Consider the following 72,089-nt stretch of genomic DNA (forward strand, 5'->3'; position numbering starts at 1 on the left):
TCGAGGTTGGGCCTTTGATCATGGCCTCGATCATGACATCGAGCCCGTGCTTTCAATCATGGCATTAATCATGGCATCGATCCTGAGCCTCGTCTCTGGCTTCGACCCTGGGCTCGATCTTGGGCTCGATCACACATCAGAATATCCAGTAGAAGAGAAAAATTGCAACAGCTTGGTAAGTCCAATTTTTGATCCGTTAATCATCTGAAACTCACCCGAGGCCTTCGGGACCTCAACCAAATATATCAACAAGTACTAAAACATCATACAAACTTATTTGAAACCTCAAATTACACAAAATGATGCTAAAATCACGAATCATGCTCCAATTCAAGCTTAATGAAACTTAGAAGTTTCAACTTCTACATTCAATGTCGAAACCTATTAAATCAAGTCCGATTGACCTCAAATTTTGCACACAAGTCATAAATAACATAATGGAGTTATAAAAATTTTCGGAACTAGATTCCGACCCCGATATCAAAATGTCAATTCCCTGGTCAAACTTTCAAACTTAAATTCCTCTTTTAACCATTTCAAGTCTAATTTCATTACGGACTTCCAAATTAAATTTCGATCACGCTCCTAAGTCCAAAATCACCATATATAGCTGTTGGAATCATCAAAATTATATTATGGGGCTGTTTGCACATAATTCGACATCCGGTCACTATTTGACTTAAGCTTTTAAAATCTTTAATTTTTTTTTATCAAAATTCCATATCTCGGGCTAGGGACCACGAAATTTAATTCGGGCATACGCCCAAGTCCCAAATCATGATACAGACCTACCAAAACTGTCTAAATACTGATCCGAGTCTGTTTGCTCAAAATGTTGACCAAAGTCAACTCAGTTGAGTTTTAAAGCTCTAATTCACATTTTAATCCATTTTTCGCATAAAACTTTCCGAAAAATTTTACGGACTGCGCACACAAGTCGAGTAATGATAATAGTGCTTTTAGAGGTCTTAGAACACAGAATTAATTATTAACTTTAAAGATGACATTTCGGATCATCACATTCTCCACCTCTAAAACAAATGTTCGTCCTTGAACGAAGTTAGAAAAAGTACCTGAGCTGGTGAATAAGTGTGGGTAACAGCTGCGCATATCATGCTTGGTCTCCCAAGTCGCCTCCTCGACCGGATGACCCCTCCACTGAACCTTCATGGAAGCAATGTTTTTTGACCTCAGATTTCGAACCTGCCTATCTTAATTAGCCACCAGTTCCTCAACACAAGATAGATCCTTGTCTAACTGAACCGAGCTAAAGTCTAACACATGAGTCGGATCGCCATGATATTTCTGAAGCATGAAAAAATGGAATACCGGATGAATCGCAGAGAGACTAGGTGGTAGTACAAGTTTGTAAGCCACCTTTCCAACTCTCTCAAGAATTTCAAAAGGCCCAATATACTTAGGGCTCAACTTGCCCTTCTTCCTGAACCTTATCACCCCCTTCATAGGCGAAACCCAGAGCAGGACCCGCTCACCAACCATGAATGCAATATCACGAACCTTCTGATGTCTAGATTGGGCGGTACGAATTCGATCCTGAATCAATTTAACCTTTTCCAAGGCATCTTGAACCAAGTGTGTACCCAATAGTCTAGTTTCACCCGATTCGAACTAACCCACTGGAGACCGGCACCGCTTACCATATAAGGCTTCATACGGAGCCATCTGAATGCTCGGCTGATAACTGTTATGGTAAGCAAACTCCGTAAGTGGTAAGAGCTGATCCCAAGCACCCCCAAAATCTATCACACACGCACGAAGCATATCCTTCAGTATCCGAATAGTGCGTTCAGACTGCTCGTCCGTCTAAGGGTGAAATGATGTACTCATTTCCACACGAGTACCCAACTCTCGCTGTACAACCCTCCAAAACCGTGAGGTAAACTGTGTACCCCGGTCAGAGATGATAGATACCGATACACCGTGAAGTCTGACAATCTCGCGAATATATACCTGAGCCAGCTGCTCTGAAGAGTAAGTAGTAATCACAGGAATGAAATGAGTTAACTTGGTTAATCTATCCACAATCACCCAAACTGCATCGAACTTCCTCTGAGTCTGTGGGAGCCTAACAATAAAATCCATAGTGATCTGCTCCCATTTCCATTCTGAAATCTCTAACTTCTGAAGTAACCCACCTGGCCGCTGATGCTCATACTTCACCTGCTGACAATTTAGGCACCGAGCTACATATTCCACTATGTCTTTCTTCATCCTCCTCCACCAGTAATGTTGCCTCAAGTCCTGATATATCTTCGCAGCACCCAGATGAATGGAGTACCGCAAACTGTGAGCCTCTTGGAGAATCAATTCACGCAAACCATCTACATTAGGCACACGTAGCCTATCCTACATCTGTAATACACTATCATCTCCAATTGCGACTTCCTTGGCATCACCGTGCTGAGCTGTGTTCTTAAGAAAAAACAGATGGGGATCATCATACCGACGCTCCCTGATACGATCATAAAGAGAAGACTGATTACCCACACAAGCCAAAACTCGGCTCGGCTCATAAACATCCAATCTAACAAACTGATTGGCCAAGGCCTGAACATCCAAGGCTAAAGGCCTCTCTGCTTCCGGTAAATGTGCTAAGCTGCCCAAACTCTCCGCCTTACGACTCAAGGCATCGGCCACTACATTGGCCTTCCTAGGATGATAGAGAGTGGTGATATTATAATCCTTAAGCAACTCCAACCATCTCCGCTGCCGCAAAAGTTCAGATTCTTCCGTTTAAACAGATGATTTAGACTCCGGTGATCGGTGTAAACCTCACAATGGACACCGTACAAATAATGCCGCCAAATCTTCAAGGCATGAACAATAGCTGCTAACTCAAGGTTGTGGATCGGATAATTCTTTTCATGTACCTTTAACTGTCTGGACGCGTAGGCAATCACCCTACCGTCTTGCATCAACACTGTGCGGAGACCAATACGCGACACATCATAATACATAGTATAAGACCCTGAACCTGTAGGTAATACCAACATTGGGACTGTAGTCAAAGCTATCTTGAGCTTTTAGAAGCTCTCCTCACATTCCTCGGTCCATCTGAATGGAGCACCTTTTTGGGTCAATCTAGTCTTAATAGTTGTTCATAATCAATTACAGAATCGTCAATTAACTTCATGTTAACAAAAATCTAGTTTCAAACCTTTCGCAATACTAATAACGAGACACGAGGCATGGAGACCTCATAATTATTTACCCGAATTAATGAGTCATGTTTAACGTCACCTGGGCGGGAACCTACCTCGTAGGTTAAAACTCAATAATTACAACACAAATTTGGAAAGTATGCACAAAGAATTTCATATAAGAATTTTCAAATAAGACTAACAGGCATGACTCCCTAGTAGTACTATAGTACAAATTAAATTTCACAAGGGAGAACTTAAACATAAGAATTTTTCCTCACAAGGATCTCGTCCTTATATAACTTCCACCGTAGCTCGTAGCCCGGTTTAAACATATCAGTTTATATTAAAATGCGAGGATCTCGTCCTCGGTTCTGAATCACAAGTAATATGAACATCGTGCCAATCGAAACTTTCCATTTGCTCCTTTTAAATAGTTTTCGTTAAACAAAACCGTAACACATAATGAACCCCACACCGGTAAGGCATATAATTCACAATTTATAATTAATTATCCGTAAATTATATCAAAACTTACCGAAATGAGTGACAGAAAGCCACATTTAGCCTCACGGCTCTTATTAGTGGCCAACATGGAATGATAGGCGTAGTTATCTCCATAGAATCTCCCAACAGGAGTAAACACATAAGTAGATTATAGATATACGAAGCTCACTCATAAATGGAGCACCATAGGAGGACTCGTTTCGATACTGAGAACCGAATCAAGTTAATGAAATTATTCCTTTATATTAAATCGAGGTCGTACCTGTAATGACACCATCTGATGTAGCGACCTCCGCCATACCGTAAAACAAATATATCAACGGCTGGGTCTCCACCTCTAGGACGCCTTCTACTCGCCTGTCCTCCACCCCTAACTAGTCGTGTGGGTGGTGTAGTAACTGCAATGAGGCACGTAGCCTGAGTGCTTTGATGAAATATGTCTCTCCCAAGTTTGGAACAATTTTCTCATGTTGAGTATGTGTCATATAACTGGAATAATCATTGTAGGAAACTCATGTCGGTGGTGTATTAAAAGAACTTACTGAAGCACCCCGAGTAATTCAATGTGCGGACTGGGCTGGCCGACTGCCCGAGCCCCCGACAAAATGATTTATACTTGCAGAGTAGAATTCACCGAATCCTCCAGAACCTCGAGACCTCTTAGTTTCCTTAGTTTTCCTTTTTTCTCACCCCGAACACGTTCTAATATCTTGGCAATTTCTACAACTAGCAGAAATAAAGTATCAACATGTAGCTCCCGAGTAGTACAAAATTTTACGATCATAATTGAGTCCTTTAATGAGTCTGTGGACTCGCTCTATGGCTGTAGGAAGCAAAGTAGGAGTATGATGGGCTAACTTATTGAACTTGATGGCATATTCTGACACTGTCATGGTGATATGACGCAACCGTTCAACCCTATGCGCCACGCATTACGGAGAGTCTGGGAAACAAACTCTTTCAAAAGCGTGTCTAAGAACTGAGCCAAGTGGGCGGTGTTGCATTGACTGGTCTTCCCTCTTCATATACTTGCCACAAACACCGATGGAGAATAATCTCTCCCAAGGCTAATTTCTTCTTTTGTTATGCCGACTCAATACTGTTGAGCTGACCCATTTCTTAACATACTTTTCGATTTTTCTTTAGGGTAACCCTTACCCCTATTTATACACAACGATCACAAAAGTAGAGCTCCATACAGACAAATCTTGGCACGAACCACATAGTCCAGAATCTCGTCAACAACTGTACTTCCTCTGAAGCACCCCAAAATCCACAACCGTGACGTCTACACTGAGTAGACCTTCTCTAAATTTAGAGTTGTTTCTCTAACTTCTTTGGTACTGAAGTATAGGATTATTAAGGAGGCGGATATACCGCAAGTCCCAACCTTATCCTCTACAAAATCTCAGGCCTTAAACATATATAAATTTTAGGGAACCTTTCAGTACCATATATATATATATTTCAGTCCAAAAGTGATATAATACATGACCCCGCAATCCATCCATTGATAGTGGACTCCCCCCACTAGGCGCGAAGGCATAGATCACAATGTCTGATGCACCCCCCACATGATTCACTGGGTGATCTCTCAATACGCCCGCATCTTCAGTCGGAACCACACATTGAGGCAATGTTTGAGCGTCTCTGGCTCCCTTGCAGTCCATCTGCGGCATCGCAAACCGTCGACGCACAACTGATACTGAGTGCGCAATGTCATACACGAGTGGATACAAAGGAATATGAGATATATATTTCAAGCTAAATCAATGCCGCACGATAAGGAATCAAAGAAGTAAATATTTTCGTAACAGTTCCATAGCCTCCCGAAGATAAGTACAAACGTCTCCGTACCGATCCGCAAGAATCTACTAAACCTGCTTGTGACTCATAACACCTATGAACCTAGAGCTCTCATACCAACTTGTCACGACCCCAAATTCCCTCCGTAAGATATCGTGATGGCACCTAGTCTCTAAGACTAGTTAAGCCTATCAATATGGAATAAAAATTGAAATCTGAAATAAATAAACTACAATTCAAATAATTTCAACTCCCAAAACCCGGTAGAAATAAGTCACAAGTTTCTAAGAATTTATTCTCTATGTCTCCATACATTAGAGTCTAAAGCAAATAAGGAAGACGACATAGTAAGATAGAAGGGGACTCCGGAGTCTGCGGATGCTGGCAGATATACCTCGAAGTCTCTTCGTACAACTAGTTTACTGATGCCTGGTCTGATAAAGTGTACTTGAATCTGCACAAAAAGATGTGCAGAAGCGTAGTATGAGTACACCACAGCGGTACCCAGTAAGTGTCAAGCCTAACATCGGTAGAGTAGTGACGAGGTCAGGTTAGGCCCTACTGGAAAATAATAATAGCATGGTAAAATATTAACAATATAATAAAATAAATAATAATGAAAATGAATCAAGTAGCATGTCACCATTTAATTACACAAAATAATGGCAATTAATATCTCGTGGAAACAAATAAAATTTCCTTTCAACTTTAAGAAAATCACAACAAATAATCAAAGGCAACTGCGGCCATAAATCAATATCAACAAGGGCACTCCTGAGATACCGCCTCGTAGTCCCAATCGTAAATAAATTCACAATATCTCATTTTCTTATCTCACCGAGGGAGCCTTCACAATTTATTTTTAAAAAAAAATATTTTTTTCGAAATAGCATCCCGCGTTTTAGCCTTTCTTATCATACTACATGACTTCTAGTAGTTCCCCCTACTAGCCACGCGTATCAAGGCACCCTTATCTCACCGCATGCGTTTCAATACCCAGACCTTATACCACCGCATGCGTATCAATATCACAATATCACAATTTACACATCAATTGCTCAAATAATTTAACTTACCAAAATAATTTAACACCAATATTTTTCCACAATAAAGAGCTCAAGGCTCATGCCAAAATAAATCATCAATAATATTTTTTCACAATAAATAGCTCACGACTCCATCACAATGAGTACAAAAATCTTACAAAAATATTCAGGAATAAATAATTCAGCAAAATAATAATTCAAAGTCTTTAATACGTTGCTTCAATATCAAATTTAAAAATATCAAATACTTTATATTAATAATATTTAATTTAAAGAAAATCAACTTCAATTAATGCACAGAATAAAAGAAACCAAGTTTCAACTAAACAGATAAAACAATCTGGAGGAAAAGGTCAAGCAAATTTAAAGTATATAAATCAAATCAATGATGGAGAATATAACAAGATTTAATAATTTAATTAATATGCAATAATGATCTACATAATTTAAAAACATAATCCTTCATTTAGTCCGTGTACACACTCGTTACCTCGTGTACACAACTCTCATCACATTACAATTAATACCAATCCTAGGGGAAATTTTCCCCCACACAAGGTTAGACAAGTCACTTACCTCGACTTGCTCCAATTTAGCCAAGTAGTATGCCTTTTTCTTGATTTTTTGACTCCGATCGACTCGTATCTAGTCATAATTAATTCGATATAGTCAACAAAAATTATAGGAATCAATTTCATAAGAAAATACTATATTTTTCAATAAAATTCGAAATTAGCTCAACATTTGCTCGTGGGCCCATATCTCGGAATCCGGCGAAAGTTACGAAATATGAACACTCGTTCAATTACGAGTCTAACCATATCAGTTTCACTCAAATCTGACTCCGAATCGATATCGAAATCTCGAAAATTCGTTTCTATGAGATTTCAAAATTTTCCCAAATTTTAATCTCAAAACACTAATTAAAATGGTGAAAACAATGATATATTTGTGTATATAGACCAAATCCGAGTTAGAATCACTTACCCCAATGTCTTTCCTTGAAAATCTATCAAAAATCGCATCTGCTCAAGCTTCAGTTTGTTAAAAATGGCGAATAGGACGAATGCCCTCTTTTATAAATCTACCGAGGCAGCCTTCGGAACTGGGCCTCGATCATGGCCCTCGAGCCTAGGCCTCGATCGTTGCTTCGATCACAGGCTCGAGCCTGGACCTCGGTCATGGACTCGATTATGGCATCGAGCATGGTCCTTCGATCATGGCCTCGATTATGGCATCGAGCCTGGTCCTTCGATCATGGCCTCGATCCTGGCATCAAGCTTGGGCCTTTGATCATGGCCTTGATCATGGCATCGAGGTTGGGCCTTTGATCATGACATCGACCCCGGGCCTTCAATCATGGCCTCGATCATGGAATCGATCCTGAGCCTCGTCTCTGGCTTTGACCCTGGCCGTCGACCCTGGGCTCGATATCTGGGCTCGATCTTGGGCTCGATCACAACCCAGAATATCCAGCAGAAGAGAAAAACTGCAGCAGCCTTTTAAGTCTAATTTTTGATCCGTTAACCATCCGAAACTCACCCGAGGCCTTCGGGACCTCAACCAAATATACCAACAAGTCCTAAAACATCATACGAACTTATTTCAAACCTCAAATCACATAAAACGACGCTAAAATCACGAATCATGCTCCAATTCAAGCTTAATGAAACTTAAAATTTTTAACTTCTACATTCGATGTCGAAACCTATCAAATCAAGTCTGATTGACCTCAAATTTTGCACACAAGTCATAAATGACATAACAGAGTTATGAAAACTTTTGAAACTGGATTCCGACCCCGATATCAAAAAGTCAATTCCCCGGTCAAACTTTTAAACTTAAATTCGTGTTTTAGCTATTTCAAGTCTAATTTCACTACGGACTTTTAAATAAAATTCCGATCATGCTCCTAAGTCCAAAATTACCATACGGAGTTGTTGGAGTCATCAAAATTCTATTATGGGGTTGTTTGCACATAATTCGACATCCGGTCACTATTTGACTTAAGCTTTTACAATCTTTAATTTTTCATCAAAATTTTATATCTCGGGCTAGGGACCTCAGAATTTGATTCCGGGCATACGCCCAAGTCCCAAATCACGATACAGACCTACCAAAACTGTCAAAATACTGATACGAGTCCGTTTGCTCAAAATGTTGATCAAAGTCAACTCAGTTGAGTTTTAAAGCTTTAATTTATATTTTAATCTATTTTTCACATAAAAAACTTTCCGAAAAATTTTACGGACTGCGCACGCAAGTCGAGTAATGATAAATAGTACTTTTCGAGGTCTTAGAATACATAATTAATTATTAACTTTAAAGATGACATTTTGGGTCATCACATTCCTGGTTTCGACTTTTATGGCCCCGACGTGTGCTTTTATGAAGGAATCTGCAAGCACAGCAAAAGAATCGATATAATTAGATGGTAAATTATGATACCATATCATTGCTCCCTTTGACAAGGTTTCACCAAATTTCTTCAATAATACGAATTCGATCTCATCATCCTCTAGATCATTCCCTTTGATGGCACATGTGTATGAGGTGGCATATTCGTTGGGGTCGGTAATTCCGTTATATTTAGGAATCTCGGGCATGCGGAACTTCTTTGGGATCGGTTTAGGAGCCGCGCTTGGGGAAAAGGCTTTTGTATGAATTTTTTGGAATCTAAGCCCTTCAATATTGTGGTGCCCCCGGGATCTGATCAACCTTGGAGTTGTATATTTTTACCTTTTTGTCGTTTGCTTCGATCCTCCTTTCTCCCGATTCTATTCGTTTGGTCAGTTCTTCGAATATCGATTAGTCCCCGACTTCTGTTCATTTGATTTCATTATACCTGGTTCCGTTGTATGGGCGATTTCTCGGGGTTGACTGGGCTCCGACCTACTCGGTATCTAGGTTTGACTCTGCAACTGATTGCTGCCTGTTGAGCTTGCAACATTTCGAAAATCATATGCAAGCTGACGCCATTTTTCTTGACGTTATGGGTATCTCGAGCTGTAGATCGAGTGACATCATGTATGCTATTTTCAGGTTCAGAATGTAGGTTCGCCTTAATGGCCACATGCGAATTAATGTCTATCGGCACTTCGATTCGAGATTCAACAGCATTGACAAGCGGCCTTTCGGTACTGGGTGTCAAGTTGTTGTTCTCATCTTGAAGACCAGCTTCGTTGTCGATAGGTAAGGCCATTTAATTGATAGTTTAGTCGTTGCTAATCCGAAATCAAAGACACTTTCGGGAACAAGTGCAAAACGACGTGTTTTTGCAGATTCGTATCAAATAACCACTGTTATCCTTAGCCCCACGGTGGACGCTAAACTGTTTACCCGAAAAATAGATTAAGTTAAATTTGTATGTAGTTCTAAGGGTATGTGGTATAACTTGACACAAATCGTAAGAATGAATAGAAATTTCAAGTATTGGCTATAGAGAATGAAAAATAAGCAAAGTTGGGAAGAAGATAATTTACAGATTAGGCAAGATGAATTAATTTATCAAGTTAAAAAAGGATAACTCTTCAATATATGGGTGTATGATATCTCAGTTACAATGTATGCAAAAACTTAGTCCTTACAGAAATAATAACTACGCCCTTTATAGTAGAGGGATCTTACTTTAGATATAATTAAAAATACATAATGGGAGACCCATGATAAATCAGCTTTTCCATAATTCCTGCCAGGATTCTCTCCTCAAGTGGGATTGCAACGGCTCTTGTCTATGAGCTCGATATTGACTCGAGCTCTATTCTGACTCGGATCCTTGTATTGATTCGGGGTCAGTGTTGGTCGGTCTCTGCCTCGTAAACTCGATAACTTCACTTTGCATCATAGTTCGACTTGGATTCGAGCTTGATAATGACATCGAGCTCGACATTGATCGGTCCCTCGGGCTCGAAGCTTGGTGACCTGACTTCGGAGCTCAACCTGATACTATGAACATGCTTCTCCGATCCAATATATTACCATTTAAACCAGTTCGTACGAAGGATTAACCGGTTTTTACCGTATACAATATGTTTAACTTATAGTTGTATTCGAGCCAAGAGATCTAATAAAAGGATTTAAAAATATAAAAATACTATACTTTGGAATTGAATATATCTGAAGTAGTATTGAACCATCTTTGTCACTAAGTAAAGAGCTTAGTACGCTAAATTACCATTAAGGGGCCAAGACGAAAGATAGTGGGGTCTAGTTAACTTTTATTACTCGCGTTTTTTTTTTTGTTTGAAGATTCATTTGTATGAAAATGATTAAAGTGCTAATTGGCTTATGAAAGGGAATCTTTATGAAAAGGAGAACCAATTATGATATAAAAGAATGAAGAAGATCTAAAGGATAAAGTAGATCCTCATCACAGCCTACTTTTACTTTCACTTCTCTTTTTCTTTCTTTATTATAAGTAGAAGTTGTTAGTGTTCTTTAATTTTAAGAAGACAAAGAATATGCACATGCTATTCTACAGCAAATGTTGTCTTCCATTTTCCGCTTTTATCCGTCCATAGCACACATCGCACTACCATATTAAATTGAGTTAACACCCTAAAACCTCATTAAACTATCAAGTTTTTTTCGGCTTCCTATTTAAATTATTTGATGTCTTCAAAACCTTCCGAACTATATTTTTTCCTTCATATTAAAATCACTTCATTGCATTTTTAGAAGTGCGTATAATACATGCTCCTAATTGTCTAAAAAATGTGTCATGTAACACTACACATGACTATTTAACTCAGCCTAAAACTTGCCTAAACTATCACCTTTTTTGAGTTATCTATTTACTGGTATCCCCGGACCCCCCTTGAACTATATTCCCCTATATATTAAAATCCCGTATTGAACTTTTAAAGGTACATATGTCTAACTATATTAACTTATTGTTTGTACAAAATTATTATATAATTTACTCATGATGCATTATCTCGAATGATTGATTAATTCTAGGAGTTTTAGTCAAAATAATATTTAATGTACTATGTTAATTTTAGGTTTAATTGTGATTGTGCTTTATGCTAAACTCCAATTGATAAGTTCTTATTTATATTCACTTTGTAGCACAGTTAAAATATAAATAAAGGCATATAGTGTTGCATTTCTTAAAAGTCATTTTATATTACACAAAAAGATTACACACAAAAAAAATGCAAATAAAAAATCAATTGCCTAGCAAAACATTCTCTAATTCCATATTACATAAAGAAGGTTAAAGAGATTCAACTTTATTCTTTACAAGGTGTTGAGTTTAATAAAAATATTTAAATTGATATTCTTTCAATAATATGTGTAAGACATGAAAGAAGATTAAAACAAGAAAGAGAATAAATAATATAAGAGGAAACAAGAGAGGGGAAAATTTTGAAGAAACCCATATGTAGAACTGAAGAAAAGAGGTTAAAAAAATAAAGAATAAGGTGAAAAACAAAGAAGAAAAGGTAACAAAAAAAGGAAGAATGGTGAACAAATGAGGAAGAAAGATGGATATAACTCAAATAAGGAGAATATTTACTAAAAAAAAAAAAAATTTGAAAGAGGGTTTGGCTAATTAGCCATTATTTTTTGTTAGGTGGACCATGTTGTTTGCTTTTTTTAGCTACCACGCGCTCCCAAGCGAGTGTCTACACACGTTATGCCAGGTCAGTGACAAGGGATTTTTAATACGAGGGCAATATAGTTCAGAGGGTTTTTGGGGACACCGAATAGTTTAAGTAGGAAACTGACAAAAAATGTGATAATTTAAGGGGTTTTAGGGTATTAACTCTATTAAAATTAAATTTATAATTTTAAAATTGTAATCAGTTTAATGTTAAAACTTGAAGAAAAAGTCCATCAAATTTAAATTCTGAATACATTTTTATTATAATCTAGCCGGAGTTTTTTTTAGAATGCAATAGCAAGCTTTATTCAGTTCAATCAGGTCGGAATTTCATTCCATTACATCAAACTCCCGTGTGGCTATATAATTTGAGACTTTTTAAAAAAAAATTTATTTTCAAATATTCGTTCGTTTATAGATTTTATTCTTTTTTTTTTTTTTTGTAGATTTGAAATCAAAATCTTCAAATCCCAAAAATATCTCTAGAGTAGTTTTTAAAGTTTTCTACACACAAAACTTCAAATTCCATTAAAGTAAAACGCACGTCCACATATAATTTCAACTTTCAAAAACTCATTTTTTTTTAAAGTTTCAACCAAATCTGTATCCAAACAGAGACAGAATTAGAATTTAAAGTTTATGGTTTTTGAACTTACCGTTGAATTCATAACTCGTTATAGTTACTGAGTTCACAATTGAATAGTTAAACATGTTAAATAAATTTTTAAATATAAATACAAAATCTAAGCAAAAACTATCCGTAACTTATACTCTCTATCCACCTTGTATCCAAACGCTAGCCAAGTATTCAAGTCGCACAAGTTATCGAAGTACTACGACATGAGATATCATTTGGTGGTTGCACAAATCATGTTAGACAATTCATTGATCAGTACAAAATTTACACTCTTTTTCCTCTGACTAAACGATTCTAGCTGGCTCAATAGAAGTGACACCACGTACCTGCTTTTGACATCCTATTAAACTAATATCCAATTTTTAAAAAGTACTATTTAAACTTTAACCAATTTTGGCAAACTTCAGACTTTTGCTACTGTTTCTTTTTCTTTTTTCAGATATTCAAGTCTTAAGTTTTAAATTGCCATAGCCTAATTTCATACTTAGATTACTTAAACCAAAACTTCATATCAAACCTTTGGGGGTCTAAAGTTAGGCTATGCCAAATCCTAAATTTAGACTAGAATCGCACTCAAATTTCAGACCTGCAATTAAAAGCTTAGAGCCCGTTTGGATTGGCCGAAAAAAAAATGACTTTTAAGCATAAGTGCTTAAAAGCACTTTTAAGTTCTTGAGCTTGTTTTACAAATAAACAGTAACGTGTTTGGATAGAAGTGCTTAAACTGAAAAAAAGCTATTAAAATGTTTGGTAAACAAGCACTGATAAGCACCCTTTTCTGTTAAAATGACCGAGATGCTCTTAAAGCTGTCAACACTAAAAATAAGCTTATTGATGCATTTTTAATTTTAAATTAACTCAAATGCAGATTAATTTGTGTATCAATTCAGTTTAATTTATAATACTTATTAGATAAGATTATTTTAATTAATATAAAGTACTTATTAGGTAAAACATCAATTAATAATTGTAATTAAAAATATACTTAAATTATATAAATAATTCATATAATATTACCACAAAGTAAATAAATTAACGTAAAGTACTTTTCAAAATCATAGAACCACGTAAAAGTTACTTTCTTGCCTTCTGCTTTCATTTTTGATTAGGTTAATGAATCAAAAATGGAATCTGAAGGAGTTAGAAAGCTTTTGAAGTTGAGAAACAAGTATTGCTAATCAATTTAGAATGTTCTTGAGGTTATGATACCAGTTAGGAAGAAATGGGAAGAAAAATAAACGGGCTAGAGGTTTTAGTAAGAGAGAGTACTTTGGTAGTTATAGAAATATGTAAGGGATAATAGGGTAAATTACCTGGTCAAACTCGGGTAGCTTTTAAGCCCAAAATAATAAGTTGGGATAGACCAACTTATTGCTTTTGGCTTGTTCTTAGTTTTTTTGGCTTAAAAGTACTTGACTTTTTGTATTTGCCAAACACCAAAATAAGCTAAAAAGTATTTTTAAGCTGGTTTGACAAGCTTTTAAGCCAATCCAAACACCCTCTTAGTATTCTGATGTTGTAAATTTCAGCTACTATTTAAATGGAGGACCAAAATATGTCTATTTGTGCACTTCCCCTTCCAATCATGAATAAGGAATATTTACACAAATAGCCGATTGTATTCACGTGTTACTTTTCCTAGCCGGTACATATATATTAAATATTGATTATATATAATTATATAAATATTTACATGAATTATATGTATATTATAGTATTATATATCCACAAACTATTTTTAGTTTAAGCGGTTGGGTAGACAACTATTTAGGCTAATTCTTCCATCGAGAATAAAGGAGACAAATTAACATAAATTGCTGCACACTCAATCACTTAAACTAAAAATAGCAAGCAGATGTATAATCTACATATAATATAGTATAATCAGCATATAATCTATGTATATCAGCTAGAAAAAAGTAAACAAAGAATCCAGCCGGCTATTTGTGTAAAGATCCCAATAAAGGACTTGGATTTGGATCCAGTCAGATACTGGACCCATACTTTCCATATCCAACCCATTCACAATAACCGTAATTGGGCCATCCAGTTAGCAGATGACCCATGATGATGACGGCCCTAATTACTTGTCGGGTTTTGAAGAAAAAACCCAATTATTCACTCTTGGCTTGAAGGAAAAGAAAAGACAACTCAAAGCTTTCACTCTCCCAACTCCATTAAAGGGAGAGAAACAGAAAGGCTTCGCATTGGACAAAGTGTGTGATTCCAAACTCCCATAAAACGACATCGTATTCGAATCCCTAACATTTGATAGACAGAATGTTCAGAAACCAGTACGATACCGACGTGACGACATGGTCACCGGCGGGGAGGCTATTTCAGGTAGAGTACGCAATGGAGGCAGTGAAGCAAGGTTCAGCGGCAATAGGTTTGAGATCGAAGACGCACGTGATTCTCGCGTGCGTTAATAAGGCGAATTCCGAATTATCCTCTCACCAGAAGAAGATCTTCAAAGTTGATGACCACATCGGAGTTGCAATCGCCGGACTTACTGCCGACGGCCGTGTACTTTCTCGGTATATGCGTAATGAGTGCATTAATTATAGTTACGCTTATGAGTCGCCGTTGCCTGTAGGCCGTCTTGTTGTTCAGCTCGCTGATAAAGCTCAGGTTTCGCTCTTTCTCAAAACCCTAAGTTGTTTTTGTATCTGATTTCCGCTTAAATGATTGCTTACGGTTTGGTATTTGCTGATGAACTGAATTCTTCTGTTGCTCTGTTGAAATTGAGGGGCTAGGGTTTTAGTCATACGCAAATGCAAGGTTTTGGCAGTGGCTGCAGAGCTATTGATATCTAATGAAACAACTTTGGATTGGAAATTTATGATTTGTTTGCATTTACTGTCACAAAGGAATAGTTGGTGCAGTGGTACTCTATATCCACTGCCTTAAACTCCTGGATCCACCTCTGATTTTAGCCTGGTTCAAAGGGGGGACAGGTGTTCTGGTTTCAGATTTTCCCTTCTGGGGAAAGCAAGTTGGATTTTTTCTCAAACTCTTGTTTGTTGTAGTATTATTACCATTTGTTGAATTGAAGTGTTTGTGTTCCTTTTGGCTAGTAGTTTCTCATTCATTACAAGTTGGATTTTTTCTCAAGCTCTTGTCGTATAGTATTAGTATCATTTGTTGAATTGAAGTGTTTGTGTTCCTTTTGGCTAGTAGTTTCTCATTCATTATCTCTAGCTGCGCCTCTCTTTTACTTACAAAGTGAACAAATAAGCGAAAGTTCTAAGAAAAAGGGTGGGAGGCGGAAGAGGAGTCTGTTAAAAAAATTTCTTTTCTTGCATTCCTCCCATTGCCAGCGATTTTGAGCCACAACTTCAATGCAATGAGACGTAACTTAATGTGGTTTAGCATGGAGGTTATTGATGTTCGTGTTCCTATTTCATATTCCCTTGGTAAACTTGTGTGCTGCTCTCTTGATATATTCAGTAATAGAGCAGTTTTCCCAACTATGCAACTATAGGGAGATTGCACCGTAAAAGATTTAGGTCCGGCACCCTGGATTCTTAAACTCCATAAGAATTACTTATCCGATATAGTTATTGAAACGGTAGACATGAACTTTAGCGAGTGGCCATTCAACAGATTGGTAATAGCTTGAACGCTTGTATTGTTCTATTGACTAAAGTAGGTTTTGTTGTAAATACTCTTGCGTAGTCCTAGAATTAATTTATGTTTGTTTTCACTTGTCAAATATCCATAAGATCAGTTCGGAACTTGGAATGGAAGAAAACTACTTGCCAATTGCTGCATATTTGGAGCTTATAGGTGCTATGCTTTTTCTTGGGCGATCTATTTGGAGCCAGTTACCATTCTATTTTACTGTTGGACAACTCCCGTAAACGCTGATGCACTTTAATTGTTTGCCCATGCATTTGTCATTCCTGGAGCTGTATCATAGTCACATTATAGCCCGGCTTGCCCAAATTTTTCCCACTTTTTCTTTACAAATGAGGTGCCATAATATGTAACTGCATCTTAATATTTTCTTAGTACCGGGACATGATTTGAAGTGCTACCTTTAGAGTAATTAAATGTGCCTTTTCTTTGGTGTAAAACTGGGTATAAGATCGTTGGATTTTCCTGTCAGATATCAATATATGTTCTTGAGGAAATTAGATACTTTGCTAAATGAGGGAACATGGTAATAAATGAGTTGCTGCAATGTGTGGCCTAGTCGTAATAGCTAGTGTTATTCAAGCTTTTATCATAAGTGATCATTCTTAATCTTCTCGTAAGGAATTACAGTGTAATTCAGACTATTTGAATTAGGTACCTACTATATGCTGCCTATTCTGTCTTTATGGAAAAGTATTATACATTTTAGAACTCACCAGCTAGAAACTTCTACTTTTCGTGTTTAGAAAATATGGAATGGGTTTTGCAGTCTAAAACTTCGCTGCAGCCTTAAGTTGTGATTTTGTGAGTTCCACGATTTTATTATTGCAGGCACTCCTTGAAATTTTTCTTATTGTTAGCCGTAGGTGATTCTGCAATCCAAGTAGGGCCTGGGGTTTTACTTCTAAACACTTTCACATACTTCCAAATTCTGAGGACTCTGAAATTTGCACTTAATTCTATGAACTCTAGAAATCTCCCATAGAGGTAAAAAGAATATAGACATGCACGACATAAAAAATGAACTAAGTAGTCTATGGCTTAATAGACAATGATACCTTCTTAGACGTGTGGAATAAGTTGTGTTCCAGCAACTGTTAAAACTAGAGGCCCGCAATAAAATTTGTGTGGCATTAATCCTTTTAAGACATTATTATAAGCCTTGATGTGTGGACAATTGTCATATTCTTTCTGCTTCAACGATTCAGGGTAAGGTTACATCAAGTTTTTACCAATCTGAGTTCTTAATATAACTTTTTAGTTAGTTTACTAGCTCATGTCAAACAGTAAGAAGATGACTCCTCTAGCTTCGTTCTCAAGAAAAAAATAAAAGACTCCTCTAGCTCTTCTCAAGAAAGCATATGGTCTTGGGTAGCTCTGAACATCTTATTTATGCACAATTTTTCGGGTGTTACGATGATAGGTTGCACCAACTGTGTGGTGCCTGATATAGGACTCCTATAATTTGTCCCGAAATGTCTTACAGAAGGAAAAAGTAGAGCTCAGCTCTTAGATGATAGCTGGTATTCTCCATGTTCGAACAGTTCTGTTCCAGTAAAGAAATAGAAAAGTCAACAAGGTTCTTTTAGTTCTTCAGTACAGATGTGTTCGGTGGCGAATCAGTGCACCTGCAAATGGCACATGTGCAAAGCCCTAAATCATGGAGGAGAGCTGAAGAAAAACTAAAATTCTTTCTAGTCCTTTGTCATGTCCTGGTGGATATTGAGCTATATGTTGTTTTTTCCCTCAATTTGTCAGGATGATCTATTGATGGAACGAATTTTTGTTATTGGTATACGAGGCTAACTGTCCAATTTGAGAGTTGATGCCTCTTTCTTGCTCAATATCATCTTAACATTCACTTGTGTGGCAGGTCTGCACTCAAAGATCCTGGAAACGGCCTTATGGTGTTGGCCTGCTTGTTGGTGGGCTGGATGAGTCTGGTGCTCACCTTTACTACAATTGCCCTAGTGGTAACTACTTCGAGTATCAAGCTTTTGCCATTGGATCTCGTTCACAAGCTGCCAAAACGTACTTGGAACGTAGGTTTGAGACTTTCATGGATTCTTCACGGGAAAGCCTGCTTAAGGATGCGCTCTTTGCACTGAGAGAAACTTTGCAAGGAGAAAAACTAACAAGCTCCAATTGCACGGTCGCAGTGGTAGGAGTAGGAGAGGCTTTCCATATGTTGGACAAGGAAACTATACAAGCATTGATCAATGAATTTGAGATAGCTGGTGAAGAAGCTCCTGTTGCAGCCCCAGATGAAGCTGGGAGTGATGAACCAGCAGCAGCACCCGAAGAGGGTGCCCCTGCTGATCAAGGAGCTGCCCCAATGGATATTTGATGATGTTATGTCTTCCTTTAGGCCTCACTTCTTTCATATTCAGAGATTTCGCCTTGTTAGAATGATGAGATTTCGTGTGGCACAATGGGTAATATTTTCTGCTTGGATGTTTTATTATGCAATCATGCTGTACTTTGGTCCAAACATTTCAAAGCTCATTCTTCTGTACTTAAACTTTAAACAGTTTAAATGACTGTCGGATTGGAGAGCTCTCTCTCTCCTCCCCCCCCCTCCCCGTGTTTTTCTTTGTTATGCACAATTCATTTTCTTCTGTCAGCAAACTGTCGACTAAACTGTAGAGGTTTTGAGGTAGGGGTGGTGTATTAGTTCGTTTGTGTCCACGCGAGCCTTGGAGGTGAGGGAATCAGGGGAACTTACGATTATGATTGAATGATTGAGGAGGTTATATATAAAAGGAAAAGAAAGTGTGTGTTTCTTAAACGTACATGTTACTTCCATGTGGTACAGAAACAAGGTGACAGACTCGTTTGTAGTTTTAAAGACAAAAAAGTATTTTACCTCCACTACTAGTCACATGCATGCTGCAATTGGTTTCTCATCAAATTTCAGATTAGAACTGTTGCCAGAGAACCTCCTATACATGTACATTCCTGCGTGTTAAAACTATCCACCTTGAGGTATTACATACTCGATTCATTTTAATGATCGACTTGTGCAGTATAATTCTAATTCGTTTTCATGATATCCGAAGCTAATGCAGTAATTACAAGTGTCGAAATAGTCTACTATAACTTCTTCCAATATAAGGTAAAGTTAGTGGGATATCCATATCTATCTATATCTATCGAAATGTCGTTCACCTTTTTTACCTTTCGTAAGTGCATTATATGTTGGATATACTTGTAAATGTAATCATTAATGTTTTTGGAAAAAATCAAAAAGTGTTGTGTGCTTAATTCCTTTTAGGTTTAGAATTCTTTAGAATTTGCATTATTTGGGTTTTGGAATTCTTGCCTTACCAGTTCTTTTTCCCTTTGGTTTTTGTTTCCTTTAGTGTTAGGATTCTTGGGATCCTTTTCCGTAGGTTTTTATTTTCTTTAGTTTTATGATTCTTTAGATTCTGTCTTTTTAATTATGGTATGTCTTTTTCTCATTGTTCCTTTTGTGTTCGTTTAGGATGCATTTTTCATTATCTCTTTTGTGTAGGTTTAGTTCCTTATATCATTATTACTATATCATATTTAAAAAACTCATTCATATGAAATCGCTAAAATAACACTCCTATTCGTAATCAAGTAAACAAAAAAAAACCTAAATAGAAAAGCACATATATGAAACAACAACAATAACCCAGTAAAATTCGACTAATGAGGTCTGGGAAGGATAGTGTGTACGCAGACCTTACCCCTACCCCAAAGGAGTAGAGAGACTGTTTCCGAAAGACCTTCGGCTCAAGAAAACAAAAAGACAAAAGGATAGTTTAGCTACAAATCTATTACTTTCTGAAAGCACATACATGAAAGAACCTTAATAATAAAAAGAATGAGTTTAGCTACAAATCTATTACTTTCTCAACCGTTTTTCTTTGTCGATATTATATTGGTTTGATCCTTGGTTTGATATCATGTGATTGAAGCTTTAGTTAAAGTTCGGTTGTGTAGTTTTGTTTTACTGCATTCTATGATTTATGCTACATGTTGGTATTACCTGAGATATCGTTCTAGCGTATGTATCATTCTTAGATTTTATTTCTGTTTTCTTGATACCTCCTATGGTGTTTTATGTGTAATTTTTGTTTTATGACTTTGGGGAATTGACTTTATGTATTCCAGTGCGATGCATGGAGATAGCCATATTGTCAATTAGTGATCGACGTATAGGGCCAAGGTCAGCTTCTTATGCTACTTGTAGATTGTTGTAGTTTACTTTTAATCAAGAAAATCATCTTTAACTAATATTGCTTTAATGTCACGAATATGCACCGATCTACTTTGATTTTATAATTTTTTATATCCATTGGCTGCCTCTAGAAAACTAGAGTCCTCCAACAATATTACTATTTAGGAACATAATTTAAATTTATTTATTTTTTAAACACTTGCTCAGTTAAAATACCATTACATAAATTGAGATGGTGGAAGTATTACTTTGGGATATGCTAATTCCTCCTTTCATGTTGTAATTTTCAGCACTTTTGCTTATTTTATCTTATTTTATAGCTCAAACATACTTTTAAATAATATCTATATAATTTGTAAAATAATTCACTCAATAACATAGGGTACACGCACAACGCGCGTATCATAAGACTAGTACTATATTAAAAACACAAATCCCCTATCGAAATATCGTTCGCCTTTTTATCCTTTATAAGTGTATTTTACGTTGGATATAATTGTAATTGTTTACTGCTATTTCTTTTTATTTTAAATTTTGGGATAACACCAAAACTATCGTGTATTACAGTTTTTATTGGCTATGATTTTGCTTTATTTTAAGTTTAGGATTCTTTAGGCGTTTGTTGTTTAGGATTAGAATTCTTTACCAACGTGTGTGGCGTTCTTTTAGGTTTAGGCCTCTTTAGGTTTGACTTCTTTGGAATATTTCATCCTATTTTTAGTTCCTTATCAGCATGAGTTCAAGGTGTAAAACAAGCTAACTCTTCAAGATATTTAATGTTCTATAGATACTGTTGTTCGTTTTCTACCCTTTTTCTTATCGATATCTATTATTTTTTTAAAGCTTACGTAGAAAAATTTCTTACATATTTACAATCTGCCGTTTTTTACCACTCGGCCACTCTTCCCTTCCCAGGCCGAGGCCCCCTCAATGGGTTCTAATTCTAAGAAGGGGGCTTAACACCTCTCATTCTTATTACTTTTTCAATATGAAAATTAAAAAAAAATAAAAAATCAAAAGGTCGTTTTATTCAAGACCCCAATTCTGACATCCCTTCTCTCCCACTTCACACCTCAGAACGCATCCTTCTTATAGAGATAAATGCTCTTTCACATCTTCTTAACCCCAAATGGCTGGGGAGAGAAAAGGTTCCTTTTTTTTTTAGGGTACTCCCGAGAACAGATCCAGTGGAGACGGGGTAGGGCATGTAGCTCAGAGGATTAGAGCATGTGACTACGAACCACGGTGTCGAGGGTTCGAATCCCTCCTCGCCCACAACCGGCCCAAAAGGGAAGTACCTTTCCCTCTGGGGGTAGGAAAATCATGATCGGGATAGCAAACCAAAAGCTATGGAACTTGGGTGTGGGTCTTATGTCGAAATGGAATGACTTTTCTTTTTCTCTTTTTATTTATTATTTATCGTGAATGGGGGAATCATTACACATAGTATGCCCCATTAACGTATTTTTTTTTTTGTTTTATGCTCCGTAACTCTTCCTCAGTCAGGCTTGGGTAGAATAGCAGAGCAAGTATTGGTAGCATAACAAAAAAGCCTTCCTCGTCATTAATATCTTTGCTCGCGGCAATTGTGACCTCTCAGGAGAATCGGTGACTGCATCTTTGATGCAGTGCTAGTACATCTGAGACTTCTTAATTGGCTAGTTATAAATAGCCCCAGAGTTATGGAACAAAGGATTATCTCGTACCTAGACAGAGGTATTGATGGTGATTTTCTAATCTCGCAGAACAGAATGTGATACGATGAGATAGAATGCAATAGAAACAAAGATAAGGAACGAGTTACCTACTCTTAACGGGCAAAGCGAGCCCCTTTATTTTGAATTCTTTAATTCAGAATCAATCAAATCTCCCCAAGTAGGATTCGAACCTACGACCAATCGGTTAACAACCGACCGCTCTACCACTGAGCTACTGAGGATTAGGAGATTCGATCTCATAGAGTTCAATTCCCGTTCCCAACCCATGAGCAATATGAGTTCGAAGCTTCCTTCGTAACTTCCAGAACTTCTTCGTAGTGGCTCCCTTACATGTCTCATTTTAGAGGGAACCTCAAAGTGGCTCTATTTCATTAGACTTCTCACCTTCTTCAAACAATATATATTTAACAAATTTATATAAGTAATTATCGGTCGATTATTCAATATTCTTGTGCAGATGAAGAAGACTCATGTGGAGCGTGTGATTGAGACTTAGTACCGATTAGGATGGGATTTTAAAGACAATTTTTTTTTCGAATTTTGTTTTTCAACTATATTGTTTCTGTTTATGTTGTAAAGATTTTAATTACATGTTTGTACATATCATATGTTCAAGTTAATACTTCTGTGCCAGAACCATATTCATTAGGAAACAAATAGAGATTTCTTTGCCAAATTAGCTATTGTACGTTTTGATTTAATTTTTCATAAATATGTACCACGGTTTTCAAGTATATGGAATTATAGAGTCTACTAGTATTAGACATAGTTACAAAACTACAAAGACATGCTTCAAAATCCAAAACTTGTAGGAAAAAATGTTTAGAGTTTGAAGTTATACTAATAGAATTTTCTAATATAAATCCCACTTGTACAAACACACTGCAGAGCTGAATGATTGATACATATTTCTAATTCCGATTTCAAGTCGTTCTCTTGGAATAAATAAATTATTCCGTCAAATAATAAATGAGTAAATAATTTGAGTTGGGGCTATGGGGACTTCTGTGGAACAAAACAAAATTGGTTATTGAGTTTGCTAAATAGAATCAATATTCATCATTTCAAAACACTTAAATTACTTTTTAAACTTTTATTTTATAACTCAATATATAATTTTTAGTAATATTTATGATTTTTAAAAATCTATTACTCATCGACATAGGGTACACGCGCAATGCACATAATCTATATTTATACTATATTAAAAGCACGAAAGCCTTTAACGAAATGTCGTTCGTCTTTTTTCCCTTTAAAAATAGCTGTAAGATTGGACAGAGTTGTAAGCTTATAATTTAATTAATTTACTACTAAAATTTTGGACTAATTTGAAATCAACTAAAATTTAGGTTATTAAATATTTTTATTATTTGAACTATGTACAAACTCCTAATATTTAGGATAATAGGTTAAATTAACTATAATATATACCGTTCCTTTTAATTTGTATACACCTTAACGTTAAATACTTCTTTAATTTCGGTACAAAATATCAATTTATACTTGAAACTGAATAACGATTTCGTTATGAGATTACATCTCTATGATGACTCCAGTGTAATATTACCTGCGGTTGAAATCTATTAATCATATTCACCAACCTTTGTTCAAAAATGAGTTCAAAACTAATAATTTTAAAGATATAACTTTAAATAAAAATTATTTGCAAACTTCTAAGTAATATTAAAGCTATTTCGATTTTATACGTGAATATAAAAATAATAAAATAAACGTAAGGTTAAAATTAGAAGAAGCCACTTATAACTATGTTTTATGTAAGCAGAAAATTAAAACAAGAAAAGAAAAAAAATAAAAAAAAATTCTTTTAGGAAAATAAGCAAGCAAAGTATCTATGTAAAATTTTCCTCAAAATTGTTTTTTCACAATATAGACAATTAAATATACTGTTTTGAATAAAATTGGAGTTACTTTTAAAAAGTTTCAATTTAAATGAGAAGTGAATATAGATATTTTTTTTATAATATAGAAAATTTAATATTTTTTGGAATTAAATCAATGTTACATTTAAAACGTTTCAATTCAAAATTAAATGTGAACCGATTATGGGCACACAAAAATTAAAACACTACATTTGTGATAATTGATAAAAAGTAAATTCTACCGGAAAAAAATAAAAATAAAAAGTAAATTCTAAATCTGATATTCACATGCATGAATCTATATTTTCACTCATATTCTATGATTGAATTCTAAATCTGTTTTTATCATGCATAAACTCTTCTATAAAAAGACAACATTTGGATGCATAATTATGTCCTTGGATAGAGAATGAAAGTCCTCTAAAAAATAAAAAGCTTAAATTAATCGAAATTTAGTCATTTTTACTTTTGCAATAAAAATTTATTCTTTTTAATTTATTGGAAACAATTCCCATAGTATTTGTCATTGATCAATAAATAGAGTAATTTGTATTTTGCTTGAGACCAAAAAATAGACACCGTTTTTCATTTTTTCAGATCTTGTTTGTATTTTTTTGCAATTAAACTTAAAACATTAGTTTACCAAAAAAAAAAAAAAATTCTTGTTGAAACTAAAAAAGATGTATGGTAATTTGTAAACTTGAAGTAATCGGATTATAAAACTGGAATAAATTTTAAGTCGAACATAGTGATTGAGATGATTGAAAACTTCTGCGAACCGAGTTTCTTCCTTGGCTTAGTTAAATAAGAACAACAATCATCATTTTCAGGAACTTATAATTTTTTCAACTTTTATTTTATTAAAACTCGAATACAATATTTGATATTATATTTATGCATTTGCTTAACAAAATTTATATTTATTGAGACTGGTATTGTTAAATTTCCATAGTGCCTTCAAAAAAATAAAAACAGGGTGTCAGTTAGCTCTATATTTGAGTTCCCTATCTTCAGTGAGAGCTGTACAACGTATTTGGACTTTCATCAAATAGGAGGATACATGTTCTAGCCGTAGAGGGTTTGATCAAGTTCATCGAGCTACAAAGTACAAACTTTGATTCTCTGCTCTATGGCATTTGAATTAAATTGGAGATCTGGATTCAATAATATGAACTTTGTTCAACATTTCTTCTTGAAAAGTCAAATAGCAGGAGTAGGCACTTAAAAAAACACAGTGCTGCTCTTTTTTCCTTTTTTCTTTTGAGTGGGAGGGGGGAAGGGAGGAGAGGATAGGGGAATGGGGAGGATTTCAGCTGGAGGGAGAAGAAAAACCTCGTGACGACAGAACAAAATCGCTTTTCTATGTCATAAGACTCACAACAGGCATTTGCTTGGCTCTGGAATGGAGATTCCTTTAGTCTGCATTTGTTTGTACATCCATTGCCAGTTTTCAGGTGTTACCTCACCCCCAAGAGATCGAATCACAGACCCACCGCAGCAAGAACCAACCCGGCAACATTCCTCCAGTGGTAGCGCTCGTACCAATCCATACAAAAACCCACTTGCAAAGAGATCTCCTGCACCTGTAGCATCTGTTACTTTTGTCTCGCCAATTGCTGGAACACGGACTAACTGTAAACCAAAATAAAACCTCATCTTTATTAACCAAACAAACACCAAGTTACTAGTACAGCGACAATATGCTGTTAAGTTTGCTAGCAAACCTACTCTAAGAATGACAAAAAATCACTAAGTTGGAGCATTTGAAAAAAAAAAGGATTTCACCATCTTCCGGTGACATGCACATACAGAAAAAAAAGGTCCTTTTCTAAGCATTTTGCTTTAAAGATGAGCTGCTAGTGAGAAGGATAAGAGATACCTCTTTCCCATGTTTTGCCATGCACCCATTTTGTGCTAAGGTTACAACAGCCCACTTGCAATGTTTAGCCAGAAATTCAAGTGCTGCCTCAGGATCTGCATTGTCTTCACCTCTGCACCAAATGTTGAAAAGACATGGAGCTTCATTTGCATGAACTGCATGAACGTTATATCTCAATATAATATCTCAGTTTCAATCCAAGGACAGGTAATCACCTTAGCAGCTCAGTTGCTTCATCCTCATTTGCAAAGCAAAGGTCTATGTTTCCTGACTCCAGTAATTCAATTAGAGGTAATTTAAACTTCCTCACCATCTGCCATATATTATGAATATCAGGGAGGCACCAAAATCAAAAATAAAAAAGATCACAAATCCTTTTACTGATAACAGAATAGGAGTTTTCAACAGAAACGAAGTAATATGAGTTCCATTCAAACATGAGTTATTTTTAAGCGTCTCCAATTGTTATCTCATGAAATTTGTTTTCTACAGACAGCTCAAATGTAGAGTACGAAATAAAATCTCCGTATCATTTGAGAAGACAGATAATCTTTCCCCTTCAAAAACTCAAAGCAAATAATGAAATGCCAAGCTTTTGATAACACCAAGTAGCCTATGTGAACAAAATTACCTCAAAGCTGGCTAGATCTAGCGAAACAAAAAGGCCTTCTTCCTTTGCGATTTTGATGGCTGCCTTAATAACTTCTATATTCAGTATGGCATATCTCAGCACCAACCACTGTTACAAAATAAAGGCAAATAAGTAAGAAATACTGACTGCTACCAATTTCCCAGAGTTGTCCTCCAGCAAGTAATAACAGGAAAAACAAGTTTGTGGCAGATACTAAACAGATTTCATAAATGGATACGAGAACTCAAATTACTGGGTACAAATACAATATCGTAATAACTAATTTATATAAAATGATGGAGACAAGAAGTTCAAGAAGCGAACAAGAGTTTAAAATGTCAAATAAGGGAATCCTCACCTTGGAACCTTTGAAGTCTTCTCTTTTCAGTTCATCTGCCTGATAAGCAAGGAAATAAAAAGATATGCTTAAGATCACTTTGCCTAATATTTTACATGTCATTAGAATCATTAGTCACCACTAAATTTGACGAGATAAAAGTGGGAGGCACCTGAACTTTCACAGAGCTAGACAGACAGGGACGCATTGTACGATTGCCAATTTCATCAACAAGACAAACACACTGTACATCAGAAATACACAGTTTTGAATACCCGGGAATTATCTATGTACAGAATCCTAATATCCAACAAATGTGTTCACCTGCGCTGTTGTTCCATTCTTTAATCTCAATCTTGAGATATCCACTTTGTAAAAGCCCATGTTGCTCATGAATAATTTACCTTCTTCATCATCACCACAAGCCCCAATGATCCCACAACTAATCCCAAAGCCAGCAGCCAACCCTCTAATTGTATTTGCAACACTGCCCCCAGCTATGGTCTTCAATGGAGATTCATCGTCAGTAGAAGGAAGGATATGGGCATTAAGCTCGTTGAGTATATGCTTCAACTCCTCAACTGCAACCTTCAGTTAACAAAGGGAAAAAAATGAAAAAAGAAGCAAAACTCTTAGAACTAGTTAATCAGACTCCTCTTTAAAACAATTAGGGACATTCCTAGCAAACATAATATTTCACGGCCTGTAGTTTCAGACACATTTTAGGTAACTATTATGCCTCACTTAGTTAGTTGTTATTAAGGGTAAGATAAGCCAACCAACTACTCCTCAACTGTCTGCTATAAGAATCTTCTGTATCAAATAAGTTCACATTCAAACAAATTCAGTATTCAGAGATCATGGTTTAGATTATTTTTATACTGACGTTAACTACCAGCCTCATCCTTTATCCAAACTTGGAACTGTTTGCAAATAAGAAGAGTTAACAGTAAACTATGCAACAACATAATTTTTTAACAAATGAAACCCACATGGATTAGAGAAAAGGGAGAGTTTTCAACCAAATGGAAAATTCATTTTTTCAACTCTCTGTCAGTCCAATCCTGAATGCCATATAACCCTGTTTTCAGTCTCAGATTGACTGTAGAAGTAAAATCCGGAAAGGTTACTTAATCAGCAACAACTTATAATGTTGAATTCTAGAATCACATATGAAAGATATAAACTTTATGATATATGAACAACCGAGATCATATCACTTAGAAGAGTTCGGATTCTGCGATACATCAAAACCTCATCGGAAAAAGGTTAGACTCTTGTTTGTCTCATACTGTTTTTACCTGTCTTGTTACTCACTGATTTTGTTATAGCAATATATCACTCTAAATTTGATTTCGAATATCGTCCCCATGCAAATCCCAATTGAATTCTAAAAAACTAGATAGCTTCAATCAACAACAATCAAATACAGCTGCCAGATTCCCTGTCCCACCCCCATCTAAAAAAGGACAATCAAACACACACATACACACAGTGCTAGCTGAAAATTTTAAGATTTCTTAGTTAGAGTGACGGTGGATTTAAAGATCCAATTTTGCAGAAATTGGCAATAAACAATCTCTTATTATGAAGTCATAGAATACCCAAAAGTAGAAATCACAAGCAATTAAGAATGATTTGGGAATCAAAAACAGGAAAAATTGAGAATAATTAAAAAAAAAAAACGAGAAGACAGAGAGAAAGGAGAAGTACAGGGAAGGAACCACCACGTTCGCCGGGAATTTGGGAGAGAAGAGACCAATCAACCTTAGCTATATGGTCAACTAGCGCAAAAGGTTGGAGTCCAACTACAACCGGTGCACTACCAATTTCACTATCACTGTTGGCGGGACGAATTTCAATTCCCATAATTCCCTTTTCTAAATTTGAGGAAATTAAGTTTGATTTCCCCCAAATGGGATATGTTCCTTCCCAACCTTCCCCTGTGTTAGCTTTTTCTCTCTCTATCCAATTTATAGCCGCTCTCTGCTTACTGCATACTGTCCACTGCTGAGTCCACTTGTTTTTTATTTTCTTTCCCTTAATTATTTCCGTAAATAAAAATAAGTTTTTGTCCCAAAATTATGGTGAAAATACCACGGGCTAGCCAATTTTTGGACGGTTAATTGAAAAATAGCCGACGTTTGCAAAGTCATTAAAAAATAGTCACTATTTTACTGCAACACAGAGAGTTCCAGCATAATATACTGGAGATTGGAGCACATGTGAATGAACTTCCAGCATAATATAATGAGATTGAAGCACCTCTGTTTGAATTTCCAACATATTATGCTGGAACTCCAGTATATTATGCTGGAACTTTAATATATTATGCTGGAAGTTCACATGTAAAAATTAGAACTCTAGTATATTATGATGGAATATTTTAAAGGTGACTCAATTTTTCTTTGAGGAATTTTCATAAAACACTATAATTTAGATCCTAGTAACTATTGTTTGCCTAATTACTATTCGTAGCTTTCGCTCAGCTGTTATCAACGTGTATCATTTGTATTCAAATGCGCAGCGAATACAACTTGTGTGGTTATAAAGATGAAAAATAGGCATCCTTTTTCACGTTTGGGCACCGTGAAGTTGCAAGGTTGAACCAGTGAACCAGCAAATATACGATGAAAGCTTGAAAATGTCATTTACCCAGCAAAAAAACGAAGAATTTCGCTTGGACAACGTTAGAAGACAAATTGGCTAGGGAGAATCATTTACGTACCTGTTGGGTTTTTTAAGCTTAAATGTAGCTTAAAAGAGGGTGAATGGGAAATGGAGGAAAATTGAAAATATTTGAGTTTCCCTCCTTGACAAAGGGATATTGTCCCATATTGGAAGAGGAAGAGATTTTGATGGGTATATATACAATTGTACTTCTTCTGGCTCTTAAAGAGTTAAGAAGAAGGCAAGCCTAGCGCCGTCGTCGTCGCTTGCTCGGCTACGGCTACGGCTACGGCTACGGATTCGGTCAAATGATTGATTGATTAATATTTTGGACCAAATTTATTTGTTAATAGTAAATATTAGAAGAATTGTTATTAAATATCCGGTTTGCACCTCTTCAGAAGAACAATTTATACCTCTTTAAATCTGAAGAGTTGAAGAACAGTTTGCACCTCTTCAGATTTGAAGAAACAGTTGGCACTTCTTCGGATTTGAAGAGTTGCACCTCTTCAGATTGAGCTCAACATTGGCTATAAATACCAGTCTATTCTCTCAGATTTTTCATACGAATTTCTGACTTCTCCTCCTTTCTTCTGCATTATTTTAACTACAAACAAAGTATCAGTAAGTGTGATTTGCTACCGATTTTCTGTTCGCTGAAACATTGGTGTTTGAAGTATCGCTACACCAGTGTGTAATTCGTTCTATCCTGGGAGGAAATAATCCACAACCTTGGGTATTGGGAGGGGATTAATTTCCTTAAGGAAACACTGTGAATTCAGTGGGCTCGGATTAAATTTTGTTTCTTTTACATTTATGTTATTTTATCTTCTCCATAATTATTTTACAAATACAGCTAAACAACAAGCTTAAGGAATTTACTCTTTTCTGTATTTGTGTTATATTCATTATTTCTGGAGACTAAAACCTGTGTGATTTTCTACTCCAGTGGAGATTAAAATCTATGTGATTTTAACGTTTGTTTGTGTCATTCTTTTACAGAAATGACGAACGACAACGGGAACCAGACTGTTCCTATGGTAACTGCCAACGCATCGACAAGCCGAACAACACCGGTACTAGCACCGGCAGAAAAATCCGAAAATTTTTCCGGGATTGACTTCAAGCGCTGGCAGCAAAAGATGTTCTTCTACTTGACGACTTTAAGTTTGCAGAAGTTCATTACAGAAGATGTTCCTGTTCTGCCCGACGAAACTCCAGAAAATGAATGCTTTCTCGTGACTGAGTCGTGGAAGCATTCTGATTTTCTATACAAGAATTACATTCTTAGTGAACTAGAGGACAATTTTTATAACGTCTATAGAGATTGATATTCCTTCTATACGAAATTCTTGGATCAGTATAGTTGACTTTTGCTATGTGAAATTATACTGTGTGTGTTGTTGTTGTTGTTGTTTATAGTAACTAAAGTTGGATCTTGAAAGCTAATTAGCTAGTATGATTTAGATTACAAACTTGACTCCCACCTGAGAATTAAAACCAATAGTGTCCCACATCAAGGAACTCATAAAGTATTTACAAAAAGTAAAAACTTATTAATTTGTGATACATGGACAAAATTGTGAGACTCAAAAAGAAAAATAAAGAAAAAAGTAAAATCCAATAAGTGATATCAAAATTATACTGCAAACATGAGTTCAAGTTGCATAAAGAGATGGAGATAGAAAGAAATGATTCTCATATTGAATAATTAGGAGTTAACATCTTTCTAAATTTCATTACACAAGTAATTAGTATTGTCGTGATATTTTGGCCAGTAATCATTCTAAAAAATACTATTAATTCAACAGCAAAACCACTCATACATTAATCATTATGAATTTAAAAGATTACACAGCTCATTGATTAGAAACTAAATATTATCAGTCCACAAGATTTAACAGACTATAATTTCTAAAAAGCTCACACTTGTTATCTTTTTTGTCAATATTGCTTTTGGATTGTGTTTCCTCCCCTCTTTTTGTGAAATATCATAATTTGGATGCCATGTTTAAGTCGTCAACATTATAGCCTATATTTTATATAAGATATTAAATAATTAAATCCACATATGAGTATAATAAATTTTCTATGGTTATCAAAGTGGGTGTGGAGAGAGAATCAGAGAGTTTATTTTTTTTCTAAAGTGAAGTAATGATGATATACTTGTAGTTGTTTGCTTGTAAGAATGATACGAATCACAGTAAAAGTGATATATTTACTCATTCCCATCCAGTATTGGACAGATTAAAAAATGTACGTGAAGATGTACATAATTCAACTTTTACTTAATCCACTCTTAATTACTTACTTACGTACTAAACAAGGAGAAACGGAAACTTTTTATCTTTCCAGTATTTTTTTTTCTTTTCAAATGACAATAATAACAGACAAATCACGAATTTTGTACCTCCTAAATTGTTATCCACAAAATTATCTGGACAAGGAAAATATTGTTTGTTCATGAATTATGATTAGTTTTTGAAAATTTCAAAAAAGATTTCAAGTTTCGAAAAATTGGTTTAGGGCAGTTTTTGAGTGAAATTTTTTCTTCCACTCATAAAATTTTAAATTTTTTTTTATAAATAAAATACATATCTAAACACAACTTCGAAAATGCTTTTTAAGTTTAGAACAAATCTGTGTCCAAATGTAGATATTTGGAGGGTTGGTGTTAACTTTTTCTTTCTAGAAAAAGAGCAGAGGTTTGAACTTTGAAGATACTTTGCTGTTGCTGCTTTGTCTCTTCCCTTAAATTTCACATAGCAATTTTGTTGAAATATTGGTGGATTTTGATCCTTGTTCATGACTTTAACTGAAACGTATCTAAACTCGTGCACTTCCATCAGATTTTGTCTACCTTTCAATAATGCCTCTATATTTGTACAGTCCTTTTTTTTCCCCATCAATTCAAAAACTCCCATTTGATTGATATTTTTGTCCAAATGGATAAATCTGACTTTACACTCACTTTTGATACTGAGGTTGTCGTCTCTCTCTCTGGCTTTTTCCTGTCTAATTATGAATTGATTGAATATGTCTAAACTCGACCAAGAGGTTTATTTCCGTTGATAGAAGAATATAAATAAAGTAACACTTGGTTGAGTTGCGTGTGACATATCCTCTCGTCTTTTGCTTTCTGCGCCTATATTAGCAGGAGTGGAGGTATTACGGCCAAGGGGTTAACTTAACACTCTTTGTCAAAAATTATATTATGTATAGAGTAAAGTAATACTTATTATTAATTAAAAAAATATAGTCCACTAGTAAAGATATTCAAAATTTAAACACTCTTATTAAATTTTCTGGCGAAAGTTTATCGTAAAAAAAAAGTACAAAAAAGCTCATCCTGCACATGATACAATGTAAAAGTTCACCATATGAAGACTAGCTAACTTTCACGATCCACGTAAATACAACGTCAACAGGAGTGAAGATAACCAGAAATCTAGAAGTTTGGAAGATTATAGATGGCCTAGGCATGTAAATAAAAGAGAAAATATCTAGTATAATCGATCCAAAAAATAATAGTCGTGAAATATTTTTTTTGTATATTAATGTATAATATATATATATATATTTTATAAATAATTAATGTATATCTTTTTATATATTTAGCTAGCATATATAATTATTTTTAGCAGACCATCAAATATGCGACTTGCCTCATATTAATTGAAGTACTTAAGCATTTTCTTTTTCATTTTTTGAAACTCTAGGCATATCTATTAAGCATCCACTGACCACTATCAATGGTTTAGACAATTAATTAGTTTTGCAATAGCTATAGAAGCCTAGGAACTAGGGTTTTGGCTAGAGAAAACATTTCTCGATTCAGTGGACCACCTCTGTAAAAGAAAAAAAGCAATTCAAAAGGAATCTTCTATGGACCCCTTAAATCTCTAAAACTGAAAAATTCTGAATTTGATCCTTGTGATATCTAATTAACATATTAGACTTTAAATAATTAATTAACTTTAAATAATTAATTAAAATATACACTTTAATCCTTCTACTTGTGAATCTTCACAAATTTAACGAATTTGAACTATTTTTCCATATTCTAGAGTAGTGTACTTCTAAAAATGATCTAAATATAATATATTTCCTATGTAAAAAAGACAAAACTATACAGTTTGATCAAGTAAAGGTTAATATATATGTGTAGTATAATAATACAAGGACCAAAATATAAAAGTTATCGCTAATTGAGGGATCAAAGATGTAATTATTCCTATATATTCCAAAGGCCCCAATACCAATAAATAAAGTGGAACTCAAGTATCCGCCGAAGGGTAAAGAGAGAAACACGAACGAGATGACTCCATTTAAAATCAAACACAATTCAACAGATTCCAATCACTTCATATAGAAATGAAATGATTGAAGACCAGAGCTCCTTTTGTACTTATTAAAACACAGAAAGACAAGCTTAATTTACGGGGATTGGCTCATCTTTTGGCTCTTCAGACCGCAATCAGCCAATCATCCTTAACTTTCTAATATTCTACTATGCATTATTGTACAAAAAGATACAGCATGCTTCTTTCATCTTGGGATTTCTACAGCTAATAACATGCCTAAGGATTAGGTTAAGGATTTTCCCACATGGACCGTGCTACTTAGTCGTCAATAGTATATTAGCATAGCCATTAGGAGGAATCTCAAACAGTAGAAGAGTTTACTGGATTTAGGAAGTGTGGTACATCAACGTCTTATCCAGCCCAGGTAGAAAGATTGTTAAGCACAGCAGTTAAGAACGAGAAATTTGATATTGCAAGTGATATTTTCACCATTCAAAACAGGGAAAACGTTTACTGGATGAAGAAAATTTGCTGACTAAGAACTTTGACATCCCAAATGATATTCTTCACCATAAGTCCATGATCAAGCACGACTATAAGTGATTTGAATTTTAGGACTATTAAGCTGAATTTAGGAGAATTCCACAACAAGGGCATTGCCAACAGAACTACTTTCGGGACGCGCTGTCAATGTTTCATGTTATTCCAAGTACAATTTAGCAAATTCATCTATGAAAATGATTTCCAAGTTACAAGCACCAAATGCATATGGCTTTTGGGTGTAAGTTCCTTTCCCAAGCTGAACAAGTGCCTGGGAAACTAGGGGCAAAAGTCTTAACTACAAGCACTGACATATCGATGTTATCCAATAAGTTTGGTATTATTTGGAAGCGCAACAACCAATATCCATGACTATCCCCTACAGATGCTCACGGGGTAAAATCAATCTCAGAAAAGCAAAAAAGAGAGTTGCTTGGGTACAGATCTCATTGGATGATGCTCTTTGCAGCTTTTTCAGGGAGAATATTATCAGGAAGTACAAGCTCGGGAGGTGTTTCACGTACAACACCAATCATAGAATCATATTCCTCATCACGTTTGGCATACTTCTTACGAAGCATCTTTTCAAATTCAATTTCGTCAAAGGACTTGGAATTCTCAGCTGCATGAACACGAGCGAGGTTACAGTAATTGGTTGCTGACTGGGCAATAAAGGCTATCTCTTCATCAGTTAGCTTCCTCAGAAACTTAGCTGGATTGCCTGCCCATACCTGTGTCATATAGAAATTCACAATTAGATGGTGAGAGCAGATTTAAGTCTCCTGAATCATCACTATTTGCAGAAGAAGCCAATCATAATGTGGCTTTACGCTGAATCCAACTCATCACCATAACTATTCAGAATGGAATAAGGAGAACAAATGGTAGACTTATGAATCATTGGACAGTCCTAAACCCCCCTTGCACACCAATCATAATACAAAGTTAAGACATTCGGATAAATCCAATTTATAGGAAAATGTGGACCAGTAAAGTAAGCCAAATAAGTTGGGCAATTGGCATGCTATCAAAGTTCCTATCTCATATTCAAATTACTTACGACATTGCAAACATATAAGCAACACTGTTGTATCTGACCTAATCAGAATAGCATAGCAGGCAAAATCTCAGAATGGCATAGAAAGCAGATTGTGCAATAATGCAGGCAATCAAACAATTCTTAAGTGTAATCCACAAAAAGCCGCTTTCCTCAGGGACCAAATAGGAAGAAAAGCAAACAATTCAAGCCACTGACTTTTGCTGTGCAGCAGTAATAAACTAGGAAATTTGAAGTCCAAGGGCAAGGTCCTATATGATAATATCGTATTGCCAATTGCAGTATCTAATTAAAGACAAGATCTAATCATGTTTTCCATATTTTTGCTTCTCTCATCTATCTGACATTGGTGGACAGAGAGCGAATCCCACAAAAGAAAGAGAAACTCTGTAGTCCATATAAGTGATTTAAAAGGTGAGGTGTTATTGCTAGCAAGTAGCAGCAGATGTAGGTGTATGCCTCAAGGAGTGAGTAGAACACCTTAGTGGAAATTCAACCACCCAGGGCATTTTAGCAATGCCTCTACCATCTCTTTTAAACAGTGAACTTACTGTAAGGTGATCACTGGTGATGAGGGGACAAGCGGATACCATACCTCTCCAGAGGGGATCCTTGTGTTCTGTCTCACAAGGGCTCCTGCAGCAACCATGGCATGTTTCTCTACATGGACACCATCAAGCAGTGTGGCTCCCATTCCAATGAAGGCCTCATCCTCAATGGTGCAGCCATGTACAACAGCAATATGACCTACAGATAGTTTAAGTCACTATCCATAAAACCAAGACAACTGATGCTAAGGTCGACTTGAATGCTTACCAACAGTGACATTGTTCCCTATAATGGTGGGTAGCACCTTTTGACTTATATTTGATTTGGCCACATGAACAAGGGAGTTGTCTTGTATATTGGTACCAGATCCAACACTGATGCTGTTAACGTCACCTGTAAACAGAAAAGGAATGTAAAAATTTGAAAACTGACAATATAGCAAGCAAAGAAAGATAATTTCTTGCCGACTTATAATCACTGTACACAAAATGATGCTGAAGTTGTTGGGATTATCATTAAGTCTTGGAAATGATTAAGAAACACACCTCCAATCCAACCCACAGACAATCATATTCATGATATTTGAAAGGGAAACAAGGAAGGAGAAGCCCATATCAAGAAATGGTTCATCTACGAGAATTTAAAAATTTTTCCAGCAGGTTGGTTTGGGACGTGAACACCCCTTACACACCTCACTTTTTGCTGATTGTTTACATGATCAGAGAACATGGATATATCTAACACACTCTACATATACGTGTAAGACAGGCTTTTGGGGTCCTTACGTGCAATTTGAAATGAAAATATATAACTGCTACTTCATGCATTATTCATAGTTCCTTTTACTATCTGAATTGACTTGTAGAATTTACAGAAATAATATATTGGGGGGAAGGGGAAGGAGGAGAAGAGATGTGCTCCAAATAAATAATTTATGATTCCAGCAAAAAGGGCTTTTTACCAAATTCTAGTGTGCAGGGTTAGAATTGTTAGAACCATCTCAGCTTGCATCTTGGACCAAAGACAAACAAAAAGAAATACCAGCAGGATATAGTCCTTTTTGGGGGGGGATAAGGAGGGTATGCTCATCCACAGAAAATACTAGGTTCCACTGGTGATTCTGGAGTGAAACTGTTCAACTTCCAACAAGCCCCTAATATAGTTATGAACATTGATTTGTTGATCAATTTTCAAAAGTTTGCCTTAAACTAAGATCTAGACAATTCATAGAGTAATGCACAATTCTTAATTTCTAATAGATAAGAGGCTTAGCCAACTACAAGATTTCATGCATATAAGAGAGGGGAGTCATGGATAAATGACTAAAGAATCAAGAGGCTGTTACTTTATCTAATTAACAGGCATAACCAACTTCAAGATTTTCATACTTATAACAGATGGGAGCCATGAAAACATGACTAAAAATCAAGAGGCTGTTACTTTATTCCCAACAACCCCCCACCCCCGCAAAATAAAAGCCAACAAAAAGAATCAAAAGGATGTTAACTGTCATGTAACACTCAAATGCACCATCCAACAAGAACAATGTTGGGATAACCTACCTCTTAGCACGCATCCGTACCAAATAGATGAATTCCGCCCCACGTGTACGTCTCCGATGACCGAGGCACCTGGAGCCACAAATACATCCTTATCCACCACCGGAGCTTTATCAAATATGTTCATAAGAGTCCGATGCCTAGACACTGAAACATAGAAAGCGTAAATAACCAAACATAAGACCACAATTTAACCACTCAAAAGGAGTTTAAATACCAAAAGGCTAATCATGGATCCTCTTTTTTATTTTTTCAATAAGGAGGAGCGGAAGGGGGTTTGAAAAGGTATGCAAAATTGTTGCATGAAGGACGAGTGGGGTGTAACTGAAGCACTTCAGATATAAATAAACAAATATGACAATAATGCATTGGTTATATTCAACTATGACCTACGAGTTCATACACACTAGCATCTGATACTGAATAGACACAAATACAGTGAGATCAAAGTTCAAAATGCTGCCTACCATCAGCAGTTCAGCACTCAACAAAATTCAGCAGTCTAAAGGTTGATCTGTTTAGAGTATCTGACGAACAAGAAGTACCAAGATACTTCTCTGGCAGGCATATGATTGGTGAGAGGTTGACCATTTAGCCAACATGACGTATCAGTTAGTCTATCTTCAATCTTCATTCATTAGTCAATATAATGCAATCTGTTTAAGGTTAGCTGGTCCGCACAAAATTCAAATCCAGTTTCATGCTGCAATAGCTAAATTGGCTTCTATATGTTCTCATTTATTATCACAAAATTTTAGCTTCTGGTGTGATATATAGGACTATCATCAAATGTTAAACCAGATAAAAAGAACTGCTTTTCTCTGAATCTACAGCAATTCTTCTATTTTTTTTTTTGGGGGGGGGGGGGGGGGTAACCAGCTTGGAAGATTTGTATTTTATTTTTATGAAACAAGCTTGGGAGATATAGAAGATGAAGATGAAAAGATATGTCTTTTTGGCCCCTTCAGATATAACTAGGTTAAAGAATAAAGGTAAAATACATACTTTACCCATCAACCTTGTACTCAAATCCCTCTTACACACTTGTTAAACACGGGAATAGTACTACACACCAAAACTTTTAAAAGTGTGTCAATTACACACCTCTTTTGCCACGTGCCACACGCGTGTATTACACATAAAAGAGGCGTAAAAACTAAAAAATTCATCCGAAATTAAGTTTTTCTCCCCCCTTTTTAAAACTATTTCCTTTTTAAATTAAAGAAAAAAAATATAACTCATGTCTTCTTCCCCAACCCCAAACCCCAGCGTTCCCCGCCCTCCGTTTCGTCTTCTTCCCCAACCCCCATCCTAGTTTTGTCTACCCCTCATGTTTCGCCTCTCCAACCCACATGACATAAGAAGAAAAAGAAAATGAAAAAGAAGAAGAAAAGAGGAGCTATTGGGACTTGTAAAAAACACCATTGTTGACCTTTTGAAAAAGCATAAAAATTTAATCGGGTCTTGTTGATTTTGGTGTTCCATGACCTAGAAAATTAGTTTGAATTCGTGATTATTGTTGAGTAAATTTTTACTAAAAATATGCTGAAAATTTGGTGATTAATTTTGATAAAATTCAAAAAACACCATTAACAAGTTTGAAGCTTTGGGTTTGAGCTTGAATTTGAATTTTGTATAAGGATTTGTGATGAATATTGTAAAAACTTGTTAAAAATCGGCAAAGAGTTGAAACTATAGTTAGGAAAGAAGGTGCTTTGTGGTGGAAGGGTTGGTGGTAGTATGGTGGTGGTGGAGAAGATGATGGGGTTGGGAAGATGAGGAGGGGGCAGGGTTTTTTCTTTTATGTATTTTTTTTTGGGAAGATGAGGAGAGGGGGCGGGGGGTGGGGGCAGAGGTTTTTTTTCCAGTTTTTCTTTTTTTTTCTCGATTTATGGCACGTGTTGATTGGCGCGTGTAATAGCAATCTTTAAGGAGATGTGGTCAAACACCGAAGTGGTGTGTAATTGACACACCTTTAAAAGTTTTGGTGTGTAATATTATTCTCGTATTTAACAGGTGCGTAAGAAGGATTTGGGGACAAGGTCGATGGGTAAAGTATGTATTTTGCCAAGAATAAAGGCTCTAAACTACTGTAAGACTAAGAGAAAAAGGAGATAGAGATGCATAGGGGTTGTCGTGGACAACTAGTTAGTGACAATGAAATGGATAATTTTTCATGTTACAAATCCGTAGTAGGCATATTATGTGTGCTAAATGGGGAAAATAGCAACTAGGATAGCAATCAAGCTCTCAAGTCATAATGGAGGCTAGCAAGAACGGGCACCAAAATCTCCACTTTAGGTCCTTCTGAAACCAACTTCGATCCTTCCTCCATTTTTAGGCACAAATATTTGAATCAGATTAATCTTTGGCGAGATATAAATTGCCTAAAGTCTATTTCTTGTAAGCACCAGTAGTCCTCGAAAATCAGCTTTAATATGGAGCTAGAATAGGGTGAGCTAATGTCTCTGAACAAACAGGTTCTAAGAAAGTAGTTCTACCCGCAAAACAGGTTTGCATTGACAATAGATAGCACCACTTTCGATTTGCAAGTACTTTTGCTATCATATAGTCTGCAACATCTCAAACATTTACAGCTCATTACACCTGCATTCTCACATATTACATCTTTCGTCCACATGTTCTTTGTTTGCGCATATCATCCCTTAACTGAAACTACTGAATATAACATTCAAATACACATTAGAACTTCCATTATAAAACCCATTCCTAAAGGCTTTTCCACCCTATTCTAATTATTTTTCCATAGGAACTCCGATAAGGATTCAAACTGTCTCAAGAAGATGATTACTTGCACTATATGAGGAGCCAAACAATATTCTTTTGACTAGATTTTATCTTCATCTAAAAGGTTGAGATTTATAGTCTTTTTTTTTTTTTTTCTGTTTGATTGCTAATATAATCTCTGAATATGAAAATTTTATTAAAATTATGAGCAATTTCCTAAGTGTCCCCACTCCGAAAGCCAGATGTGTTAACCATTTTTTAGATTGAGCGCAAGTGGATGAAATGCAATTAACATAAACAAACTAGATGATGTAGTAACACGATATGAAAATAAAAAATCGGTAACGGAGCGTTCTGGAGAAATGAGATCTAGGGTTAAGAAGAAGGGATAATTACGGTGTTCTTCTAAGTAGGAGCTGCCTTGAAGTCGATTGCCGATGCGATCAAGGGCTTGGCCGGTCGCTCGAACGATGGCTCCCAGGGAGTAAATTGCTTTCCCAAGGGTTCCCATTTTGACCTTAGACTCTCCTTCTTCTTCGTTTTGCCCTCTTTTTGATCAGTGGGTTTATGCAGTCAAGCTGTTTGTGTTGTGGCTTAGCTACAACCTACACAAGAGAGAGTGAGAAATGACGGATTCAGCAAGTATTGGTAGGGCAGAATGAGGGGTACCAATTTGCCTTGGGCCTCCAAAGGGCATATTTGGCAATTTGGCTTTTCCTTTTTTTTTTTTTTTTTTCTGTTAGAGATAGATTGACTTTTTTTATTTATTTATCAAAAAGGTCCAAATATGGCAGATTTGTTGGTCGTTAATACTTTCGCACATACATGCTTTGATGTCCAATACTTATTCCAAATGTGCCCTTGTTTTAAACGCATATTTGGTCTCATTAATGTTCTTAAGCTTTTATGTTATTGAGTTATCTTGTTTGGTTCATAACAATATGATGGAAGTTTGTAATGATAAAATCTCTCTCAAATCTATTACTTTCTTTTGTAAATCTTAAATACAAATAAAGAGAAGTAAAGTTTAGAAAAACTTAAATCATTTGTTGGAACACTTATATCAATAAATATTTCCACGACCTCATATGTATCAAAGCACCACTATATAACCACTTTCGGTATCACAATAGATAAGTCTAGCCACTATAGTCAATAAATAGAACCCAATCATTTAAATTTCACCCGTATATATTTGTTCTTGCGCAGAAACAGCTAGGCGCAATAATAAGAGTAGTCACCATATCAGGAAGCTAAGTCATGTGTTTAAATCCTAAAAATAGTCTATTGCAAAAATGTTAGGTAGGACAACATACAACCGAGTACCGACTCTATGTGATCCAACCGTTCTCGGAAATGCTCACAGAGGAGTTTGTGCAGTTGCCCTTTTCTATTTGCTCTTGAGAAGAAGTTGCTTCTTGGAGGTGCATATAGAAGTCCACTACACCCTGTGCTATCGTGTCAAAGTTGTCTGTTCAATTCTGATTAACTCTTAACTAACATAACAGTATGTGCCTAATTTAAAGTGGAAATTTCGAAGATAAGATGATTTTGGGCTAAATGAGTTGATAAGCTGGGCTGTATGAGTAGGATATGATATGCCATGTGAATACTTAATCATAAACACACAAGTGGTACGGTGTAACAACTTCCTAACAACCGAAACAGAGAAATTAACAAGATTATCATCATAGTAATTAGTATCTGACTTTTATTACAAATGGGGTTTTGTTTATACAAATCATACACGTCCAATTGGGCATTATTCGTAGTACCTTTGAATACTTTAGTATCATCAATGCAATTGTTCCTAAAACATGGCCAGCTAAGTAATTATAGGTCTCTTGTAGTACCTTACTACATATAGTTTTGCTACTACATAAAATCCTTCTTTCAATTGTCTGTCTAAAAATTCTGCAGGAAATGAGTGGGAGAACTTTTATTTTGATTTTATTCTTTTGGGCTGTTCTCACAATTGTTACCCCTGTTCTTGTCCGTTTGTCAGCTTCTGCTAAAGCCAATGGGGAGTTTTTTGTTATCAAACACACAAGTAAGGATATTGTTAAAATGTTTCGTCACTTCCTAGCTATTGATCTTATCAAGTTTGGAGTTATTAATCTCTCTTTTGCAGGTGACTTAAAGGAGAGAATAAAGGATGGTAAAGTGATGGAGTTGTTGCCAAGGAGGGCGCTAGTCGCAGTGGCACCACCACGAAAAGAGTCGATGCCACCATTAGCACCAGTGTTGGGGCCATTTCCGGCCCGACACGTGGATGAGGAGGTTCTGGAAGAGCTAGTATTTGTAAGTTATGCTGTTCAGGCTCTCAAAAATATCTTTTACATCTGTGTCAGATTCTTCAAAAATAGTGCATGTTCGGAGGATCTGAGACTGGTGTGACGATATTTTTGACGGATCCGAGCATGTAGTCATTGATGAGTGAGGACTCCTTTTCGAGTTGCAGAAATTTAGTGCCATTTTCCAAATTGTTAAGGCAGCTTCGCTTTGATATTGAGATAGGGTCGTGTTTGCATTATTGGGAGGGGTCAGAGTGGACACAATGATTTGTAAATATATCTAAAGAAGGTACAGCAACAATTCCATTAATTAAAGTACATAATTTGTTATTTCTCCCTCTTTTTCCATTTAATTTTCCTTTACCACATAACAATAATGGCAATGGGTTGATGAACTTTGAGTAAAAATAAATTAAAGGTTTTAGTCTGTGAGACAGCAGAATAATTAACAAAGACAACGTGGAAGAAGTTTGTCTAAAGGGGCTCCATGCCTGAAAGTACTTTTGGCTGGTTTTACTTTTAGCTAAATACTAGTATTAGTACCCGCGCGATGCGCGGACACAAACCATGGCAAATTATGATGTAGATTGTTTGAATCATGTGCAAATAACCTTAAAATATAAACTTCTCATATAAAATTATATAATCATTAGATATTAATTAAGAAGCAAGATATAAAATTATTGTTCAAATCTCGTAGTGGACAACCTATTTTTTATTTCATTTGTAGCAACCTAACCCCTTGACTTTAGTACTTGCATTTCGTTTCTTTATCAATATTATAGAATACTAAACATGTCATGTTGTAATCTGCCTTGTTTGAGCATATTAGATCATATTATTTTAACAAAATTCTTACTATCACCCTCTTTTTATCTGAAAGTAAAATATATCTTATTCATCACATTATTTTTACGCAAATTCTTTTTCTTTTTGTTCTTTACTTACAGTTATTGTATTATTTATTGTCACACCTCCTTTTTCCCGAGGGAATAGGAAAGAAAGGAATTTTTTCAATTTAAGTGACATTAATCGAAATGAGATTATTTATTAAATTCAGAGTCGCCACTTGGGATAAAATCTGGTGTCCCAAGTCACCAGTTTATTTTAAATCCTAAATCGAGAAAATTTGACTCTGTTTTACGGTCCGCGAACACAGAAAATCGGGTAAGAAATTCTGTTAACCCGAGAGAAGGTGTGAGGCACTCTCGAATTCCGTAGTTTTAGCACGGTCGCTTTAATCATACATGGCTTAGGTTGTTTGTTTAATTACGTACTTTTAGAACCTACGTGCATTTTACCTCTTACCGCTTTTAATTACTTGATTATTTGTAATTATTGAATTATCTTGAAATGAATTACGCGTATGTGTATTCGTTTTGTTTGGTGTGTCATGAATCATGTCACGCGTACGTGTACACAATTAATAACACTTTATTATTTTTAAGATTGTTTTGTCAAAGTTGCGCGAACATTTACTTTGCCTTTAATTTGGAAAATTATAACTATGTCACGCGAACGTATACATAATTACCATAATTGATTGGTTAACACGCGCCTAAAGCATACTAGCGTATTCAGAGTATTCCATTTATTTATTTTTATATTTTTATTACTATTATTATTTCTTTTACCTTATTGGAACGAGTCTTGAATTAATTTATCGCTCATCTCGTTCCTTATAATTTATTTTTATCTAGTTACACAAATGCACCCTTAACTTTCTACTTATGGGTTATAACCATGTCAAATAAGCATATTGATGGTCGAAATAATATTTGAATCACATCTAAAGTTGTCTACTATTTGTAGGATTAATTTGAAACAATTATGTACGAAGATAATGAGCCATTGTATAACCTAGTAATTTAATATATACAAACGAGCATAGAAATAATATACATATGATATATAACACGGGGAAAAAAAAGCTTGGATGAAGGGCATAAAAAAAATTAATCTAAAACTACAAATCCAACACATCGATTTTTGAGAACCAACCAAACAATAATGAATTTATAAACTGACTTTCAAGCATCATGAAAAAAATTTAAAACTTAATCGGAAGAAGTACATATCCTTAAAAAATTTGTTTAACACTCTGGACACCAACTATTAGAATAGAAGGGACTAACTATTTTCAAGACAAAAACTAAACTTTGAATTCTTAACCAAACACTTCATATGCGTTAAAGCTAATGTAAACACAAATCGACGTGATACCAACTATTGTTATCTCATTTGAAAGACTAAAGAATCAATTTGTTGCAATTTGAAATTCCAATATACCCATTCAACTATAATGAAATTGAAGCCCAGTAGCGATGAAAAGGATTTCTTCCGTTAAAGACTCAGACTAACAAAATATTTTTAAAGCCTTAACTTTGAGAAAACTGAAATACTATTCTTGTTCGCTTTTCTAATCGACGATATCTCTTAAAATTACGATTTCTATGTGATATATAATATAACTATTATTTACACCTAAAATAACTTAAACAAAAAATACCTTCTGATTATTTTGTCTAATAGTCATTAAAATTATGTGATGACTAGCGACGACAGAATAATTTCCGAATAGAAATTAACTCAATACAAGTTTTGCCTTAACTTAGATGATCACATGCTTCATATCAACAATGAATCTAAGTACAATTATAACTTAAACATGAAATCAAATAAATAAGTAATGAAGCATTCAATTGCTAAAACTTTTCAAATTATACTAAGAAAACATGGATCTCATGTTATTATATGGCTTTACTAAGAAGATTCGAGTGTTACCTTTTTGCGAAAAATTCAGTCAGTAATCGACTTAATCTACTAATTATGAAACTTCTAGAACCCACGAACTCGAAACCACGAACGAAATCCCGAACTCCGTCTTCAGATTCAATAACTTAGCCAAACGTTTTCTTTTTATTCTTCGAAGAACAGTATTTTTTTTTATGTTGCCGGATTCTTTTTTCTCCAGATTGCTTTCCTCACCTTTTTCTTTCTTACTTGCACACTCCTTTCTCTTTTCCTTTCTCCTTTTTCTCCCCTAATGATACAACCCCATCTATTATATATTGTCTTGTATCAATTCAAACGAGACCTATAGATAGAGGAAATCATGGAGTGTGTGCCGAGTGAACGTGAGGGGTTGAGGGTGAGAGACGTGAGTGTGTGGGAAGTGTAAGGAAGTTAGTTAGATCAGATAGGAAGAAATCTCCTTTTTTGTGTGAAATGAAGAAAAAGAGAAATTAAAAATAAATAGCTAAAAATATTAGCCAACTAATTTTAGACTTATATATTATAGATATAAGAAAATTAAATATTTACACTATAGTTTATATTTCAGATGTGTGTGAATTTTGATTTCTGTTAATTAGAATTTTAATAAGTAAACTATATATATATATATATATATATATATTATTTATTTATTGTTTATTAGAAATATAATTTATACTCTAAGTCTGTGATTATATTTTGTAGTTTTTTTTTTTAGTAAAACCTATTAAGAGTAAGATAAAAGTTTAAAATATTAAAATTAGACCTAAAAGAAATATTTACACTAAAATAGTATAGAATTTGGGTGCGGTCAAAAATTAGGTGTTCACAGCATGCCCCTCTTTGCTTGAAAACATGAAGAGTTTTCAAGCAAAGAAAATGAACAAGGTGACTGATTTTTTACCTCACTATTATTTAAAAAGAAAAAGAAGATAAAAGAAAAAAGTGCGACCGAGCCTTGGTTATAGGCAGCCTACATATCCCGGGTTATAAGGGAATCAGGTCACGTGTAGTTCAAGTGAAAAATGACCGATAGATTATGCTTAGATGGAGAGTCGAGCGAAGTTCCGTCGAGGTTCCGATCCGCGGTTCCTACTATTACATCAAATGAAAAGAAAATTACATACTCTTGAAATCTAGGAGTTACAAAATTTCTATCTAAATGCCATCTGGAATCTTGTCTTGATTCTTGACCTGCTTCCCCCATTGACTTTAGACTGAAACTTGATGCTCTCAATGTAAAAGACTATGAAATATTCTCACAGGCATGCTTTTTGATCAGGTGATAAAAAGATGGATGTTAAAATCCTATGTCTCCGCATGCATTACGTCAAAGCTGGTTGCGGATGGTATTGAGATCAAACGTTCCACTTTCTCTGGCAAGAGATGGAGTCTTTTCTTGCACATCCAATCCGTACTTTGCAAAAAAAACTGCAAGCCATCAAAAACAAACAAAACGAACAAAAACTTTCTTCCCCAGTTTGCTCTAGGAAATTTTTGTGAGTTATTGAAAATACATTAAACTATCTTTGCTATTGCAAAATAAAGAATTGTAAAAGACCTTTTTTTTTTTTTTGATAATAGGGGATGCCGTACCCTATGCTAATAAGATGGATGGCAACCAAGGGATGTAGTATGTTGGCAATAAGATGAGGCTCGTGGCACTCTCAGATGCTACTACGGAATGTCGTACCCTATGTTGGCACTAAAATGTAACCAGGGTATGTAGTATCTTGTGTTTGGAAATAAGATGAGGTTCGTGGCACTCTAAGATGCTACTAGGGAATGTCGTACCCTATGTTGGCACTAAAATGTAACCAGGGGATGTAGTACCCTGTGTTTGGCAATAAGATGAGGTTCGTGGCTCTCTGAGATGCTACTAGGGAATGTCGTACCCTATGTTGGCACTAAAATGCAACCAGGGGATGTAGTACCCTGTGTTTGGCAGTAAGATGAGGCTCGTGGCACTCTGAGATGCTACTAGAAAATGTCGTACCCTATGTTAGCAATGAGAAATGCAACCAGGGGATGTAGTACCATGTGTTGGCAATAAGGTGAGGCTCGTAGCCCTCAGGATGCTACTAGGGTACGATGAGGCTCGTAGCACTCTAAGATGCTACTAGGGAATGTCGTACCCTATGTAGGCAGAAAGTAATGCAATCAGGGGATGTAGTACCCTATGTTGGTGATAAGATGAGGCTCGTGGCACTCTGGAATGCTACTAGGGAATGTCGTATCCTACGTAGGCAAAACTTAATGCGAGAAGGGGATGTAGTACCCTGTGTTATAAATAAAATGAGGCTCGTGGCACTCTGAGATGCTACTAGGGAATGTCGTACCCTATATTGGCAAAACGTAATACAGCCAGGGGGTGTAGTACCCTGTGTTGGCAATAAGGTGAGGCTCGTAGCCCTCGGGATGCTACTAGGGAATGTCGTACCCTATGTTTGCAATAAAAATGAGGCTCGTAGTACTCTAAGATGCTACTAGGGGATGGCGTACCCTATGTAGGAAATAAATAATGCAGCCAGAGGATGTAGTACCCTATATAGAATATAGGGTATTGATTCCCTATAATGAAACTAAAAATAACATGATTACATGTATATTAGGAGAAAATCAAGGATTTGAGAACTTCACTTGGTGGTGTTCGTCTTTTCACGAACTGTTTCCTAAAATTGTTATGCTCCTGTTCTAAACAAAGAAAGATTTATTAATTTTAAAATGGTGGTCAGTTTGTGGCCTTGATTTCTTGGGCGACTTAACCTTGCGTCTATTACACTTGTTAGAAAAACTAACTCCGTCGATGATTGTACAAGTTGCCGGGAGATTCTGTCTTTTCTTTCTAGAGATCTTCTTTCTCAACATCAAAACCTAACCATTTTGCGCCTATCACCATTTGTGTTCATGGTGCAAACAACCTTGCTTCCCAAAAATCTTTTAACTGAGTAACTTTTGTTGACCCTTGGAACATTGTTCAGTCCTTCCAGCCTTTTTCTCGTCAAGGAAAATCACAGATGGCTTTATGCCTTTTCCTATACGGTTTATGCCCAGCAATCTTTGCTTTATATAACAGGGAGACTATACCTAATTTTGTGGCCTTTTCTTTGCTTTGCTTTGACAAAATTAGACTGAAAGGGACTCAAGAAAGTAATGCGAAAGAAAACAAGAAAGTGAACTAACAAGTTTTACAACTTAATCAAGAAGTGTCCCTTTCAGGGGAAAATTAAAAATAAGAAAGGACTTATCTGGAGGAATATGCTGACTTCAATGAACATGTCATGCACTTTGGACTGGATGCCCCATCCGTTTGAACCGTCTAATTCTCGAAATCTGTTGTAAACTTCACTTTGAAACTGAGTTCTTTGTCTTAACCATGCTTGTGCCAAGATATATGAAGACCTAAATCGATCAATGATGCCCTTTGTGGGTTTTCACCAATTGACCTCTCTCATTTGTCTTTCTCTCAACTCACCATTGCCTTATAGTGCCCGTAAGGGTTTTCACCAATAAGACTCTCTCATTTATTTTTCTCTCTTTACAATGACTGAGGCATCACCCGTAGTATACTGACTTAGCATTCTCGAAAGTTGATCAGAAGGTCTTAGCAGGGAAAGGTAAAAATAAATATTCAACTGAATTACAACTTTTGGAACCATTTTGATGGAACAAACATCGAAAATAAAATAAAATCATGCCCCAGTTTCTTTGAATACTGGAAAAATGTGGATTTTTGTTTTGGTGTGACCGAACCCCAGAGTAAGGCTGTCTACGTATCCTTTCGGAATCAGGTCGAACGTAGTTCAATTAACATGAACTTGTTTTGATTAATTTTTTTTTAAAAGTACATTGGTTCCAAAAGAGGGGAAAACAAAGAAATATAAACAAGGCTTCAAAGGGATAACTAGGGTTGACCAGTGTTTGGGTAGCGAGAATGATAGCCTTTCATCATCCCAACCTGAAAATGCTAAATATAAGAATGCCCCAATAGAGCCATGTCATACATAGTATCTCTTGACCGCATCTGCGTTGACAGATATATCAGTCACCTTTCCTTCTATATCTGGCAAGTGTAGAGCTCCTTTTGACAATACTTTCTTGACGAGGTAAAGACCTTGCCAATTTGGGGCGAACTTTCCTTTTGCTTCTTCCTGGTGCGGAAATATATGTTTCAAAACAAGTTGTCATACCTCGAATTGTCTTGGGCGCACTTTTCTATTGTAAGCGCGTGCCATTCTTTGTTGATATAACTGACCAAAACAAACTGCCGCCAAACGCTTTTCATTAATCAAATTCAACTGTTCCAATCGGGACTTCACCCATTCAGTGTCCTCAATCCCTGCTTCAACAATGATTCGGAGAGAGGGAATCTCAATTTTAGCAGGTATGACCGCTTCAGTTCCATAAACCAATAAGTAGGGCGTTGCGCCAACTGATGTACGGATAGTTGTCCGGTATCCTAAAAGAGCAAAAGGCAGTTTCTCGTGCCATTGTCTAGACCCTTGGATCATCTTCCTAAGAATCTTCTTGATGTTCTTATTCGCAGCTTCAATAGCTCCATTAGCTTTGGGACGGTAAGGAGTAGAATTGCAATGCTCAATTTTAAATTGTTCACATACCTCCTTCATCAGATGACTATTCAAATTAGCAGCATTATCTGTAATAATGGTTTTTGGAATACCGAAACGACAGATGATGTTGGAGTGAACAAAGTCTACTACTGCTTTCTTGGTAACTACTTTCAATGTAATAGCTTCCACCCATTTGGTGTAGTAATCAATTGCAACCAAGATGAATCTGTGCCCATTTGAAGCTTTTGGCTCGATTGGGCCAATGACGTCCATTCCCCAAGCAACAAAAGGCCAAGGAGCCGACATAGGATACAACTCTGAAGGTGGCGAGTGAATCAAATCACTGTGAATCTGGCACTGGTGGCACTTGCGAACAAAACGAAAGCAATCTCGTTCCATAGTAAGCCAATAATATCCTGCCCGAAGGATTTTCTTTGCTAGAACATATCCATTCATGTGCGGACCACAAACTCCCGAATGCACCTCATTCATAATCATTTTAGCTTCTTTGTCATCCACACATCTCAACAAATTCAAATCCAGAGTTCTTTTGTATAGAATTTCCCCACTCAAAAAGAAACCATTAGAGAGTCGCCTAATAGTTCTCTTTTGATCCCTGTTAGCATGTTCCGGATATTCTCTTGCTTTCAAAAACTGTTTAATATCATGATACCATGGTTCACCATCTGGTTCTACTTCAATTGTATTGCAATAACCATATTGATACCGAATTTGAATTTCTAATGGGTCAATGTGAGTATTACCCGGATATGGAAGCATTGAGGCTAGGGTGGCCAAGGCATCAGCTAATTCATTGTGAAACCTGGGAATGTACCTGAATTCGATGGACTTGAACCTTTTGCTAAGATCCTCCACACATTTTTTATATGGAATGAGCTTGATGTCTCGAGTCTCCCAATCACCTTAAGCCTGCCGAATAAGCAAATCTGAATCTCCCATCACCAACAGTTCATGCACATTTAGATTTATTGCCATGTTCAGACCCATGATGCAAGCTTCATATTCTGCTGTGTTGTTTGTACAGAAAAAATGAAGTCGCGCCGTAGCAGGGTAATGTTGCCCAGTAGGTGATACCAGAATTGTCCCAATCCCTACGCCTTTGATATTGACAGCCCCATCAAAGTATAGTTTCCAAATTTGACTGTCATCTTGGACTACTTCTTCAACTAAATTAACCTCTTCATCTGGGAAATATGTGTTCAAAGATTCATACTCATCATCAACCGGGTTTTCTGCCAGATGATCAGCCAAAGCTTGTGCCTTCATGGCAGTGCGAGTGACATAAACAATATCAAACTTTGTGAGCAAGATTTGCCACTTTGCCAATTTGCCTGTTGGTATCGGCTTCTGAAAGATGTACTTCAGGGGATCTATTCGGGATATGAGGTAAGTTGTATAGGCCAAAATATAATACCTAAGCTTCTGGGCGACCCAGGTTAAGGCGCAACATGTCCTTTCCAAAAGAGTGTATTTGGCCTCATAAGTGGTGAACTTTTTACTCAAATAATATATTGCTTGTTCCCTTTTGCCTGTGACATCATGTTGACCCAGAACACAACCAAAGGAACTATCCATTACTGACAGATATAAAAACAGAGGCCTATCAGGTTCCGGCGGGACCAAAATAGGGGGATTTGACAAATATTCCTTGATCTTATCAAAAGCTTCTTGGCACTCATCTGTCCACTTGATAGCGGCGTTCTTTTTCAACAACTTAAAAATAGGCTGACATGTGGTTGTAAGCTGCGAGATGAACCTGCTAATGTAATTCAACCCCCCGAGTAAACTCATGACTTCTGTTTTGTTCTTCGGGGGAGGCAGCTCTCGAATGGTTTTTATCTTGGAGGGATCTAACTCAATGCCTCTTCGACTAACTATAAAACCCAAAAGCTTCCCAGAAGGAACTCCAAATGCACATTTGGCTGGATTGAGTTTGAGATTGTACCTTCGTAGCCTTTCAAAGAACTTTTTCAAGTCTTGCACATGGTCAGCTTGTGTTCTCGACTTAATGATCACATCATCAACATACACTTCAATATCTTTGTGCATCATGTCATGGAACATGGTAGTCATGGCTCTCATGTAAGTTGCCCCTGCATTCTTCAAATCAAATGGCAAAACCCTATAAAAATAAGTTCCCCATGGAGTTGTGAAGGCGGTCTTTTTTGCATCTTCTTCATCCATCAGAATTTGGTGATATCCGGCATAACAATCCACAAAAGATTGGATCTCATGTTTAGCACAATTGTCAACAAGGATATGAATGTTGGGTAAGGGAAAGTTGTCCTTTGGACTTGCTTTGTTTAAATCCCTATAGTCAACACAAACTCTGATTTTCCCATCCTTCTTTGGCACTGGCACAACATTTGCTAACCATGTAGTGTATCGGACGACCCTGATCATATTTGCACTTAGTTGCTTCGTGATTTCTTCTTTAATCTTATCACTCATGTCTGTCTTAAACTTCCTTTGTTTTTGTTGGATTGGTGGAAAATTAGGATGTGTGGGAAGCTTATGGACCACTAGATCGGCACTCAAACCCGGCATGTCATCATACGACCAAGAAAATACATCTCTATACTCAAACAAAACTGAATTATGGCATCTCTCGTCTTTTGTTCAGTATGAATACTTATTTTTGTTTCTCTGATTTCTTCAGGACTTCCCAGGTTAATTGCCTCAGTTTCATTTAAGTTAGGCTTAGGCTTATTCTCAAATTGATCCAATTCCCTTTTTATTTCTCTAAAAGCCTCATCTTCGTCATACTCAACTTTTTGATTCATTATTTCGAGATTAGACAGCTTTTTAAGATCTGGGCATGAATTCCGCGTGTATGTCATGTTTTTAAAGCCAGCACTATCAAAACTGAAAATGATAAGAAATTAACAAAATTAGGAAAATAAAAAGATAGAATTTTACTATGAAAATGGAACTTCATGTCATTGAATTTGAAAGGATAGAAGGGTTAACATCACAACAAAGCAATTAAACTAAAATATCTGGATTACAACCCTTAAAATAATCCAAATACAGAAAAAACAACAAAACAGGCTACCAAGACTCCTTCCTGATGGGAAGAGGAGTTGCTTCCCAGTTGCTGAGCGAGGTATCTGGACCAATCAGTTGAACATTTTCCCGGCTAGGGCCCTCCCCAACTTGAACCATATTGATCTCATAGAACATCTCCTTGAGACCCTAGCAAACTCCGTCAATGTCATCCTGAGTAGAAGGATTTTGGACTTCTTCAAATTGTGGCTTGACAAAAGAGTAGGCAATGTGAGGGATTGGTTTGGACAGATTCCAACCATTCTTTTTGCGGGCCTTGGCTCTGTCTATGTCAACTGATGTTGGTTTAAAGCCAAAGCCAAAGGTATTTTTCTTCGAAAATGGAGCAATGGGGTTCACAATTCCTTGTAGAGAGGATCCCAATCCTTTTCCTGGTTCATAGCCGTTCCTCAACATCAGCGAAGCTACCATCATAGATGTGGCTGAAAGATGGGGATGCAGAATTGGTTTTCCTTCTTCCACTTGGTCCACCTCAATCACCTCAAATGCTTGATATATGATAGATTCAAATCCTTCCTTAGCGTCGATATATGGAATGGACGGGTCTTTATAGACAGATGAGTCATCCTCCCCATGAACAATAATTTCTTGCCCGTCACACTCGAATTTGACCATTTGATGTAGGGTAGATGGTACAGCTCTGGCCATATGGATCCACGGCCTTCCCAAAAGAAAATTATAGGAAGTTTCCATATCTAACACTTGAAAGACAATATTAAAATCAACCGGGCCGATTGTCATGGTGAGTTTGATTTCCCCAATAGTGTCTCTTTTTGAACCATCAAAAGCTCTGATGCTGACATTACTGGTTCGAATTCTGTTATTGTCGATGTTCAGCTGTTGTAGAGTAGAAAGAGGACACACATCTATACTTGAGCCTCCGTCAATCATGACTCCTTTTACGTAGTGCCCTTCACATTTGACCATAAGATGCAAAGCTCTATTGTGGCCAGCCCCTTCCTCAGGCAAATCATCATCGCTGAAAGTAATTCTATTTACTTCAAAGAATCTTTCAGCCATTTTTTCTAGCTGATTCACCGTTGTCTTTTCTGAGACATATGCCTCGTTCAGAGTTTTGATCAACACAAGATGATGCTCTTCTGAATGCAAAAGCAGAGATAACAAAGATATCTGAGCAGGAGTTTTCCTTAGTTGGTCAATAATTGAGTAGTCTTGCAATTTCATCTTCTTAAAGAATTCCTCCGCTTCTTTTTCTGCAACGGGTTCTTTCACTGGCAAGTGACTTTCCCTGGCTTGCTTAGCTTTTCTCAATTCCTCTGGTGAATAACACCTTCCAGAGCGGGTCAAGCCCCCTATTTCACCTGTTTCTTCAACTATCTCTTTTCCTTTGTATGTCATGACAGTCTTGTTATAATTCCAGGGAATAGCTTTTGTGTTTGACACTAGGAGTTGGGCAACAGGTCGGATCACGACTGGCTCTGTTATATTCCTCAAATCATTATTCGGAATGATCTTTTGAATGCTTCCGGGGATGTAAAGTTTTGGCCCACCCAATTGAACCTCAACCTTTTTTGTGCTTCCAGGAACATAGAGAATCGTTTTTTCAGAACATGCCAAGTTCAAACTAGAATTCGCACCTTTCACCATCAATGGTGCCAATTGCGGCGGGCTCACTATCACTTTTGGTTCTGGCCCTATAGTTCTAACAACCATCTCTGTCTTGCCAGACTGCTTATAATCCCGATCATCACAAATCATCCCAATAAAATATGTATTATCATGAGTTGGGAGCGGATTGTTTGTGATATTAGGAGTATCCTCATTGTTTGTTACCACAATTGCCTTTGCTTCAATCAAATTTTCAATGGCTTTCTTTAATGTCCAACAGTTTTCAGTACTATGCCCTTGGGTGTTAGAGTGATACTCACATCTTGCATTTGAGTCAAAACCTTTTGAATTTGGATTCACATAACGCGGCATAATAGGTTCAATCAACTTCAACTGCATCAACTTTCGAAATAGGCTTGTATACGATTCTCCAATTGGGGTGAACTCTTTCTTTGGCTCCTGTTCTCTCACATATTCTTGTCGGGGACGAGGATTATATGGTGCCTGAAAATTCGGCCGGAGTTGACGGGAGCCTTGTGGAATCGGTGCCCGCCATTGTTGGTGATTAGGAGGCCTAGCATAAGCCTGAGCATTAAACACTGTGTATTGTTGCAGGGGAACTGAGTATCGGGGACCTTGAGGCGGATAATAATATTGAAGAGAATTGGATAGTCCTTGTTGAAATTGCACGTAAGAAGGAGTTATTCCTCTTTGAACTCCCCCGAACCCAGATGCCATCATGGATCCTTCCTCCTTCTTTTTCCGATTTCCAAAATTGCCTGACCCGCTTTGAATTGCTTGTGTGGTTGCCTTAAGGGCTGCCTGACTCATAATTTTGCCTGACTTCATGCCATTCTCAACTATTTCACCAATCTTAATCGCCTCAGCAAAAGGTTTACCGATGGCGGCCAACATGTAATGGAGGTAATCTGGATCCCTAGCTTGGAGAAAATAGTCAATCATTTCTGCCTCTTTCATTGGTGGTTTGACCCTAGCAGCCTGCTCTCTCCACTTGATTGCATATTCTCTGAAGCTTTCTGTTGGTTTCTTCTTTATGTTGACGAGAGAGGAGCGGTCTGGCACTATATCAATATTGTACTGAAACTGTTGGACAAAATCTTGAGCCATGTCATTCCAAATGTGCCAGTGAGAGATGTCTTGATCTATGAACCACTCTGAAGCAATTCCTGTCAAACTTTCCCCAAAATAAGCCATGAGCAATTCTTCTTTGCCTCCCGCTCCCCTTAGTTGGTTACAATACCTCTTCAAATGGGTAACGGGATCACCATGCCCATCATACTTGTCAAACTTGGGGGTCTTGAAGCCGGGTGGCAAATGAACATGGGGAAACATGCATAGATCGTTAAACGAAACACTCTTGTGGCTCCCCAAACCCTGTATGTTTCTCATGGTTTGTTCCAAGCTCTTCATTTTTCTGGTCATTTCCTCTTGTTCCATATTCTTTTCGGGCTTTTCGATCTCAATTGGGAACACGTTATGAGGAGTGTGCTTGTATGAATCTGGAACCTTTAAAGTCAGTTATGGAGAGTAAGGTTGGGCATCATGAGCATCCAGCTGTAGATCATTATTGGAATTTTGAGCAAGAGCCGGTTGAGGGACAGTGAAAGTATGGACAATGGGTATAGTAGGTGGGTCATTTCTGAGGGGTGCGATTGGAGGACGTGGAATGGAGGTACTGGGGATAGTGGAAAGGTTAAAGCTCGGACTGAATCCAGGTTGGTACAATGGGTTACTTGTTATGGAGATAGGCACTTGAGTGGCAACTGACACATTATGAAGATTGTCCGAAGGCCCTATGGGTAATGAGGGCGGTGCTTGTCCATTCACCCAGGCTTGGTACATCTCTGCCAATTGTTGCTTCAACACTCTTACTTCTTCAACCAGTCCTGAACCTTGTTCAACCAATTGTCCATGGATATCATCATTATCTGACTCATTCTCACTGTTGTTTGCCATTCTACTTTTTCCTTTTGATCTCGTGTTGTAAGGGTGAGTCGCCAGTTTAAACCACAAACCAACCACCTCTGTTTTACTTTATCTTTTAAAATGACAAACAACAAACGTGTTACAGTTAGGCATTTTGCAGATATTAATCACACATTATATGTTATGCACCTAATGCCATTTTCATTTCTAAAATGATCTTGGAAGGCTTTATGTTTCATCCCGGCTTATTGATTTATTGGTTTATTTTCATCTTGAATTTAACGGTTTTTTTTATCATTTTTTTAATAGATTAATTATGGTTATGATCGCATCCGATGAGGATTGCCTACGTATCATGACGCCGCATGAATCAGACCATTACGTAGTTCAGGGGAAAACAATAATAGTTTTTTTTTTAACAAAACGAAATAATACAATAAAAGAAAGGACATTATATTGAAAATGACTTACCAGACTCTAACAAGACTAAAAGACAGCGATTTTAAAGATTCAACAATGACTCAAACTAAAACATAACTACTACATAAAAAATTCTAACAACTACGACTATAATTCAACTCCACAATCTTCTAGCTTTCAAATACTGGAACATCTGCTCATGGTGGGGCTTGCCCTGGTTGACCCCCTTATGTATGGTACATCCTTTCTAACTCTGCTGCAAGATGACGGGCAAAAGTAGGTGCATGCTCCAAAAACTTCTCATAATCCATCCCTTGGCAGTTTACATAACTTTGAGCGGTGTAAATAGCCAAATTATGAACTTGCTCTTTGAAGTACTGGAAATTTTGGTCTCGATCTTGTAACTGCTGCTGGCGAGTGGTGGCTATCTCCCTTATGTGGCCCTCACGATCTAAGGCTGACTCCAACTGAGCCCGAAGTCTAGCCTGCTCGAGTCTCGCCTGAGCCATCTCCCTATCAAAATCTGCATGCTGGTATTCTCTATTGTACCTTCTCATTTCTTCCAACTGTGCATGGAGCTGAGCTTCTGAACGTACCCAATGGGCCTTCTCTCTCTCGAATTGAGCCCTCTCTTCTTCAAATTTTGTTACTTGGCATCCTTACTTGATTCGGCCTTCTCATTTAGCTGTACGATCTTTTCCTTGGCTTTGTCCAATGCCTTTTCAGTCTTTGCCAAGAGGGAATCATAATCTTGCACCTTTTCCATCAGATTGGCAATGGTTCTCTGTTCTTTCCAACTTCTCACTGGCACTTCAGAGGCTTTCTTCATTTGTTGAAGTTGAGAACGAAGGGCTTCATTTTTGCGGATCAGACTCTTCTTTTCCCCTTCGGCTTCTTGTTCTTGCAAGTCTTTCTCAAAATTGAGGTTTCTCAGCCTTTCTTCTAAGGCATGAATAGTTGTTTTGTATCCCTTTTCCCGTTCACCCCAGGCCAACCGTTCTTGGATTTTATCATCAAAGGCTTGAACATGCGGCCTTTTTGTGGGCCTTTTGGGCTCTGGCACATCATCCACGCGAGACCTCTTCCCAAACCATATAGCATAACCCGGATCTACCTCACCTCTCGCAGGATCTGGCACCTGAGTATCATCTTTCAAGTAGCGACAACCATTCCAAATTTGCTGGATTAAAGCTTCGGGGAGTGGGGCTTCGGGGTGTAGCTCAATCACTTGCACACTCAAATCTTCATCCTTAGGTACTACTTGGTACCTTTCTAGCTGTCTTAGAACTCTGTGTGGCGCATACGGCTGGACACTTCTCAAACCCAACAACAGCAAATAACTTTTTAGGGCCGACATGTGTATCACCTCTCTTACCGGGAGCCATCCCAAAGTCCACTCAATTTGACTTGCATTTAAAGATCTTAGGTGGGATATCCAGGCTTCCACCCCTTTTGGAGAGTTGTAATCTTTTACTCTTTCTTCATAACTCTCAATGAAATTGTCCTTGCTCGGACCATAGCTCATGAACTTGGGGTGATGTCGGAGATGCTCAATCAACCACATTTGTAACAAAATATTGCACCCTTCGAAGAATTTTGCCCCGGACTTGCTCAAAGTCAACGCCCGATAAATGTCTGATAGAATGATCGGGGCAAGAGTGTGATGTTCTTTGGTAGTGAGGACCTGTACAACCCTAGCTATGCGGGTATCAATTGTCCGCTCCTAGTTTGGGAAGACCATAATTCCCAGAAATGCCACTATGAAGGCGAAGCGACGATGAATCTGCCATGTGTCTTTGTTCTGCTTGTTGTTAAGGCCCTTTTCATGCATTTCAAACCCAATTGGCTGCCCGAACCTAGAGTACAAGAAGTAGAAAGAACAACACCTTTCGACTACGTTGGTCTTTCTAATTTGCTTACTGATGTTCAGAAGATCGAAGAATCGGTGTACAGAAAGAGCCCTTGGGAATATGAGCTCCTGGTTTCTCAAATCCCTGCCAAACCCGGAATATCCAGCTATCTCTTCTAAAGTGGGAGTTAGCTCAAAATCGGAGAAGCGAAAGACATTGTGAACGGGGTCCCAAAAAGTCACTAGTGCCTCAATCAAATCGTCCCGTGGTTTAATTTTCATAATATCTGTAAGGGCTCCCAAGTGCTTGGTAACCTATTTCTGACCATCTTCTCCTAAATCATACCACCACATCTGAAGCTGAAGTGGAGCCTCGTCTACAACTGTGAATGGTGTGTTCTGGACAGTGCTCATTTTGTACCTGTGGGTGGTTAAGATTAGGGTTGACACTAGTCTCAAGAGACAGAACCAATGCACTCCTTTTGCAAACAATCTTTTGTAAATAACTCAATTTTAAGAAAAATCAACGAGAAGGGGGGCTATTTTTGCAATTGTGACCGAAGAAAGGGTGGCTATTTTTGCAACTATGGCCCCTTCTTACTTTCAAGGATAGCTTTAGGGTCGGGGGAAGGGCATTATGGTCAAAGTGATTCCCAATTGACAGACACGCCCGTTCTTGCGAGAACAACCCTTCAACAATTTTGAAGATGTTCTAAGGCTATTCTGACAGGAACGATTTGGGATTAACCGAAGTTGGGTCTGCTTATTTATTTTTTTGATTAAAAAAAAAAATACTAGACGCATTTCTTTTTTTTAAAAGTTATTTTATAAAAATGGGGCCGAACCCTATGAAGGTTGCCTACGTATCTCACATCCGGTGAGAATCAGACCCGCGTAGTTCGTAAATATTTCATGAATAGGATGACACTTTTTTTTTTTTGAAAAATTCAGTTTTTTTTTTTGGGTAAATACTGAGATTTTCGAAAATCGGGTAAATTTTCTCCCTCATATTTTCTTCTTTCTGGTTTTCCCTCAATATTTTTATATTTTTATTTTAGAAACCGGTCAACATGCACAAACCAAATTAAACATAATGCACAAGTAGCACATAAGATGCATCAGGATGGTCTTGTAATTTCGGGTACACCTGTCCTAGACGGACCCAACCCCTGTGTTGAGTCCCCAAAGTCAAATGCACATGATGCAAACAAACGTTCCTACTAGGGATCCGACATGCGGCTATGTTATTCTAGGTTTAAATCCTAAGGGGAGTGGTTTTAGACCTGGCTTACCCAAGCGGACAGCTCGAGCCGAGGTGGGGGTAACGTACCGGGAGCACGAAAGTCTACCCGGCCTAGTTACTGACCCAGTCTCGTTCTAATTGGTATGACTTCTAACAGAAAAGTGGGCCACGTGCACGTGTGCACCATAAATTCAGAAGACTCAGAAGGGAGGCGTAATAAGATAATTTAATACAGTTCAAATAATATCAAAGCGGTAATTAAGCGACAATTAGCACATTAGACCCAAAAATACATTAATAACATCAAATCAATAAAGACAAGTATAAATCATTAAAAATAGTGCATGTTCGGAGGATCTGAGACCCGTGTGACGATATTTTTGACGGATCCGAGCATGTAGTCATTGATGAGTGAGGACTCCTTTTCGGGTTGCAGAAATTTAGTGCCATTTTCCAAATTGTTAAGGCAACTTCGCTTTGATATTGAGATAGGGTCGTGTTTGCATTATTGGGAGGGGTTAGAGTGGACACTATGATTTGTAAATATATCTAAAGAAGGTACAGCAACAATTCCATTAATTAAAGTACATAATTTGTTATTTCTCCCTCTTTTTCCATTTAATTTTTCTTTACCACATAACAATAATGGCAATGGGGTTGATGAACTTTGAGTAAAAACAAATTAAAGGTTTTAGTCTTTGAGACAGCAGAATAATTAACAAAGACAACATGGAAGAAGTTTGTCTAAAGGGGCTCCATGCCTGAAAGTACTTTTGGCTGGTTTTACTTTTAGCTAAATACTAGTATTAGTACCCGCGCGATGCGTGGACACAAACCATGGCAAATTATGATGTAGATTGTTTGAATCATGTGCAAATAACCTTAAAATATAAACTTCTCATATAAAAATTATATAATCATTAGATATTAATTAAGAAGCAAGATATAAAATTATTGTTCAAATCTCGTAGTGGACAACCTATTTTTTATTTCATTTGTAGCAACCTAACCCCTTGACTTTAGTACTTGCATTTCGTTTCTTTATCAATATTATAGAATACTAAACATGTCATGTTGTAATCTGCCTTGTTTGAGCATATTAGATCATATTATTTTAACAAAATTCTTACTATCACCCTCTTTTTATCTGAAAGTAAAATATATCTTATTCATCACATTATTTTTACGCAAATTCTTTTTCTTTTTGTTCTTTACTTACAGTTATTGTATTATTTATTGTCACACCTCCTTTTTCCCGAGGGAATAGGAAAGAAAGGAGTTTTTTCAATTTAAGTGACATTAATCGAAATGAGATTATTTATTAAATTCAGAGTCGCCACTTGGGATAAAATCTGGTGTCCCAAGTCACCAGTTTATTTTAAATCCTAAATCGAGGAAATTTGACTCTGTTTTACGGTCCGCGAACACAGAAAATCGGGTAAGGAATTCTGTTAACCCGAGAAAAGGTGTGAGGCACTCTCGAATTTCGTAGTTTTAGCACGGTCGCTTTAATCATACATGGCTTAGGTTGTTTGTTTAATTACGTACTTTTAGAACCTATGTGCATTTTACCTCTTACCGCTTTTAATTACTTGATTATTTGTAATTATTGAATTATCTTGAAATGAATCACGCGTACGTGTATTCGTTTTGTTTGGTGTGTCATGAATCATGTCACGCGTACGTGTACACAATTAATAATACTTTGTTATTTTTAAGATTGTTTTGTCAAAGTTGCGCGAACACTTACTTTGCCTTTAATTTGGAAAATTATAACTATGTCATGCGAACGTATATATAATTACCATAATTGATTGGTTAACACGCGCCTAAAGCATACTAGCGTATTCAGAGTATTCCATTTATTTATTTTTATATTTTTATTACTATTATTATTTCTTTTACCTATTGGAACGAGTCTTGAATTAATTTATCGCTCATCTCGTTCCTTATAATTTATTTTTATCTAGTTACATAAATGCACCCTTAACTTTCTACTTATGGGTTATAACCTTGTCAAATAAGCATATTGATGGTCGAAATAATATTTGAATCACATCTAAAGTTGTCTACTATTTGTAGGATTAATTTGAAACAATTATGTACGAAGATAATGAGCCATTGTATAACCTAGTAATTTAATATATACAAACGAGCATAGAAATAATATACATATGATATATAACACGGGGAAAAAAAAGCTTGGATGAAGGGCATAAAAAAAATTAATCTAAAACTACAAATCCAACACATTGATTTTTGAGAACCAACCAAACAATAATGAATTTATAAACTGACTTTCAAGCATCATGAAAAAAATTTAAAACTTAATCGGAAGAAGTACATATCCTTAAAAAATTTGTTTAACACTCTGGACACCAACTATTAGAATAGAAGGGACTAACTATTTTCAAGACAAAAACTAAACTTTGAATTCTTAACCAAACACTTCATATGCGTTAAAGCTAATGTAAACACAAATCGACGTGATACCAACTATTGTTATCTCATTTGAAAGACTAAAGAATCAATTTGTTGCAATTTGAAATTCCAATATACCCATTCAACTATAATGAAATTGAAGCCCAGTAGCGATGAAAAGGATTTTTTCCGTTAAAGACTCAGACTAACAAAATATTTTTAAAGCCTTAACTTTGAGAAAACTGAAATACTATTCTTGTTCGCTTTTCTAATCGACGATATCTCTTAAAATTACGATTTCTATGTGATATATAATATAACTATTATTTACACCTAAAATAACTTAAACAAAAAATACTTTCTGATTATTTTGTCTAATAGTCATTAAAATTATGTGATGACTAGCGACGACAGAATAATTTTCGAATAGAAATTAACTCAATACAAGTTTTGCCTTAACTTAGATGATCACATGCTTCATATCAACAATGAATCTAAATACAATTATAACTTAAACATGAAATCAAATAAATAAGTAATGAAGCATTAAATTGCTAAAACTTTTCAAATTACACTAAGAAAACATGGATCTCATGTTATTATATGGCTTTACTAAGAAGATTCGAGTGTTACCTTTTTGCGAAAAATTCAGTCAGTAATCGACTTAATCTACTAATTATGAAACTTCTAGAACCCACGAACTCGAAACCACGAACGAAATCCCGAACTCCGTCTTCAGATTCAATAACTTAGCCAAACTTTTTCTTTTTATTCTTCGAAGAACAATATTTTTTTTTATGTTGCCGGATTCTTTTTTCTCCAGATTGCTTTCCTCACCTTTTTCTTTCTTACTTGCACACTCCTTTCTCTTTTCCTTTCTCCTTTTTCTCCCCTAATGATACAACCCCATCTATTATATATTGTCTTGTATCAATTCAAACGAGACCTATAGATAGAGGGAATCATGGAGTGTGTGCCGAGTGAACGTGAGGGGTTGAGGGTGAGAGACGTGAGTGTGTGGGAAGTGTAAGGAAGTTAGTTAGATCAGATAGGAAGAAATCTCCTTTTTTGTGTGAAATGAAGAAAAAGAGAAATTAAAAATAAATAGCTAAAAATATTAGCCAACTAATTTTAGACTTATATATTATAGATATAAGAAAATTAAATATTTACACTATAGTTTATATTTCAGATGTGTGTGAATTTTGATTTCTGTTAATTAGAATTTTAATAAGTAAACTATATATATATATTTATATTATTTATTTATTGTTTATTAGAAATATAATTTATACTCTAAGTCTGTGATTATATTTTGTAGTTTTCTTTTTAGTAAAACCTATTAAGAGTAAGATAAAAATTTAAAATATTAAAATTAGACCTAAAAGAAATATTTACACTAAAATAGTATAGAATTTGGGTGCGGTCAAAAATTAGGTGTTCACATTTATTATTTAACATTATTGTACTATCATATAATCTTTTATTAGCTTAATAATTAACTTAATGTCTTGCTTATTATCCTTTTAATTGTCTTTAATAAATACACATTTTTTATTCTTAAAATTTAATATATTTTTATGTTTGTATCCTCTTATTCAGAATTTTTTAATCATTTAAATCTATCAGTAATATTTTTAAATATAATTTAATTATTTAATTTATTTTAAATTAATTTAAATTGTAAGTATTCTCACACTACCTTAATTTTTTATACATTTTCTTCCCTACTATAAATTTAGCCACACCACAGTGACCCCGAAGCGATCTTCTTTTAGCTGCGGGACGAAATCCGACAGCCAATTGGTGGCTCTGAATAACCAGCCGAGCAATAAGCTTAATTCTTCCATAACATAAGGGGGCGAGCTTGCGCACGATTTTAATTAAATTTTATATTAATGTTTACCTGCAACCAAAATAATATCACATTTTATTTCAAATTGTAACTTTGAATTAGTCTAAAATATTAATACGTAAGTTCTTTTATTATTATGTTCCAAATGTCTTGAGTTTTCTTATAATTATTTTTGTATTAGATGCAGTTAAATTTTCTTTCTTTTTCAGTTTTAAGTTACAAATTTAATTTTTAATTTTTATTAGTAAAATTACCTACATTAAAGATTTATTTGGTTTTTTAATTTTTATTTTAATCATAGAAAAATATTTTCTTAATTGTTTGAACACATTATATCTAAATATTGTATTAATATTTTCACTGTCATTTTATTTCTTTACGTAATATTTTCAAAAATAATAAAAAAATATGAAATAAAAAAATCTCATCTCAAATTCAAATAATTTTTATCATTCTATTTTCTAAAGTGGACCGTAGTTTCAAAATATTATGTTATGCTTTCAAACTTAAACTAACTGCACTAAATTTAGATATTAATCATAAAATATTATTTGCTTAGTTGTTTGAACACATTATATCTAAAGGTTGTAGTCGTATTTTCACTGTCATTTTATTTCTTGACGTAAATTTTCTTTCATTTTTAGTTTTAAGATGCAAATTTAATTTTTAATATTCATTAATAAAATTACCTATATTAGAAATTTATTTTGTATTTTTAAAATTTTATTTTTTATCATTGTTTTATTTTTCATAAATAAGCCATCAATTTCGTGGTATTATCCATAGTTTGAGCATTCTTATCATAATTTTAAGAAATTTCTAATTTCATATTCAAATAGTCTTTCCCTTTCATTTCTAATAGTAAATTTTTAATAATTTTCTTTAATTTTGCTATTTTTTAAATCTAATATGTAGTATTATTACGTTTTATGTGGCTTTTGATTAATTTATAACTTTTTTTTATATCATTATTAATTACTATTATCTACTATAATATAGATAAATATATAATGTTTTAATCATAAAATAAATATTTGTTTTGTTTTAAAAATATTGCTCTAAACGTTTAAATTATTTAAATTTGTTAATAATATTTTTAAGTATTGTATATTTACTTTATTTTATTTTCTAAACTTATGATTTATAAGTATCCTCACATTATCTCTAATTTATTTTTTATTATTAAATATTTTTAGTTTTTGATTATATCTATTAAACTTGAGTGACGTGGACTTATCCATATTATGACCTTTATTATCATAATATATAAATATTTATCATCTCAAATATAAATAAATTTTACTCTTTTTTTCTCTATGATAAAAAATATGATTTTTTTTTATTTTTTCTCTATTTATTTATTATTTTTGCTTTTATATTATTTAATACCTAATATTATTACATTTTCATGTGGCTTTTAATTAGCTTGTTTGAATTTAATATCTATTTCTACCACACTCATTCTAATATAATTTAGATAAAAATTAAAGAATTATTTCAAGAATAATTTTGACTTTATTTTTCATATTCCAAAATATGATTTTTCTTATCATATTTCAAAAAATAAATGTCATCTCAAGTTCAAATAACTCTTTCTATTTTCTAAATTAGACCTCATTTTCAAACAATTATGTTATGCGTTCAAATTTAAATTAACCGCACTCAATTCAGATATTAATCATAAAAAAATATTTTCTTAGTTGTTTGAACATGCAATATCTAAATGTTGTAGTAATATTTGCGTATAAAATACTCGTTTGCCTGATTTATCAATATTAATGACTTTATTATTTTTATTATTAAAATATTTTTATTGATTATTTAAAAATTTTCTTACCTTATAAATAATTTGTATATTTTATATAAGATCTTATTTTGCTGCTTGATTTTTTTATTTTTTAAAGACAATAACCCTTTAATATCTTAAGTAAATGTTAGTTTTATTTTATATTTTAACTTACTCCAAAGTATAAATAGTCATAGATTATCTCAATTTACATTTATCTATTATAGTTTTTTATTTAATTTTTTTACCTCCATATTTCTAGCTAATATAGAATAAAGTTTAGGAGTGGGTCTATATTTCTAACTAACATAGAAGAAAATCTATGACTGGATCAATATATAGATACAAATATACATATAAATATAAGTATAGACATAAATATATAGATTAGATTTGTCGAAGATATATTTAGATTATGTATAAGATTCATTAAACTACTTCCATTAATTATATTTCCATTTATAATTTCTAATTATTAATGTTGTCCTAAAATTGCCAAGTGGCTTTATTTTAGCTTGTCACTTTGGCTTAACCACAATGCACACTATCCTCCTTTTAATATAATATAGATAAAATACCTATTTACCCGATTTATCAATATTAATATGACATTATTATTTTTGTTATTAAAATATTTTTATTGATTATTTGATTTTTTTTCTTACCTTATAAATAATTTGTATATTTTATGTAAGATCTTATTTTGTTGCTTGATTTTTTAATTTTTTAAAGACAATAACCCTTTAATATCTTAAGTAAATGTTAGTTTTATTTTATATTTTAACTTACTCCAAAGTATAAATAGTCATAGATTATCTCAATTTACATTTATCTATTATAGTTTTTTAATTAATTTGTTTACCTCCATATTTCTAGCTAATATAGAAGAATGTCTAAGGACTACGTCAATATATATATATATATATATATATATATATATATATATATATATATATATATATATTAGATTTGTCTAAGATCTATTTAGATTACGTATAAGATTCATTCAACTACTTCCATTAATTATGTTTTCATTTATAATTTTTAATTATTAATGTTGTCCTAAAATTGCCAAATGACTTCATTTTATCTTGCCACTTGGCTTAACCACAATGCATACTATCCTCCTTTTAATATAATATAGCTTATTGAGTCTCTTTTCCTTTATTTGTCACTTCTTTATTAATCTTCAAATGCAAAATACATAAAGACCCCATTAAATTTGTCCAAAAAATAAATTTAAATACTTAAATTAAACGGGTGTTCTTTGAACTCTTATTCTTGTTTAAAGTGAAACTATTTCCACCCTGAGAGTATAATACAGATTCATGGGGTGAGAGTATCACACTCGCATGCCACGTCATTGCCACGTCAGAAATTCATTAAAATTCTAATATTTCACTCTCTTTTTTTCAGACATTTTTTTCTTTTTATTACTCTTTTTTACAATAATTAACTCTAATTAATCCTTAATACCCCTCAATAACTTCATCTTAGTGTGCAACTGCGAACAAGAACATTAAGATTGCTTCCCTACCAGCAAATAGAATAAAATTTAAGATTGAAATTGGAATTTTGAATGCTATTTGAAATGCTTGAAGAATAAGATGAGTTACTTTGTTTTTTTAAAATAAAAATCTTCTAAATATTTTCCAAAACTTAGCATTCTCGGTAAGATTCCGCCATTAACGACGAAGCTGTAGCTTGTTCCTCCCTGCAGCTAACTTAGAATTCAACAGGAATATCTATGTACATCTCCTAATCTGGAAGCATATTCCCGTCCTTGAATCTCTATTAGTTTAGAGTTTCAGAAGGCATCAACGGGTTCGTTTTTACTAACATATATTGATTAGCTAGTTAGCGTTGTTAGCTGGATCTGACAACAAAGTTTCAGGTTTGGCCTTTCCTTTTTTTCCACGTAAACATTTAAGGTGGTATTAATTCCATTGAAAACAATAATTCTGATTGTACACAACCAACGGAAATCAGAAATTAAGTCATAGAAGTATTATGTACTTATAGCCTGTTTGGCTAAGCTAGAGAAATTAACTTATTTTGAGAAGTGTTTTTTTCAAAAGTGCTTGTAAAAAAAGTACTTTTGGAGAGAAACAGTTTGTGTTTGGCTAATCACTCTGAAAAATACTTTTGAGCAATAATTTATGTTTGGCCAAACTTTTCAGAGAGTGCATTTTAAGTATCAAATTACGAATAAGGATATGAATAGATTTACTTAATAGTTAATATTATGAGTAAATAAATAATCTCAAAAATTTGTTATTACATGCAATAATTAAATCTTTTCATTTTATTTAAGTACAATATGAAAATAAAATTTAAAAGTACTTAATTATTTTAATTTAAGTTAAATATATTAAAAATCATTCAACAAATATAAAAACATTCACCCCTAAAGTCATTATATATTAAAAAGCTATCCTAAAAATAATAAGAAATATTTATACCTTAATATCCTAAGTATTAGGTTTGACGGTTATTTTAGTATATACTATATTTTGGTAAGGATATTTTTGGTAAAAAGAAAAGTCAAAACTACTTTTTTCTTCTTCTCAAAAACTGTTTTTGCTTCTTCCCAAAAATATTTTTTCCCCAAAATAATTTGACCAAACACCTCAAGTTAAAAAAAAATATTTTTGGAGAAAAGTATTTCTAGCCTCTCGAGAAACTTGGCTAACCAGGCTATAATACGAAACTTATGTATTTTGTCATCTTCAAATTTACTTCATGTCTAATCGTCCTACACTGTTGCAGCTGAAAAGTCTTGTCACCCCTCAGATTGAAAAACTACTCTAATTATGAAAGGATCATGATCCAGTCTAGAATGAAGCATACACTGTTGCACCTAAAGTTGGAGGTACGGCTGTCAAATTTGGCTCAAGCCCGTCCAACCCGCTCAAGAGTGGACTGGTTATTGATCCGCCCATTTATTGAACCCAGACCATCTTAACTCAATCCATCTCAACTCATTTAAAGTAGGGATGATTTTTGAAGAATTAACCCAAATAGCCGCCCACTCAATAACTTAAACTAAAAATAACCAATGGAAGTATAATATATGCACAATTTATACTCCATATTGTATGTGTATAATTGTGCATAATTAATATATAATCTATGTATATAACTTGAAAAAGTAAAAAAATTAACATGACCAGCTATTTGTGTAAAGATCCCTTGATTTTTAGCCCAAATTGATCAATGAGTAACTTTGTTCAAAATATCATAGAAATATTTTTTTTTGTTTGATATGTTATATATATATGACCATAACAAAAGAAAAAAAATCTTATTTAATAATTATACAATTCATAAGAAAACAACACATTAATTAAAGCTTGATAAGAGTTGGATAGGTTGGGCTATGACCAAAATTTTAGCTCATCTTGACTCAACTCATCTCAGCTCAAGTAACTTTTGGGCGGGTCAATGATCCCCCATTTATTGACTCAACCCATTTTTATCCGCCCAAAATCGACCCAATCCTCCTATTTGACACCCCTAGTCGGAGAGTTTACCTAACTAGTTGGCAAAAGGAGAACTTCCTGGAGTAAGACTAAAGCATGATAATGGTAGGGTAAGACCTCATTATTTCATCATACCAAATTGACAACATTTTCCAATCCCTGTATATTCACTCATTCCCTTATTCAGCTCTTTGATCGCGATACTAATTACATAGGTTCTTATTAGAATAAATGATGGGCGTTGGTGGCAAGAGGAAGATCCTCCCGTGGTTCAAATCATTCTGAATGAAGAGTCAGCAAACAAAATAGAGACTATATCGTAAATGTTGAATTCTGTGAATGAGGGGAATTGAAAGTTGATGTGTTAGTTTGAATTCTTTAGATTTTAGCAGAGGCGGAGCTAGCCTAAGGTGCGGGTTCGGCCGAACCCAGTTACTTTTGCTTAAACACTGTATTTGTACTAGGTTATTCATTAAATATCTATAAATACTTAATTGTGAACCTAATAACTAAGACGAGTTATAGGTCCGTGGCAAATTTAGAACCCATAAACTTTAAATCTTGGCTTCAGGATTTTAGGGCAAACTACCCGTTGATTATGTTCCATACATTCGAAAACTTAATGCTCAATAATGATAGCTTAGAGTCCAGCTTAAAATCTGGTACAAGAGGCTAGACAATAACGCAAAAGCAAAAATACACCAATGTTTTCCATTATCTGTGGTTTCATAATATACTCAATATGGATGATATTGAAAACAGATATAAGCTTAAAAGAGGCCATTCACTAAGTCCCCGATCACACAGGTTACAAACACTCACAAAAGACAAAATGTTTGACAATTAACACTCATCGTGTAACAATTTATTCGAGTGATCGGAGACATTATGTGTAAAATTTACACAAAGTGACCAAGGTACTCCTCCACAGCAGTGTACTTGATATCTGGATAAAGTTCTGAGGCCTCAACCCCAAATGATGGCTCGATCTTAAAATTGGTTTGATCACCCTTCACAAACGTTGCGTGGTTGATTGCTAGTATAACAGGCAATGGCATTGGAGATGCTGCAACAGTATACAATATACACAACATCAGGATTACCAATGCTAAATTGAAAGAATTATCTTGATTAAAGAGATATGATAAAGATAACTAACTTTCAATGTCTTTGAGAATTTGCTCTTCTGGAATGTAGATCTTCTCCAAAGTTTTTCCAATCATTTTCTCCCACACAGCCACAAGTTCGTTGAACGATAACGTGTTTTTGGGAGGCTTAATGTAGAGGGTCTTGTTCAACGTTCTCGGATCATCAACAGCTTTAATAGTATAGGTACCAATATCATGTTCTTCATTGAATACAGCTGCAAACAAACAGTATACAAAAATGAGACATTCAAATCAATGGAGTCGCAAACCAAAACTGGTGTCGCGGGGATAAGAATTTTTTTGCTTGTACCCTTAACATTTCCATCCCCGGGAATGATGACTTTGTCTCTAGGTGGAGCAGTGGCTCCGGGCTGAACCATAGTTGGTAAGAAGTAACCAGCAAAACAGTTACATGAGACATAAGTATAAGGAATTCCTTCAGCTTCAATAGCTCTGCGGATTTGAGATTTCACAGCAAATGCAGACTTTGCTGGTTCCACAGCGTTGGTCTTATCAACATCCATACCAAACTCCGAAGGCAAGAATCTCTGAAAAATTTAAGCATAAGGTAATTTATTTCCATAAACATTATGTAAAACTGGTGTTGCCACAGAAATCAGACTGAAAATTGGGACCAGTTTAGGAAATTAACTCGTTTTATGAGTTAATTCAAGGAGGCTAACACCCTTAATTTGAGGTTTCATGTGATGGCACATATTGATCAAGTCTATATTTTCTAATTCAAATGCTATCTAATAAATTAACAATTTTATCAACTACTACTGTAGTTATCAAGATTCCATTATTATCCTTTGACCTACATTACATCTATTTATTTGTTCAAATGTTGTTCAGGCTAATTGTATCAAAGTACTTGCCTAGGCGTAACTGGTAAAGTTGCTGCCATATAACTAGGAGGTCACGGGTTCGAGACATGGAAACAGCCTCTCGCGCATAGCGGCTGCCCTTTTTTTTTGTGTATCAAAGTACTATGAATGAGCATTAACAGATAGAAATGACAGAGTACTGATGCTAAATGTATCCTAAAATCTTGAAAAAATAAGAACCATTTACCTTAATATTGCCAGCTTCTTTGATAGCAGCAATGACCTTAACTTGATCAGCCAATTGCATCATCCCCATTGTTGATATTACCACG

The 72,089-nt window shown here is 35.4% G+C and overlaps 5 protein-coding genes and 2 non-coding genes across 7 annotated transcripts in view; 2 read left to right on the forward strand and 5 right to left on the reverse strand.

Annotated features, from left to right (window-relative positions):
* The first annotated feature begins 14,890 nt into the window (after positions 1 to 14,890).
* LOC107819554 (proteasome subunit alpha type-1-A) lies at positions 14,891 to 18,959 on the forward strand. The gene is made up of 2 exons (XM_016645673.2): positions 14,891 to 15,396; positions 18,278 to 18,959. The coding sequence occupies exons 1-2, from the start codon at positions 15,046 to 15,048 to the stop codon at positions 18,749 to 18,751; spliced, it is 825 nt and encodes a 274-aa protein (XP_016501159.1). The 5' UTR covers positions 14,891 to 15,045; the 3' UTR covers positions 18,752 to 18,959.
* A 3,519-nt stretch (positions 18,960 to 22,478) lies between these two features.
* TRNAN-GUU (transfer RNA asparagine (anticodon GUU)) lies at positions 22,479 to 22,550 on the reverse strand. Its single transcript has one exon. It is a non-coding gene; the product is annotated as a tRNA-Asn (tRNA).
* A 2,758-nt stretch (positions 22,551 to 25,308) lies between these two features.
* Positions 25,309 to 29,048, reverse strand: LOC107819555 (uncharacterized). The gene is made up of 8 exons (XM_016645674.2): positions 28,770 to 29,048; positions 27,381 to 27,644; positions 27,229 to 27,300; positions 27,078 to 27,116; positions 26,720 to 26,827; positions 26,304 to 26,401; positions 26,089 to 26,200; positions 25,309 to 25,841 (listed from the first exon to the last, which is right to left on the reverse strand). The coding sequence occupies exons 1-8, from the start codon at positions 28,923 to 28,925 to the stop codon at positions 25,584 to 25,586; spliced, it is 1,107 nt and encodes a 368-aa protein (XP_016501160.1). The 5' UTR covers positions 28,926 to 29,048; the 3' UTR covers positions 25,309 to 25,583.
* Positions 29,049 to 34,684: 5,636 nt separating this feature from the next.
* Positions 34,685 to 41,129, reverse strand: LOC107819556 (gamma carbonic anhydrase 1, mitochondrial-like). Its single transcript, XM_016645675.2, has 5 exons — positions 40,880 to 41,129; positions 37,739 to 37,882; positions 36,444 to 36,569; positions 36,223 to 36,374; positions 34,685 to 35,301 (listed from the first exon to the last, which is right to left on the reverse strand). Exons 1-5 carry the CDS (start codon positions 40,992 to 40,994, stop codon positions 35,017 to 35,019), a joined length of 822 nt encoding a protein of 273 aa, XP_016501161.1. The 5' UTR covers positions 40,995 to 41,129; the 3' UTR covers positions 34,685 to 35,016.
* Positions 41,130 to 42,219: 1,090 nt separating this feature from the next.
* Positions 42,220 to 43,107, forward strand: LOC107819557 (uncharacterized). Its single transcript, XR_012697532.1, has 2 exons — positions 42,220 to 42,533; positions 42,615 to 43,107. It is a non-coding gene; the product is annotated as an uncharacterized LOC107819557 (transcript).
* A 10,232-nt stretch (positions 43,108 to 53,339) lies between these two features.
* Positions 53,340 to 56,237, reverse strand: LOC142167006 (uncharacterized). The gene is made up of 3 exons (XM_075227156.1): positions 55,863 to 56,237; positions 53,847 to 55,778; positions 53,340 to 53,726 (listed from the first exon to the last, which is right to left on the reverse strand). Exons 1-3 carry the CDS (start codon positions 56,235 to 56,237, stop codon positions 53,340 to 53,342), a joined length of 2,694 nt encoding a protein of 897 aa, XP_075083257.1.
* Positions 56,238 to 70,467: 14,230 nt separating this feature from the next.
* LOC107767471 (phenylcoumaran benzylic ether reductase TP7-like) overlaps positions 70,468 to 72,089 on the reverse strand; it is a 2,168-nt gene continuing 546 nt past the window's right edge. Inside the window, exons 2-5 of the mRNA XM_016586485.2 lie at positions 72,005 to 72,089; positions 71,241 to 71,478; positions 70,942 to 71,145; positions 70,468 to 70,848 (exon numbers count right to left, since the gene is read on the reverse strand). The exon at positions 72,005 to 72,089 is cut by the window's right edge and continues 50 nt beyond it. Of these exons, the coding sequence (XP_016441971.1) occupies positions 70,682 to 70,848; positions 70,942 to 71,145; positions 71,241 to 71,478; positions 72,005 to 72,089 (694 nt within the window). The 3' untranslated portion in view covers positions 70,468 to 70,681. The remainder of the gene's footprint in view (positions 70,849 to 70,941; positions 71,146 to 71,240; positions 71,479 to 72,004) is intronic.

Source organism: Nicotiana tabacum, chromosome 12 (genome assembly GCF_000715075.1).
Source record: "Nicotiana tabacum cultivar K326 chromosome 12, ASM71507v2, whole genome shotgun sequence".
NCBI lineage: Eukaryota > Viridiplantae > Streptophyta > Magnoliopsida > Solanales > Solanaceae > Nicotiana > Nicotiana tabacum.

Bases quoted from the DNA above. Each gene is read 5' to 3' on its own strand.
- LOC107819554 (XM_016645673.2), top strand. From the start codon at position 15,046: ATGTTCAGAAACCAGTACGATACCGACGTGACGACATGGTCACCGGCG. The intron at 15,397-18,277 runs GTTTCGCTCTTT...CTTGTGTGGCAG, and splicing joins AGCTCGCTGATAAAGCTCAG to GTCTGCACTCAAAGATCCTG.
- LOC107819555 (XM_016645674.2), bottom strand. From the start codon at position 28,925: ATGGGAATTGAAATTCGTCCCGCCAACAGTGATAGTGAAATTGGTAGT. The intron at 26,828-27,077 runs GTGAGGATTCCC...ATTTTGTAACAG, and splicing joins AAGACTTCAAAGGTTCCAAG to TGGTTGGTGCTGAGATATGC. The intron at 25,842-26,088 runs GTATCTCTTATC...TTTGGTTTACAG, and splicing joins TGGCAAAACATGGGAAAGAG to TTAGTCCGTGTTCCAGCAAT.
- LOC107819556 (XM_016645675.2), bottom strand. From the start codon at position 40,994: ATGGGAACCCTTGGGAAAGCAATTTACTCCCTGGGAGCCATCGTTCGA. The intron at 37,883-40,879 runs GTAATTATCCCT...TCTATGTTTCAG, and splicing joins CTCCTACTTAGAAGAACACC to TGTCTAGGCATCGGACTCTT. The intron at 36,375-36,443 runs GTAAGCATTCAA...AACTATCTGTAG, and splicing joins AGGGAACAATGTCACTGTTG to GTCATATTGCTGTTGTACAT.
- LOC142167006 (XM_075227156.1), bottom strand. From the start codon at position 56,237: ATGGAACAAGAGGAAATGACCAGAAAAATGAAGAGCTTGGAACAAACC. The intron at 55,779-55,862 runs GTGCCAGACCGC...TGGAGAGAGCAG, and splicing joins TTCAGTACAATATTGATATA to GCTGCTAGGGTCAAACCACC. The intron at 53,727-53,846 runs GTACCATCTACC...ATCGACGCTAAG, and splicing joins GGATCCATATGGCCAGAGCT to GAAGGATTTGAATCTATCAT.